This window comes from Rana temporaria, chromosome 8, assembly GCF_905171775.1.
Source record: "Rana temporaria chromosome 8, aRanTem1.1, whole genome shotgun sequence".
NCBI classification, from domain to species: domain Eukaryota; kingdom Metazoa; phylum Chordata; class Amphibia; order Anura; family Ranidae; genus Rana; species Rana temporaria.
The window spans coordinates 89,229,430-89,295,211 of record NC_053496.1 but is presented as its reverse complement, the minus strand read 5'-3'; the positions used below and the strand labels follow the sequence as shown (position 1 = coordinate 89,295,211).

The window sequence follows — 65,782 nt, the reverse complement described above, 5'->3', positions numbered from 1 at the left end:
ATAAATAGTCCTTCCTTTGGAGTTTACCTCACATCTACTCCGTGTACGATGATTGGGGTAAAAAGGGCTGGTATTGGCACTCGGTCTAATCTGAACAGTTTGGAGGGCATGAGGTACTCTTTGGCAATAGAAAGCACCTAATCGGGGTGCCAAACAATTCCCTCAGACTCTCTCCATGGATTCTTCCTCAACTGGCCTGACCTGTTAGAAGGGCCAGTGAATTTTTTAGAAATCTGTCATCGCATATGAAGGGCTTACTTCACATGATGTGAGGAAGGCAAATGACTTCCTGGAGGGTACTCCGTGGAATGTATCCTGTCTTTTCTCCAGTCTGGTCTGGATCAGAGCTTGTCCTTGAGTACTCTCGTGGGTCAAATCTCAGTCCTAGGTATTTTCTTTCAGAGACTCTTCACGCTTTGGCCAAAACTATTGTACAGTGGATAGCCCTATTTGTCCCCCAGTGTCTCCATTGGATTTTATTTTGGCTTTATTGGCTCTCCAGAGGCCTCTTTTGAGCCCAATGATGACATTCCCTACTTTTCAAGGTGTGGTGTGTGTTTTTGTTTTTATTGTATCTATTATTTATGCCTTGAAGAGCGTGGTTCTTCGTTTTCATGGTAACCTGACTAGGTCTTTCGGTGCCTCCATGTTTTTTTTGGCTTCAGACATCTGTTTATCAGCTTTGCAAGGCCGCTAGCTGGTCTTCTGTTAACACATTTGTTAGGTTTTACCAAGTGGACATTCAGGCTTTGGTGGACACCAGTTTGGGCACAAGGTGCTCTCCAAGTTGAGTGCAGATTCCTATGTTTATTACTTTGTGGGCCTAATGTATCTTATACTGTACTTCAAGAAAAGTATTTTACAGGCAAGTCAAAAATCCCTTTTTAATGTGTTTTTTTTTTTCTTTTTCTTTTTCTTGTCTAGTTTGCACGACAGTTCAGCAGGAATGAGCCTCTAACGTTCCAGTGGATCTGTAAGCATGTACATTGGCCGGTTTCCTCTCCCAAAAGCATTAAAGACTTAATGCATCTGGAAGCTGTTCATGATATCTTGGATCTCTATTTGTGGTTAAGGTGAGTCGAGTTACATTTACATAAATGGAGCAATAAATGGGTCGGTATCTTCTGCTGCAGGATGTTGGGTGTAACAGTATTTTTTTTGAATTGACATTAGTCCTTCAGGTGCCTTTTTGGCAAAAAAAACAGGCTCATTTTTTATTTTTAATACATTTACAAAGATTTCAAACAAATGTCATTATGGGGTATTTGTAAAATTGTGAGGGAACGCAAGGAATTTAATCCATTTTGGAATAAGGCTGTAACATAACAATGTGAAAAAAGTGAAGCGCTGTGAATGCTTTCTGGATGAGATATATATATATATATAGAGGTGTGTGTGTGTGTGTGTGTAACTCTTATCATTCCTGATTTACTGACGGCCTATCTAATTTCTTGAGGGCCAAATGCCAGAACAGTACAAATACCCACAAATGTTGCTTTTTTGAAAAGTAGTCAGTCCAATGTATTTAGTAACAGCCATGGCAAGTTTTTTGAAGTTGTAGTTTTTTGTCACAATTTAAAAAAAATATTAAATCTAAACACACAATTTGGAAACTTTTTTTTTTTTTTTTTTACATACTGTCACCAGTGCAGTACAGCGTTATCATATAACTGGTTCCGGGACACTGACTGTATGTAAAAAAAAATATATATATAATTTTATTTATCACATCTTTCTTTATTACATACAGTGACCATAGCAATACAGCAATGATCAGGATGGATTTAAGTTTGTTTTACACACAATGATTTGCTTATAACAGTGAATTTCACTTATAAGCAACCATATTACTATTGTGACTAGCTGTGATTGGCCACAGCCAATCACATGATACAGATGAGCTTTGATTGGCCCTGTCTGTACCATGTGATCACTGATCAATCACTGATATCAACACAATGAATGACATGAAACAAAGCCATTTGTTGTGTACAAATGTCATGTGATCTGCTGTTATCAGTCACAGCGATCACATGCTGACCGCAGCATGCCGGTGAGCACGGCTGATCCTGGGATGTGGTTATGACTTCCACCTAGGATAATAGGGCTCCCACCCAGCCGTCCTTTTACACTCAATAACATTTTGTGTAATATGGCAATTTGTTGGTTTGCCGAATACCCCCAGGAGTCTCATTTTCTGCTTCTCAGATTAGTGATTTTTCTAAGATATCTACTAAAGATGCAAGTAAAATTTTAAGCAACCCCTACAGTAGGAATTTAATTTGTCATCTAAGTGCCCGTTCACACCAAAAAAAGTCCTCTAGATCCGTTCTCGATGCTTTTTTTTTTTTTCTGCATTGTCGTTTCTTTCCTTTTTTATTTTTTTTTAATACTGGACTGGGGTCCGGTGCGTTTTTGACGCATTTTTATGATTTTTACTGTGTTTCAGTACAGTTCTGTGCAGGAAAAAAGCAGAATGTTGTACTTTTTTTTTTTTTTTTTATTTCCTGGAACTCTAAAGTACTGGAACTCACTGCACTGACTGGTGTGAACTACACCATTGGAACCCATATCCCCTACTTTCCAATTTATTTTTTGATGCAGAACTAAAAAGTATTATCTGCGTACCTTTAGGGCCCGTTCACACCACATGCAGTGCAGTGGACCTCATTGGAACACTGAAAGTGCATCAGGTGATTATAATGAAGGTTTACCTTCCCATTCAGGAATTAGTCTGGAAAGACTTGGTCAAGTAAACAGTATTTTCTTCAGAACAGGAAAAAGGTAGGAACTTGCAACAAAATTTGTTTAAGGGCCACATCACGGCAGGAATCGCACAGGAATGCGATGCACATTCCTATGCAAATCACATGCAGTGCCATTTAGAGCCTTTTCATTTTGAATGGGCTGAATCCCAATAGACAGCACCAAAGTACTGCATGCACTACTTTAAAAAAATCACTGCAACTGGATTGCATGGTACCATGCAGTTCTGCTCAGGCAAAGGCATTACACTCCGGTGTGAACATGCATAATTGTAAACCATGGCATTTTGGATGTTGAGCATTTTGTAGCATCAAGCGTGAATGGAGCCTTAGTTTTTGATGACATTTCATGATTTTTATTTGTATTCTTTTTTCTACCCAGTTACCGTTTTATGGATATGTTTCCACATGCTGGGATTGTAAGGTCCATACAAAAAGAGCTAGATGTAATTATTCAGAATGGTGTTTATAACATTACTAAACTCATCAGAGCATCAGAAGCTGCATCTAATCTTCATTTGATGGAGGGCAATGTTCTACCTCGTGGCGCGCCTACAGATGAGAACTCGAGTACTGTACCGAAGGGGAGCAGGGGAAGTAGGCGGACTCCAATAAATTCAGAAGCACAAAATGGGTCTCTCACTTCCAAGTTGGTGAAGGACGGACTCCTTACACCAAGCATGCTAAAGCAGCTTCAACAAGAATGGTTAAATCGCCAGAATGACCATGGAAGCCACGCTAGAGGGACATCCTATGATATGGACAGTTTTAAAAAGACAAGAAAGAAGAAATAGTGCCATTTAAACACATTTTTTATTTTTTTTTATTGTACAAAATAAAAAGATTGTATATCAAATTTGTTTAGGTTTTTATTATAATATAATTTTCGAGTGATCTCCTGTTTAAACGATAAGTTTTTATTATTGTTATAGGCAGCCTGGAAAGCATTGCACCAGTTATCAGTAGATTGTGGGTACAATGCAGGGCTCTTGCAGACTGTGTGTATAAACTGTCTGCCCATACATCGTATGCACAGGCAGTTGCACACTAACAGGAAGTCTCAATGAACTACCTGCTAAAAGGCACCATGGTAGTATATTGAGACTGATGGGTGTCCCACGAGCCGCACATAAAGTCAAAGCCTGCTGCGTGATGGTGAATAGCAGTCTCAGACTGGACCCCCCGCCAAGTCATGCATCCAACACGTTTAATTTTTCCCACCAGGACTTACTCATGGGGAGGGGGCGGTTAAATGCATCATCGGCCACCACTCGGTGAAAGAATGACTATCAGGTTTGTAAAGGGCTGGTCATAGAGGTTGTGTGTTTAAGGACGCACATACATAGAACAACCATAGAAGATCTGGTTGCAAGGAGGTTTTAAATGGCCAGCCTCTTGCAAAGTGTAAGCAAAGAAACAAGTGTGCAGACAGGGGTCCAGGCTAAGACTGCGATTCACTATTACACAGGAGGCTTTGACTTGATGTGCAGTTCCTGGGACACCTATCAATCTCTATCATTGCCTGGACCATAGACTTCATTCCCATACAGCCTGAGCGGCTCACACGTATATCTTGTTATATAAAGGTAGTTCATTAAGAACTACAAGCCGACAGCCGTAAAGGCCCCGTCGCACCTTTTTATAGCTTTCCATTCACCGAACTCTGTGAATGAATGATGCAGGCGGGCCTGGCTTGCGAGCGGGGGATGCAAAGCCCATCGATTTTGTAACGTGTTGCACCCTGAATATGGGTGTAACATGTTACAAAAGGTGAACTTCTCCTTTTAACTAGACTTTGTTCTAAATACCACATTGGTTTACAACATTTTGGGTTATCGACTAAATAAAGGGAATGATCCTTGTGCATAATTGTGTGAGGGGGATGCCTGAATATGCACCCCAGTGCCATCCCAATGCAGGGTCTATATCGGACTCCCTGAGGACATAGAACAGGCTGGGCCACTGGTTGTTGTCACCATCACTGACTCAGAGTCCCTATAATTTATCTCTGAAGAGACATTTCCTTTTGTGCCTGGTAGTTTCCTGCTGTCATCCACAAATTACAAGGGGTTGTTTTGAGTCTTATTGATGCAGTGCGTGCTACCCTACATTTGGAGGATCAGCCTGCTTTCTCTAGCACTTTTAGGCTGCATTCACACCTGAACGCGGCATTTTTTACCGCGATTTGCCGCGACAAAACGCTGCGTTTTTTAAGCCTAACATACGCCGGAGGGGTGATTAACATTGTCGGCTATGCCGAACGCCGCCTGAAAAAAAGGGTCCGGGACTTGTTTTGAGCTTCGGGCGTACGGCGTTCGGCGTGGAGTTGTGAACCATCTCCATAGCCGACAATGTTAAATCACCCCTCCAGCGTATTTCAGGCTGCAATGGCGTCGCGCTACAGGCGACAAAATGCCTAGGTGTGAATGGAGCCTTAGAGCTGCAAAGACAATCCACTACACTTGCTGTCTGAGGTATTTCTCCATGTAGAATGGAAGCAGCAGGTTCCCCCTTTCTGACACACGGGGCTTGACCTTGCCCAGTTTTAAATTTTGGGCCTAGGTTGTTTAAGCGGTCCCTCTGACTGCTGTTGGATGTCCTGACTATATGGGAATTGCTATGTTTCTGAATGGACAAAGAAAATAGGATTTCTGTTACTTAACGTGGATGTAAACCCACTCTCATCCTTTCTAAACTACTGCCATAGTGCTGATCTATAAGGATATAGATGCCTCCTGCATGTATCCTTGCCTGTCAAATATCTCCCCTCCTGTCTAAGAACTGAAAAACTGCAGATTCTGTGGGTGGATCTGTTGTCTGGAGCTCTGTGGGTGGAGTCGTGATGTCAGTAGACTCCCCGCCCTCCTCTACACTCCCCTTGTCAACATGCATTTTTTCCTAAGTATTCCTTACACTAAATTCTGCTATGATCAGTGACATCCAGTCAAAATCCAGAAAATTAACCACATGACTTCAGAAAAGGAGTGTGGGTGGGAATTAAAAAATAATACCGGTCTCCAGGCTAGTGCATGAGATACGTAAATAACCTGTCACTCAAAGCAAGGGGGCGGAACAGACTAAGGTTTTTCTCTGTAAGTCCGTTTTATTTCACTGAACAATAAAATAGGATTGCTTAGAGCTGGATTAACTCTGTGTGGCAAGACTGGGCACAGATGATGGAAAAACCTTATACTGTTCATTGTGACAGCAAAGAAAAAAAAAAATGTGGGTTTACATCCAAAACCTTTTTTAGCAGTTGATTCAGGAACGCCAATCCCACCCCTCTGTATTTCTGTTCATGCTTTTGGTGTTGTGGGCTATGAACTGGAGTATGCTGGTTAGAGGAAGGATTTACTGTATACTAGGGTTGGTTTACAGTTTTTCTGTTTGCTAGTGTCTAGTCTTTCTGTAGGGACATAAATTCAGATACATGTGCCTAAAGGATCAAAACTCTGCTCTTTTGATGTCATGAGACACGAACAACTAGCGCCCAGAAGCGATTCAGTTCGCATGCGCCGCGCTTTATAAGTTTTTCATTCATTCATTCATTCATTCATTCATAAAGTGGACGCCATAAAAACATTTTTTACGGCAAGGGTTTATTTTTTATTTCTATTTTTTTTTTTTTTTTTTCACAACCCAATGTCCACATATTTTTAAGCTAATATACATGGTTGAACTGTATGTAAAAAAAGTGCTTGTAGTTCACAGATTTAATACAAGGATATTTTATGGCTAAACAACTAGATTTTCTGTAGATTCTTATGGCATTGTGTCGGTTTACTCATTGCCTTGTACTTTGTCCTCTAAGCTAGACTTGATTAGGTCATTAGACCTTTGTGTTGATGTATACGGCTCAATAGATCACACATGAGCACAAAGGCTAGTCTGCCTTAGTCTTGTATACCAGGATAAGCGTGTTCTGAATTCCATAATAGCTGTTCCACACTTCATAGGAATGTCTTGCTTGCACAGTGAGGCTGATTGCCTAACATATTTAAAAATGTTCACACAAAATCTTGTGTTCAAAAAGCTTGCTTTTGTGATAACTCACTTCAGTTATCCAGTTGTGTGAAAATTAAATCCTTTGTTACTTATTTTCCTGGTTGTAAAGGCAGAAGGTTTTTTTTTTTTTTTTTTGTTTATATTGATACATTCTATGCATTAAAGTGGTTAAAGGGTTTGTAAAGGATTTTTTTTTATCTTAATAGCTTCCTTTACCTTAATGCAGTGCTGTTTTCATGTCCTCATTGTTCGTTTTTGATCTCAAGTTGCTGTAATTCTTCTCTGATCTCCACACTTCCTGGTTGTCCGTTTCCTGATAACCACAGTACTGGGAGCTGTCTCTGTGGTCACTAATCAAGGAGGTGTGATTACTGAGTGTCTAAAACCCCACAGCACCAATCAGTTTCATTTTCCAAACCATCACTGCCCTGTATTGGCTCTGTGGCTCTATACATCACAGAAGCAGGAAACATGCAAAAACGAAACTAGAAACTGCAGGTACATTATGATTGATAAAGAGCAAGGGCCACTTAAGCGACTCGGTAACCGGTCGCGGGCCACAATGAGCAGAGCGGGTGGATGGCGGACCACTCGGCTCTATAGAGCCTACTCTACTCTTAGCACACCAAACTCGCAGGTAATAACAGTCTATGGTTCAGTGCAGGTAACCCAGAGGTGCACTTCTCTGCACCTGCGGATCAGTTTGAAAGCAGCCCAGTAACCACTGTAGAGTACATATGCCCATATATACACTGTGATTTTTAGTAATAAACTTACCTTTAATAACAGTATTCTATTTTATTCCATCCCAGAGCAGGAGGTCACGGGCCACATCAGAGGGCTCCACGGGCCACTGGTTGGGCACCCCTGCTGTAAACAGTCCATTTCAGCAACAAAAAAAAAATGTTTTCCTTTTACAACTCCTTTAAGCCGCTTTCACATCTTCCTACCATACCCTCTGTGTTCTAATTTTGTGTGAGTGATATATCAAAGGCCTGCTATACCTCATTTCACAGCTCTACTTGGAGATCACATGATCGGCTGGCTTTTTTTCTCTCCCGCCTCATAGATGCAGTGGGCAGGGCTGAGATTCCCCCCCACTGACATCATTCGAGAGAGAGAGAGCCAGCCGTTCATGTGATCACTGAGAAGAGCTGTGAAATGAGGTACAGTGGAATCTCAGATTACGAGTAACACCATTTACAAGCTTTTTGCAATACGGGCAATCTTGTCTCGCAAGGCGAGCAGGATTCAAGCCGCTGGGGTGTGCAGTACCGCATTTGGCCAGAGGTGTGGGGGCGCCGGTGACGCTTTGTTCTCGAGTGTCTCCCGCGCCCCCACACCTCTGGCCACATACAGTACTTTGGATTACAAGCATTCTGGAACAAATTATGCTTGTAATCCAAGGTATTACTGTAAAGCAGACTTTTTTTTTTTTTTTTTTTATCACTCACACAGGGGCATACAGGATTAGAACGCAGGGGGGCTGGTATGAAGATGTGAACGTTATTCAAGCAGCAGGAGTTGAGGGGGCAAGCACTGTCACAAGCTGGCAGGCAGAGATGGGAGAAGAGCGAGCATAGAGGAGACTGCGGATGAAGGAGGCATGTAGGGATTACTACGGTGTCGGGGCTCGGCAGCTCTGATATATTGGAGGGAGGGTATAGCCAGGCAGGATCAGACCGGTATTATAGGTGTTTCAGGGGGCCAAATGACATGACACAGCACAAGCACTGTGTTGTATGAAATGCTTTAGAGGAACAGGATTTTTTTTTTGTCACTCTAGATCCGAAGGTATTACATTGAGAGAGTCTGCTGTCTGGGACTTCCTTCCTCATTGGCTGCATGGCGCAATTGACTCCCGCTGGTGTCAGTCAGTGAGCCAATGAGGAGAGGAGGGGCCGGGCTGCGGCTCTGTGTCTGAATGGACACACGGAGCTGTGGCTCGGCTCGGGTGCTTCAATAGCAAGCTGCTTGCTGTGGGGGCACTCAAAAGGAGGGAGGGACCCAAAAAGAGGAGGATCTGAGCTGCTCTGTGCAAAACTATTACACAGAGCAGGTAAGTATGACATGTTTGTTCTTAACCACTAGAGGACCAGCCATCGCAGTTATACTGTGGCAGGTTAGCTCCCTTTGGCAAATTGCCGTAGCTGCACGTCGGCCATTTAAGACCACTAGGGGGAGCGTGTTGCGACGACACAGCTGATGCGCACGGCCACGATGTCCGCTGGGCAACCCCGATCTCTCCTGAGAGAGACAGAACAGAGATCTGTCAATGTGAACGGACAGATCTCTAATGTCAGGAGAGAGGAGACAGATCTGTTTACGCTAAGTAGGAACAGTAGTGATCAGTCTCCTCCAGGCAGTCCTATTCCCCCCCCCCCCCCAGTTAGAATCACTCCCTAGATACAGTTAACCCCTTGAACGCCCCTTAATATTAACCCATTCCCTGCCAATGACATTTTATACAGTAATCAGTGGCTATTTTTAGCTCTGATCACTGTATAAATGTCAATGGTCCCAAAAAAATTGTCAAAAGTGTCCAATCTGTCCGCCGCAATGTGACAGTCCCGCTAAAAATCGCAGATCACTGCCATTAGTAATAAGAAAATAAATAATAAAAATGCCATAGATATATCCCCTATTTTTGTAGACGCTATATCTTTGGCACAAACAAATCAATATATGCTTAGTGTGTGTGTGTGTGTGTGTGTGTGTGTGTGTGTTTTGGTAAAAAAAAAAAAAAAAAGTATGTAGAAGGATACATAATGGCCTAAACGGAGAAAGAAATGTTGTTTTCATATTTTTGGGGGCGATATTTATTATAGCAAAATAATTTTTATATATATTGTATAAAAACTATTTTTTTATTTGTTTATAGCACAAGAAATAAACCGCAGAGGTGATCAAAGCCACCAAAAAAAACTCCCATTTGTGGGGGAAAAAATGGCATCAATTTTGTTTGGGTACAGTGTTGCACGACCACACAATTGTCTGTTAAAGTGACACAGTGCCGTATCGCAAAAAATGCCCTGGCCATTGAGGCAAATCCTTCCGGGGCTTAAGTGGTTAATGAGGAAAAAAAACGAGACTTTAGTCTCACTTTAAATTCTTAAAGTCTCAGTCTGTAGAGTAAGCAGGATAATATACTGTAATCGGAAATCAATGCAACTGTTAAAGTCTCAGGTACAATTATATTTCAACAGCTATCTGTATGAACAGTATCCTCATAAGTCCTTGAAAGGCTTCTGACTTTATCATATCAAGTTCGCTAATAACGAGCCTTTAGGAGCTGGTAATGATGTCATCTTGACTGACTTTTTCTAAAGGTACCTGAACTGAACAATGCTACAAAAAAATCCTAGGGCCATCAAGTTTGGTGCAGATCAGACACAGAGCCTGTTTTTAATAAAAGACTGTTGCCTTGATGTCCCCATGGATTTTAAAGGTTCAGCTGAGTATCGTGCTATCAAAGCATGTTCTTTTGCAATATTTCTTATATGAAATATGTCCCAATGGTTAATACTGTACTTGTAAAGATGTGTGTATCTATCTTTATATAGTCACTCACGGCATCGTATCAAAGATTGTTTATGAACATGGCAGCCACATCTAAGCGTAGATGTCTGTGACAGGTAAACCTTTCAGGTTTCAATAATAAACAAACCTTGGGGTTGTAACCCCTTCATCAAGGTCCAAGCAGTACCTAACCTTGAAGGGGGTATGCCCTGAAATCTTTTCTGAAAATTTGGATGTTCATGCAAATAAAAATAAATATCACTGACAGTACTCCATTATTGATGCATCTGCAATATTGAGCGCTGTCCGTGGTTTTTTATTATTTTTATTTGCCCTATCGTGGACAGTACTCAATATTGAAGATGCACCAAAAACAATGGAGTACTGTCCGTAATACTTTTTTTATTTACACTAACAAGATTTTAGGCTGGATTCACACCTATGCATTTTTTTAGTGCATTTTGCAGATTTGCACTACTGATTTGTGTTCCATAGGAAACCATGTAAAATGGACTGTAGTGCAAATCTGCAAAACGCACTAAAACTGCATAGGTGTGAATCCAGCCTTAGGGTGTGCCTTCTTCAAGGTTGGGTACTGCTTGGATCTTAACAAAGGGGGTACACCCTGAAAGCTTGTCCTGGAAAATATAGATGTTTATGCAAATAAAAAAAAAATATCCAACAGTACTCGATTGTTCTTGATGCTTCTGCGCGAATACAGGTACAGTCACCTCAACCATGTTGATGAATGAAACCAAACTGAAAAAAGAATAAGGGGGGATTGTACCCTGACTAACTGGTAAGGCCGTAAAAAAATTTTTAAGATCGGCATCTCCAGATCAATATCCTGCTCTGCTCGTTCAGTCAGTTCTTTCTGTGTATCCCCCAGGGCATGTGGCGTTTCTCATGCAAAAATACATATACATAAGACAAAAATGGTCAAATAGCCCTTACACAGCCTGGAGGTGTGTTTGGGGTCATTGTCCTGTTGAAAAATAAATGATGGTCCAACTAAACGCAAACCGGATGGAATAGCATGCCGCTGCAAGATGCTGTGGTAGCCATGCTGGTTCAGTATGCCTTCAATTTTGAATAAATCTCCAACAGTGTCACCAGCAAAGCACCCCCACACCATCACACCTCCTCCTCCATGCTTCACGGTGGGAACCAGGCATGTAGAGTCCATCCGTTCACCTTTTCTGCGTCGCACAAAGACACGGGGGTTGGAACCAAAGATCTCAAGTTTGGACTCATCAGACCAAAGCACAGATTTCCACTGGTCTAATGTCAATTCCTTGTGTTCTTTAGCCCAAACAAGTCTCTTCTGCTTGTTGCCTTTCTTTAGCAGTGGTTTCCTAGCAGATATTCTACCATGAAGGCCTGATTCACACAGTCTCCTCTTAACAGTTCTAGAGATGTGTCTGCTGCAAAAGGTGGCTACTTTGAAGAACCTAGAATATGAAATATATTTTCAGTTGTTTTACACTTTTTTGCTATGTATAATTCCACATGTGTTAATTCATAGTTTTGATGCCTTCAGTGTGAATCTACAATTTTCATAGTCATGAAAATAAAGAAAACTCTTTCGATGAGAAGGTGTGTCCAAACTGTTGGTCTGTAGTGTGTGTGTGTGTGTGTGTTTATATATATATTTTTTATCAAATGGATTCAAAAGAAACTTTTTACAAAAGTAAACTCAATATGCTAGCTAAGTGGTTAGCACTTCCATCTGGCGGTACTAGGGTGGACGGTTTGAATCCCAACCAAGGCACTACCTGCCTGAATCTTGCATGTTTTCCTCCCACGTTCCAAAGACAGAGTGGTAGGTTAACTGGCTCCTGTCTAAATTGGCCCTAGTATGTATATGAATACCCTCATCCAAATGTGTATATCTGGTCATTGCACCCACAGCTCAAAACCAGAGATGGACCTATTGAACCACATCTGACCAGTGTTGCAGGTCCCATTCGGCTGCAACAGAGGCAGTGCGGTTATTTGTAAATGATGTGATAGCGTAAAGCACGTGTTGCACTGCGGCAGCCCATACATTTGACTAAGCTGCCTAACATACCACAAAATGGTGCATGCGCAATGCTCTGTAGTGCGTTACAGTGCATTGGGGTGCATGCATCATACTAACGCATTTTCACTGCAGTCATAAATGCTCCTCCTGTAGTGCCTCATACTAATGTCTGATGCAGTAAAATTTTATCTCCTGCAAAGAAGTTCTAAATGTAGCATAGGCAAATGTTGTAACTCCTACAGCTTAATCAATATCTAGATCCCAAGCAATAAACCCTTCCCAGGAACAAAGTGTTAATGATTGAGCCACAGTGAATCATTGTAGCCTTTGCCTCCACTTTTTTTTTTCTTTGTCATTGTAGCAGTATTGGTAGCAGAGTTGGTTGTAGTCACTCCCAGCCTACAGACTGCAACAGACCCAACTAGTCCTTCTACTTACTGGAAAGATTATATTTTTCTAAAATGTTTGCAGTACATTTGATATCGTTTTGGTTCACAAAGCTTAAAGAGGATCAATTAAAAAAGGTAAGGATTTTAATCTAACACTTACCAGTTTATCTATTTATGGAATGTATATATAGTGTGTGTGTGATGAAAAATAAGAGTTGCGTGTTGTTTTGTTAATAATCTGAATGGAGCATGGTGTATTAATATAAATGTATCGTCACTGTCATTAGATCAATGTTTCTAAATTTAATGAAATTGCATTCGCTTAGAATAGGAGTCTCCAAACTTTCTAAACAAAGGGCCAGTTTACTGACCATTAAACTTTAGGGTTGGGTGGCAATCAGGAGTGGCATTGTTCCTGGCAAAAGTATGAGTAAACATCACATTTGGTATAAGGTGGAGGAATGGTGCCCCATTATTTGTATCAGTGGGAGGAACATTGCTCCATCAGTGGGATAAGGTGACCAGATTTTTAAAATGAAATCCGGGGACATATATTTTCTTTACTAGTAATGGCAACAATCAGCGACTCTCTGCCCGTCGCCGCCCACCTCACAGCATCTCAAGTCTTACTCTTCGGGCCCCGGCTACTACTGGATGGGGAGCAAAAAAAGATCACTCCTCCAGGGAAGGCAAGCAGATTGGCAGGTGGCTGGCCAGATTTTGAGCCAAGGCAGAAGAACATGCGAGCGAAGCTGAATGGGCATGCGCCCAAAACGAAGGAAATATTCCCTCCGCTCCGACCAGCACATGATCATCAGAAAGGGGCACAGATAATGGGAAAAATACAACCCTCCTATGCTAGTAGGAAAGGCGGAGAGGGGTGTGCAATTCAAATATTTTTTTTTTTTTAATTCTGCACCGATTGTCTTTGAAATTGCCCCTGCCCCCTATTAAATCCAATCTGGGGACAAAACCAGGGACAGACTTGGTCCAGGGACAGTGTCCTCAATCAGGGGACTGTCCCCTGAAACTGGGGATGTCTGGTCACCCTACAGTGGGAGAAACATTGCTCCATCATTGTGAGGAATAGTGCCCCATTGTTGGTATCATTGTGAGGAAAGTGCCCCATCATTGGTATTGGCGGGAGGAATAGTGCCCTATCATTGGGAGGAATAGTGCCCCATTGTTGGTGTCAGCAGAATAGTGTCTCGTATAAATGGGAGAATGGTGCTGGATAAAGGCAAGCAAAGGGCTGCATCTGGCCCTCATGCCACAGTTTGGAGACCTCTGACTTAGAAGAAAGTCAATGGCATTGAGCCACTAGTGGCACAGAGGTGAATCACTTAGCTTTGTGAAGAAAATACAAGAGTGCATTGAAGTTGTCACATCTTCATTCGTTCACTAAACTAAATGAATATGCTGTGAACATGCTCTTACCTTCTTGGGAATTCTCCCAAGTATGTACCAATTATTACATTGCTCAAAGGGTTTGTAAAGGATTTTTTTTTTTAATCTTCATAGCTTCCTTTACCTTAATGCAGTGCTGGTTTCATGTCCTCATTGTTCGTTTTTGCTCTCAAGTTGCTGTAATTCTTCTCTGATCTCCACACTTCCTGGTTGTCTGTTTCCCGATAACCACAGTACTGGGAGCTTTCTCTCTGTGGTCACTAATCAAGGAGGTGTGATTACTGTGTGTCTAAAACCCCACAGCACTAATCCGTTTCGTTTTCAAAACCATCACTGCCCTGTATTGGGTCTGTGACTCTGTACAGCAGAGAGGCAGGAAACATGCAAAAACGAAACTAGAAACTGTAGGTACATTATATGATTGATTTGTATCTATTTTTAATCGTTTTTAAAAGGAATCGGTTAACTATTATGTCTCTATACCCTGTAAACAGTCATTTCAGCAAAAAACATTTTTTATTTACAACTCCTTTAAAGTGATACTAAACAAACACTGTTTAATTTACATTGTTCCTTGTCTTTCTGTATGTGGATGATGACGCTAATTTTAATAATAAAAAAAAAATCTGGGGATTCCCACCTCATTTTCTGAGACAGTAGCGTGGCACAATTGGCACCCGCTGCTGTCAAATTGAGTGAGCCAATTAGGAGAGAGAGGGGGCAGGCCGGGCTGCGGCTTTGTGTCTGATGGACACGGGGAGCCTCAGCTCGGGAACCCTCATATCAAGCTGCTTGCTGTTGGGGCACTCAACAGGAGGAAGGGCACTTGTACAGACCTACTCCTTAGCTGGCTCTGTGAGTCTATAGATGGCATGCAGCTCAGCCCCACCCCCGACTTCCTCCTTACTGGCTGTGATTGACATCAGTGGGAGCCATTGGCCTGAGCCTGTGAAGGGGGACAGCTGCTGCACTTGTGCACAGCTCCTGGATCAAGATCGCGCTCGGGTAAGTACAAGTAAAAAGGGGGGGGGGGGAATCTGCACTCGCAAGGTTTTTTACCTTAATGCAGGGAAAGCATTAAGTTAACCACTTCCCGACCGCCGCACGTATATGTACGTCCACAGAATGGCACGTACAGGCAAATGGGCGTACATGTACGTCCTTGCCTTCTAGCGGGTGGAGGGTCCGATCGGGACCCCCCCCCTCCCCACTACATGCGGCGGTCGGATTCCCTCGGGGAGCGATCCTGGACGACGGCGCGGCTATTCGTTTATAGCCGCTCTGTCGCGATCGCTCCCCGGAGCTGAAGAACGGGGAGAGCCATATGTAAACACGGCTTCCCCGTGCTTCACTATGGCGCTGCATCGATCGAGTGATCCCTTATATAGGGAGACTCGATCGATGACGTCAGTCCTACAGCCACACCCCCCTACAGTTGTAAACACACACTAAGTGAACACTAACTCCTACAGCGCCCCCTGTGGTTAACTCCCAAACTGCAACTGTCATTTTCACAATAAACAATGCAATTTAAATGCATTTTTTGCTGTGAAAATGACAATGGTCCCAAAAATGTGTCAAAATTGTCCTAAGTGTCCGCCATAATGTCGCAGTCACGAAAAAAATCGCTGATCGCCGCCATTAGTAGTACAAAAAAAAAATAACAAAAATGCAATAAAACTATCCCCTATTTTGTAAACGCTATAAATTTTGCGCAAACCAATCGATAAACGCCTATTGCGATTTTTTTTTTTACCAAAAATAGGTAGAAGAATACGTATCGGCCTAAACTGAGGAGAAAAACATTTTTATATATGTTTTTGGGGGATATTTATTATAACAAAAAGTAAAAAATTTTGTTTTTTTTTTCAAAATTGTCGCTTTATTTTTGTTTATAGCGCAAAAAATAAAAACCGTAGAGGTGATCAAATACCGCCAAAAGAAAGCTTGATTTGTGGAAAAAAAACGCCAATTTTTTTTGGGAGCCACATCGCACAAGCGCGCAATTGTCTGTTAAAGCGACGCAGTGCCGAATCGCAAAGCCTGGGCATTTAGCTGCCTAAAGGATTTCTTACAGTATGTAAAATCGTTGTACATGTAGACTAACAGGCGTGCCCAAGAATTGAGTAAACACGTGTGCATACTTAAACTTTGTTTATATTGTATAAATTGAATGAGCACGATACTAAAATAGCACTACATATGTTATAGGTCTTACACTTCTTCAGGCAGAAGGGAACTGTTTATCCACAAGGCACTTTCCAATAGTGATATATCAGGCACTTGCATGTCATTAAATGGGAGAGCAGCACTTCCCTTAGAGGGGGCTATGTTATTGCTTAGGTCACATTGCAGACCGCAAATAGTACAGTGCCACCTTAAGGTTGGAGGATATACTGCAGCCCCACCTGCCCCCATATACTGATACTAGGAACACACTATGCTAGTTATGGGTATTAGGTTTGTCCTGTTTATTTTCTACCAAAATCATCTTTTGATATGTAAAACACACCTGCCCCAGATTACCTTTTTACTGTTATAATAATAAGCAATATGAGTAAATTAAAGTGAATCCTTTATTACATAAAGTGGTCACCTGATTTACATAAAGTAACTGATTATTTACTGTAAAGTCTTGATTAACTATTTCCTACAGGTTGACCGATTTCTGTACCATATGCGTCTGACAGATGAAACCTTACTGGATATCATGGCTCGTTTTCAAGTTGAGCTAGAGAAAGGTCTGAAGAAGGACACAAACTCAACAGCATCATTGAAAATGTTGCCCACTTATGTCAGGTCAACTCCTGATGGTTCAGGTAGGTGGTTTAATATAAAGACACTTACCAATTCTATTTTAACTCCTGGAAATGGATTTTATTTCTGCTGCTGGGATGGATTGCTGTCTCTGACCATGGCAAGGTTAGTTTCCTGTACACACGACTGGGAGAGCCATGGATCTGCCGTGGGCTGGATATTTTGGTTCCTACCCTCTGAATGTTTCTCCAAATATTTCTATAGAGCAGGGGTGGGGAACCTTTTTTCTGCCAAGGGCCATTTGGATTTTTGTAACATCATTCGGGGGCCGTACAAAATGATCAATTTAAAAATTAGCACCGCACATCTGGACCCCTTTTACATTACACAGCACCGCATCACTGGACCCCTTTTACATTACACTGCACCGCATCTCTGGACCCCTTTTACATTACACAGCACCGCATCTCTGGACCCCTTTTACATTACACAGCACCGCATCTCTGGACCCCTTTTACATTACACAGCACCGCATCTCTGGACCCCTTTTACATTACACAGCACCGCATCTCTGGACCCCTTTTACATTACACAGCAACACTCTGCACCACTAGACCCCTTTAGATTTACACAGACACCCCCCAGCTCTATCCTTTCCTGCATTAATCATGCAGATGGAGAGACAGTGGGCAGCGCTGAACAGAGGGCAATCACCTGCTGGTTTACTTATGTTAGCTTCAGCAGCTCTCTACTCAGCGCTGCTCAATGTCTCTCTCTCCCCTGCGGTACAGGGGAGTGTTTGCTTACCTTGCAGCTGGAGATGGAGAAAATTAAACTTGGCGCGCCGCCGCCACACTGTAAACACGTGCACACGTCAGCGCAGAGGCACAGCGCCTCCCACTTCACCGCCCGCCAATCGCTGCCGTTATCTGTTTTTTTTTTTAGCCCTTCTGCCTGGTTGGCTGGTGTTCCCCGCCACTCCCACATCGAGGAAGACAGACAGTTCCACCAGCCAACCAGGCGGAAGGGCTGAAAAAAATAAGTGTTTCCTGCTCGGCAGGACTCGGGGCTATTAGTGAAAGCCTTAATGGCCGAGACTCTGGGCTTTTTACCAAACCATTCGGGGCCCCAGCCTCCCCAGCCCACAGCTCCGCGGACACTCACTCAGCGGCACGGGGGGGCCGGATGGAATGATTTTGTGGGCCGCATGCGGCCCGCGGGCCGTAGGTTCCCCACCCCTGCTATAGAGGAACCAATGGAGGGCTAGTTAGACTATTATGACAATTTTATTGAAGATGGAAACCTTTACATTATGCAAAGTTGATGCACTGTAAACATATCTTGTGGGTCTTGTTTTGGCCATCTCTGTGTAAATTTATATTGTTTGTTACCTGTGTATTACAGAAAGGGGGGATTTTCTTGCTCTCGATCTGGGTGGCTCCATGTTCAGAGTTCTGAAAGTGAAAGTGTCTGAAGATGGAAAGCAGAAAGTACACATGGACAGTCAGTTTTATCCAACTCCCAGTGATATTGCCACTGGAAATAAAACAGAAGTAAGTTGACCTAGAAGTCGCACTTAAAGGCTAAAGTCATTTTTTTTCTTCTAAATTCTAGCTTCTTTATGTACCAATATAGCATTAATGTACTTCCTTTGCAGAAAAGAAAAAGCTTTCGATTTGTCCAACAGCACCAATTACCTCAGTGTCAATGCTTGTTGTGTAGAAAAACTTCTTTATTACTCCCTGGGCAGACCTTAGGACATGAAGACTATTAAAAGAGAAGTAAATCACAGGAGTGAAGTTCATTCTGCATCACGACCGTATAGTTCAGGGGTGTCCAAACTTTTTTTTAAAGAGGGCCAGATTTGATGAAGTGAACATGCGCGAGGGCCGACTATTTTGCCTGACATTCTTTGAACCATTAAAAGTCGGTCTACGTCTGTTTGTCTGAGCACTACTACACTGCTCAACAAGAATTCTCTTGCCTTTGTGGCTGTGTGCGGTGAAGAGATGAGATCGGGCGTGTTATTTGGATATATATATTTATCTTTTGTGGCCTCAACGTATACCTGAGTGCCGCTCAGGACTAAGGATGAGCTTGGGTGTGTTATTTGGATATACCCTATTTATGTGCACCTTCACTTTAGGAGGGAAGTTTCAGGGGATTTTTTTATTTTTTTTAATAAAGAACTGTGAAGCAAAATAAGGGTCAGTGCCTATCAATGCAGCCTAATAGATGCCCATCTGCAGCCTCACCATTGCCACGAATGCAGCCTCACCATTGCCCACGAATGCAGCCTCACCATTGCCCACGAATGCAGCCTCACCATTGCCCACGAATGCAGCCTCACCATTGCCCACGAATGCAGCCTCACCATTGCCCACGAATGCAGCCTCACCATTGCCCACGAATGCAGCCTCACCATTGCCCACGAATGCAGCCTCTCCATTGCCACGAATGCAGCCTCTCCATTGCCATCAGTGCAGCCTGATCGATGCCCATCTGCAGCCTTGGAGGGGACGGGCGGACAGGGGTGGCGGGATGAGTGAAAACAGATTACATACAATAGAATCTCCTGTTTACATAGCAGCCTCTTTAATACAATGTCCCTCCTCCTATGATAGACAGAGGAGTCGTCCAATGGCAGCCCAGGAGATGGGACTTCCTATTACAGATGTCGCAGAGTACACAGGAGATTCTCCTGTATGTAATTTGACGCCACTCATTCCCCCCTCCCTGTCCAATCTGAGGCAGCGCCGATAAATACAGTATATAACTTTTGTGGCCCTGGGGGCCACGAAAGATGTATCTCCAAATTACCAGGGGGGCCACATTTAACCAGGAACAGGGGCCGCAATTGGCTCACGGGCCAGACTTTGGTAATTGCCTGGTATAGTTGGTATCTGCCCAAGAGTCTGAACTGGCTCGGGCCAGCTGCTGAAAGCCTGAGCCAGCTGCTCCCTCCATAGCCTAACGCTCCAGTGAGCGCATGGTGGGGCAGCGCAGACAGCGGTGACTGATGGTCACCAGCTCTCTACTCACAGAGCAAGTATGATTAAGCCCTGGTTCACACTGGGTACGATTTGGAACGATTTGAGATGCGATTTGACATGTCAAATCGCATCTCAAATCGGCGGCAATTGTCGGCAATGGCACTGTCCTAATCAGTGCGACACCGCATCTGCGATTTCAAAAAGTAGTTCCTGTACTACTTTTTGCGATTTCGGGCCACGATTTACATTAAATTGCGGCCGAAATCGCGGCAAATCGCGGCAAAATCGCGGCCGCGAAATCGCGATTTTGAATTCGCAGCAGTGTGAACCTAGGCTTAAAAAAAAAAAACTCAGCTTCTCTTTTAAGACACAGAAATGCATTCACCTGCTGACCTCATTAACATACACCCGTTCCAGGAGATAGCGCCCACCCACCTCTGCAGGTGCATGGTTTTCCAGTGCAATCAGCGATCACCATTCCCTCTAATGTTAGGTTCACATCTATTCGTTTTTGCATGCCATGCCAAACAAAAAAAAGATACATGCACCTTTTCAAAAACACGGCCGCAAGGAAATCGTATGGCCTTGGGATTTCCCTGTGGTGCTCGCATACGCACTTTCCTGGTGCCTCCATGGCAGCATACCTGTGACAAGCTCCGCCTTGGCTCCTCCCTCAGGACTAGTGAATATTATAAAAGAGTTGGTTAGCAGCGCCCCCACATTCTCCTTTTTTTCCTCATACCTCATGGCAGTGAATACTGGTCGATCGTCCTACCTTCTGCATTCGGCAGCGTCCATCCGGGTTCAAGCCTCTCCCGGATGCGGTCCCTTCTCTTGGGCAGCTAAACGCGCTAATAAGGTTGGGAGTCCCTTCTGTAGGATCTTTTGGGACAGGCAGTTTGTCTCTTAACTAAGAGCTCTATCTGCAGTGTATCTCTCAGGCATCTGGCTTCCCATGGTAACGGAGGCAGCAGCTAATTCTTTTACTTTTCATTTATTTTTCATTTATTTTTTTATTTATTTCTTTCCCCCTTTCCTAAACTCCTTTCTGGCATCCTTCCTGTCCCTGCAATCCCATGGCTCACCTGCGGTCCCCCTCGTTTTCCCCCTCGTTTTCCCCCGGTGTTTCCCTCGCCTGCCCCGGTCATCCCTCACTTTCCATATTGTCTCCTGGCCCCTTAGGGGTCGCGTGCGTCACCCCCAGCCGTTTTGTATGGCTGGGGGCGTCCTCTGCTGCATTCGACGCTGGCGCCGACGGCCGGGACTTCCGGGTCCTAGAGCCGCCGGTTCGCGCATGCGCAGTACGCCCGGAGGCTCCGGCGGCCATCTTGGAATAGGGAAAAACATAGAATTTTTGCCCTTTCTCCAAAAGTTCAGGGCAGAGGCGTTCCTCTGTTCACCTGAACCCTTTATAACTCCCTGGCTGCCTCACTAAGATGCCTGAGGCTGTCCAGGGAGAACCAAAATACTGAGAGCTCCAGGACAAAAGACCTGTTTCTACAGGTAAAAAAAAAAAAAAAAAAGGGGGCCATTTATTAAAAAAAAAAAAAAAAAAAGAAGACATAAAATAATTTTTTTCTAAAAAAAAAACAAAAAAACAATAACACTTAGGAATGTGTCCGTTTAGCCGGGTTAGGTTATGGCATTTAACCTTTTCCTGTTCTTTCCTTAGCTGCTTCCTCCGCTAATCCACCTAACATGAGCCATTCGCCGTCCATACAAGATCCTACTCTACAATTAAGGTAAGGACCTACGTCCAGGTAAGTTTAAAAAAAAAAAAAAAAAAGAGTGCACTAAGGCGCATACTCTTATGTATTGCAGCCCTGTACGCCAGAAGACGTCTAAGAAGACATCAAGGCGTCATGAAGACTCTGACTCAAGCCACAGCAGGGGAAGGTCTTCCAGGCGAGGAGACCATGAGAGTGGCAAGAAGTCTTTGGCCAAAAAGCGCCATCACTCACGCTCCCCGAGACCCAGATCTCCAAAGTGTCAAGCCTGTGGAGCTACCCCTCTTCCACATAAACGGATCTGTCAAGATTGCATGAGGGACTATGCGGCGGACAGAGAGTCCGAGGGCATGCAAGTGGCGGACCTGCTTAAGAAAGCAATAAAGGATTCCTTTGCAGAATTAGTGGCCTCAATGCCATCGCAACCGGTGGTTCCTCTCCAGGAGCAGCCGGCGGGGGAGGCCATTCCCGGACCGTCCACTAGCGGAATTCCTCGACCGACACCTGCCTCATCCTCTAAACATCAGGAGAAGGATGACGCTTCAGAGGGTTCCTCGGATGACCTGGATGTCTCCGGCTTTGCCTTTTCCATGGTCCAGCCCTATGTGCAGGCAGTAAAACAGGCAATTGGTTGGGAGGAAACTGAGACAGAAGGCAAGAAGTCTAAGGCATACTTCCCCTTTCTCAAGCGCCAGATTTCCTTTTTCCCTCTCATGGACGAGATTAAGGGTGTGATCGAGGAAGAATGGGGAAAGACCGAAAAAAGATTCTCCCTTAACCGCCTAGGAAAACTATATCCTCTATCGGAAGAAGACTCTGTAATGCTCGAGGCCCCTCCAGTGGTCGATGCAGCTGTGGTAAGGTTAGCGAAAAACGTTACGCTGCCTATGGAAGATTCAACGTCATTCAAGGATCCACTGGATAGAAGAATGGATCTCGACCTCAAAAAAGCCTACCAGATGGCGGGCAATGCCTGCAAGCCCGCGGTTGCTTTAACATCGGTTTCCAACGCGCTACGCGTTTGGACAGAGAATATAGAGTCGGCAATCCAGCAGGATGTCCCAAAGGAAGACATTATTAAGGCCTTAGATGAGCTAAAACTCTCTGCAGACTTCATTGGGGAAGCTGCCATCGATTCAGTTCGATGCTCCGCAAGGGCAATGCTCCACACAGTAATGGCCAAACGGGCCTTGTGGCTAAAACCATGGTCAGCAGATATTGCATCGAAACAGAATTGGTGCAAAATACCATTTGATGGAAAAGCCCTATTTGGGGAGAAGTTGGATAAAGCCATATCTCGCGTTACTGGCGTAATCCCAGTACCTCCATCGGAAAGATTTACAGGTTTTTACTCCACCCTGTTTCTCGTCCCCAAAAAAAACGGAGGTTGGAGACCTGTCATAGACCTAAAGAGGCTAAATCGTTACATTTTCCTAGAACGATTCAAGATGGAGTCACTACAAACAATCGTCCGTGTAATCCAACCAGGGGACTGGATGTTATCCATAGACTTACGGGATGCGTACCTGCATATACCCATACTCCCCTCTTTCCAGAAGTATCTGAGGTTTGCAGTAGGCCAGGTACATCTTCAATTCCGCAGTCTCCCGTTTGGCCTCTGCACATCACCGAGAGTCTTCACAAAGACACTGATTGCCGTGATAGCCCCTCTAAGGGAACAGGGGCTTCGAGTATACCATTATTTGGACGACCTTCTTCTCCTAGCGAGCGATCCAGCCCAATTGATGGAACACAGGGAAGTTCTTCTAACGACGCTAGTAGACTTTGGATGGAAGATAAACCAGGAGAAGAGTCATCTGTCTCCAACCCAGGAAATGATTTATCTGGGTGCACTGTTCAACACAGAGAATGGTACAGTGTCCCTTCCACCTCAGAAAGTGGCGTCTATTATTCAGCAGATGAAGAGTGTGAGTGCGAGACTCCATCTGACCGCCTCGAAGTGTCTGAGCCTGATAGGCCGGATGTCGTCATGTATCCCCATGGTCCCTTGGGCCCATTGGCATTTGAGATATTTCCAACTGGAATTCTTGAGGCAGTGGAACAAACGATATCTATCTCAACCTATACATCTGACGACCCTGATGCTCAGAAGTCTTCATTGGTGGATGAAGAAACACACGCTGATGAAATCACGTCCGCTAGGGCATGTAAACTGGATCACAATTACCACCGATGCCAGTTCAGCAGGTTGGGGAGCACACTGCAACCAGATCTCAGTGCAGGGGAGATGGTCCTTCAGTGCGACGGGCTTGGTGTCGAATATCCTGGAGATCCGGGCAGCCTACCGTGCATTACTAGCCCTAGAATTCGAGATCACAGGGAGACCAGTCCTTCTACGGATGGACAACAAAGCCGCTGTATCTTATATACACCGTCAAGGAGGGACGCACAGCAGGTCCCTGCTGAGGGAGGTGGAGCCCATTATCCTCTGGGCGGAAAGAAACCTAAAGGACCTAAGGGCAATCTACCTACCAGGTCATCTCAACTCAAGAGCCGACCTCCTATCTCGCAGGTTCATAGATGCCAACGAGTGGTCTCTACACCCAAGAATCTTCAACTGGATAGTGAGCCAGTGGGGGCTCCCCGAACTGGACCTATTTGCAACTGCATGCAATTCCAAGCTTCCAAGATTCATCTCGAGGCTCCCACATCCCCAAGCGGAAGCAATAGATGCTCTCTCAGCCCCATGGGCATGCAAACTGGCCTATGCATTCCCTCCACGGCCCCTCATTCCAAAACTCCTGGCGAGGATCATGATAGAGTCCACAACAGTAATAACGGTTCTACCATACTGGCCGAGACGCCCTTGGTTTCCTACGGCAATGTACCTGAGTACTCAGCCGCCGGTCAAGGTTCCGCTGATACCCTTCCTCCTCGCTCAGGGATGTCACACCCATCCAGATCCAGGCAGGCTGAACCTTCACATCTGGCTGCTGAAAGGCAAAGGTTTGAATCACTAGGATGTTCCAACGAGGTTATCGCAACCCTTCTCAGGGCTAGAAAGCCTTCCACAAACAGTATATACGATAGGGTGTGGAACAAGTTCAAGGCCTTCATGATTAGCAGAAGCTGCGATCCAGATTCTCCATCATCCTCGCAAATGCTTGAATTTTTGCAGGCAGGCCTGGATGTGGGCCTTGCTATGAGTACATTAAAAGTACAGGTAGCAGCAATTTCAACAGCAACCAGCAGAAGGTGGGCAGAGGACCCATTAATAATCCAATTTTTTAAGGCAGTCAGAAAGATCCGTCCACCAACTAAACAGGCTTTTCCCACCTGGGACCTCGCTGTCATCCTAGAGGCCTTAGCCAGCCCACCTTTTGCTCCTTCGGACTCGGCATCACTTTGGAACTTAACCTTGAAGCTTACCTTCTTGATAGCCATAACCTCTGGCAGACGGGTTTCAGAGCTCCAAGCTCTGGGGGCGGATGATAACCATATCATATTCTACCATGACAGAGTGGAACTGAGAACAGTACGAGGGTTTATCCCCAAGGTCACGTCATCTTTGGCCATGTCGGAACCCTGGGCTCTCCCAACGTTTCTAGAACAGGAATCAGGTTCTCTTCATGAACTGGACATTGCCTCCACCCTAAAATGCTATCTCAGGGTCACGGCACCTTTCAGAGACTCTACCAAATTGCTCATAATTCCCTGGGGGAAGAACAAAGGCAAGGAGGCGTCAGCAAGAACAATTGCCTCATGGATTGTTAAGCTTATCCACAAGGCGTACAGGGCAAAGGGTCTGGACCCCCCTTTGATGGTCAGGGCACACTCCACTAGGGCGGTCTCTGCCTCTTGGGCGGCAAGAGCGAACGTGGCAATCGAAACTATTTGTAGGGCAGCGACCTGGTCGTCCCAACATACTTTTCTGAAGCATTACCGAGTAGACCCAGGAGCTCTCTCATCGGTAGAATTCGGCAGACAGGCGATCAAATCAGCCGTTGCTTCCTCTAATTATTGATAATAATAATAATAATTCCTTTGAAATAAACCTCCTAAGCATCATCCCACCCGTCTCAGCTAGTTATTTGTCACAGGTATGCTGCCATGGAGGCACCAGGAAAACGGAAAATTGTATCATACTTACCAGTAATTTTCCTTTCCTGGTGCCTATCCATGGCAGCATACGCTCCCACCCTCGGTATTCTATATTACGGAGAATGTGGGGGCGCTGCTAACCAACTCTTTTATAATATTCACTAGTCCTGAGGGAGGAGCCAAGGCGGAGCTTGTCACAGGTATGCTGCCATGGATAGGCACCAGGAAAGGAAAATTACTGGTAAGTATGATACAATTTTCCGTTTTTACATATAAGGGTACCGTTCAGAATGAATAGCAGCCCTGTGTGTTTTTTCAGAGTGGTGTGTTTCCACTGTGGGTGGTTGTGGGTGTGGGAATTGCTGCAAAACCCGAAAACACACGCAGAAGTGTGAATCTAGCCCTAATACACAGTTCTCAATTTTTTATTTTTTAAGAGTCAGCAGCTTCACTTTTTTAGCTGCTGACTTTTAATAAACACAAAAACGGATGGAACTCTGCTTTAGCGGCTCACCAAATGCATAAGATAACGCACATTTTGCCATGTGAAAAAACAAGCGACAAACAATGCAAAATGCATAGTAAAAAAAGTGCAAGCCACAACACCTCAATGTCCCATGAGCTGCTTTGCCACGTGTATTGAGCTAAATGGGTTGCCCTATGCGTTTTGTGGGGAAAAACAAGCAAAGAAATGTACAGTCCCACTATGCTAGGTGTGAATGTGGCCTGAAAGTGAAAGTAATTTCTTTACACAAGAGCAATGAGGCTCCATTCACATGTGTGTATGTTTCCGAACGCATGGGAAACTGCACAGAAAATGTATGCTTTGCTGTGCATTTCAGAACTGCGCTGCAACATACCAAAAAGCACAGTAAAAAAACGCACCATGCTCCACTCCTAAAAAAAAAAAGAAAAAAAATCTCAGCTAAAATGACTGGGCTGCCCTATGCGGGACAAGCAAAGATGCTCCAAAACGCCAAAAAAAACCTGACAGGCGGGCCCTATCAATCTGCCTGTGTGAAAGGGGCCTAAGATAGTTGACACACAGAAATCTTATGAAATTGTGAAAATTCACAGAACAATCTCCCTCTGGTGAAATGTTAAAATTTATATTCATGCCTAAGCTCAAAGCGAAATATTTGAAGACTGACACTTTGTATCCTTTTAACTTACTGGCCAGTGCAGAGTTCCTATCATTGTTATGTTGTACATTGCTAAAATACTGACTGCCTACTGGCAGGTGATAAATGTGTGTGTTCTTTAGGGAATTGACTTTAAAAGACAAGTATGGGTTTGTTTTTCCATAATCATACTTGCCTAGGTGGATGCAGCATCGATCCGATGCTGCATCTGTCCCCAAGCAAATTAATATTTGCTTTTCTAACACTGAACTCCTCTCCGCCAATCAGGAAGCGCGGGTCTAATACCCATTACCTGATTGGCTGAAGACACAGGTGATCCTATTGGACACCTAGCAGAATGGAAGAAGAGATGCACGGGAAACATGGAGAACACGGGAGCTGTCGCCTTGCCTGCTACCCATCCTACAGCTCGCTGCCATCACCCGCTGTCTGACCCGCCACCAAGATGGGGCAACTGCCAGTTTGATGGGGGGGGGGGGGGTATTGTCACAGTGAGGCTTCATTTGATGGGTCACAGCGAGGCTGCATTTGATAATTTGATGTTTGTTTGTTTTTTTTCAGAATTTTTCAGTTTGCCAACCCTGGCCTGTGTTCTGACCATGCTCCTGCTTCATGGTCTGCCATGCACTGGTTTCCACTACTTTTGAGTTTTTGTCCTTGTACAAGTGCTCATAAGTGGCAATAAACCTTGTAAAATACCACAAGTATGCATGCCACTCCATTACTTTTGTGCACCTATCTTATCACTAAAGGGTGCTTGGACTAGTGGTGTAAGAGGCTACCCAACAAGACAACATGGATAAAAGAAGTGGATATACAGTAAGGGTTATACTTCCTTTAGTGCGAGTTCCTCAAAGGAAGGTGCTTTGACACTAATATAGTACCCTTTCTGAATGTTTTGTTATTTTTGATTTACAGCTTTTTGAATATGTTGTTGACTGCCTTGGCGATTTCATAAAGAAGAGACAAATCACAGAGACGCTTCCACTTGGATTCACCTTCTCATTTCCATGCCAGCAGACCAAACTAGATGAGGTAGAGTATTTGCCAACATTAACCAGCTATATGTACAGAATTCTTAATGCAATAGTGGGCCTTTCCTGATTTTATATGTGAGCATTACATCGTTTTTCATGTCCTAGGTGATGGATTTGCTTTATAGAACTGCCATCCAATTAATTGTACATGCATTACCTCTCACAATGAACTGTGGATCACCCCCCATATTATGATAAACATCCAGGAATGTGCATGTGTCCAAGCTAGTGCACGAGATATGTAAAAACCCTGTCACTCGAAGCAAAGGGACAGAAGGGACTTTTTATTTAGACAGGTTTTTATCTGGAAGTCTGTTACTTTTCACTGAACAATAAAAGTGGATTGCTCAGAGCTGGATTAACTCTGTGTGGCAAGACTGGGCACAGATGATAGGAAATCTTATTCTCTACATTGTGACATCAAAATTTTTTTTTGGGGGGTTAACATCCACTTTAAAGGTGTTCTAAAACTTTCTACCTGCACCTTGTGTTTTACATCTGCATAAGATGTGCATTGATCATGTAGTTTAATGGTGTAATTTACTGGTCTGTACACTTGTCCAATAGTACAGTGAATCTGCACATCCCTGTGTCAGCATTTTCTGCTTGCGTGCTAACCTGAAGCATCCTGCATGGCACTGCACAGGTTTAATGCAAGAACTTACACTTCCTGTGAAGAAACTACATTTTCTACAATCCCAGTGTCTCCGAGTCTAGTGCTGTTCAGGTGGAAGCTACATAGTAATTTGATCTGACACAGACACAAGCAGGCAGCCAATAAAAAGAGAACTCGCGATGCAGTCTTTCATCACATTATCTCTCCCACATTTGTAATACAACACAGACGAAATGGTGAGATATGGGTTGTGACTCAGAACTGAAAGTTGGCAATACAATAGTGATTTAAAGTGCAAGTGCTTATATAATAACATCAAAAAATAGGTGCAAACCGGTCCAAAAAATGAAGCAATTGTCACTAAATGATAAGCAATTGGTAAGTCCATGCATCAAATGGTTAACTTGAGAGTAGACCCCATCTGTACGGGACAGATATCAAACTGGCGACACTTGGTGAGAGGTAGAGGTAAGTGCCTACTTACCAGACCACCATGACCCTTCATTTAAAAAAAAGGATCTGGTGGAGTTTTAGTACAGTTGGTTGCCTAAGGTCTGTACTGGTACCTGGATGGGACTGGCCAGGAATGGACTCCAACAGAAGAAATTACCATGGATAAAATTAAGAAAAACGGGCCATAGTGAAGGTCTGTGATTTATTGTAAAACAGATTAAAAACAAAAGGTTTTACATTATTTTACATTACCATAGCGCAGAGTTCTCTATTTACTCAGAACTGGAAGTTGCTTGTCCCTTTAATAATGTACAGATACAAGCTAGGTAAATGAATACATGGACATAGGAGAATCGATCAGCCATGACACTACTGCAGCCACAACATATGAGCCCAAGGTAAGGTGTACAATGTCTTTAACTTGCTTTGTTTTATTGATCTGTAATCTTTCTGTGGTTTATTTTAGGGGGTCTTGATTAACTGGACAAAGGAATTTAAAGTGAAAGGGATGCAGGGAATGGATGTGGTGAAGACACTACGCAAAACACTGAAGAGAAAGAAGGTACAGTGATCATCCAGCATGGTTCTTGTTATGATTGAACCCTACAGAATAATACTGGATGCGACTAAAGTTCATGTGCTTGTAAAGGCAGGCGTCACAATACTTTTCACAATATAGTGTGTGTGTATGTGTATATATATATATATATATATATATATATATATATATATATATATATATATATATATATATATATATATATATATGTGTATATGTGTGTGTGTGTGTATGTGTGTATATAGATATAGATATAGATATAGATATATAGATATAGATATATATATATATATATATATATATATATATATATATATAGATATATATATATAGATATATATATATAGATATATATATATATATAGATATATATATATAGATATATATATATAGATATATATATAGATATATATATATATATATATATATATATAGATAGATATAATGTGTGTGTGTGTGTGTATATATGTGTGTGTGTGTGTGTGTATATATATATATATATATATATATATATATATATATATATATACAGTATCTCACAAATATGAGTACACCCCTCACATTTTTGTAAATATTTGATTATATCTTCATGTGATAACACTACAGAAATTACACTTTTCTACAATGTAAAGTAGTGAGTGTACAGCTTGTATAACAGTGTAAATTTGCTGTTCCCTCAAAATAACTCAACACATTAATGTCTAAACCGCTGGCAACAAAAGTGAGTACACCCCTAAGTGAAAATGTCCAAATTGGACCCAGAAGAGTTGTGTGGCCACCATTATTTTCCAGCACTGCCTTTAACCCTCTTGGGCATGGAGTACACCATAGCTTCACAGGTTGCCACTGGAGTCCTCTTTCACTCCTCCATGATGACATCACAGAGCTGGTGAATGTTGAAGACCTTGTGCTCCTCCACCTTCTGTTTGAGGATGTCCCAGCATCTGCTCAATAGGGTTTAGGTCTGGAGACATGCTTGGTCAGTCCATCACCTTTACCCTCCGCTTCTTTAGCAAGGCAGTGGTCGTCTTGGAGGTGTGTTTGGGGTCGTTATGTTGGACTACTGCCCTGTGCCCAGTCTCCGAAAGGGAGGGGATCATGCTCTGTTTCAGTATGTCACAGTACATGTTGGCATTCATGGTTCCCTCCATGAACTGTAGTTTCCCAGTGTCGGCAGCATGCATGCAGCCCCAGATCATGACACTCCCACCACCATGCTTGACTGTAGGCAAGACACACTTGTCTATGTACTCCTTACCTGGTTGCCGCCACACACGCTTGACACCATCTAAACCAAATAAGTTTATCTTGGTCTCATCAGACCACAGGAGTCAGGACATGGTTCCAGTAATCCATGTCCTTAGTCTGCTTGTCTTCAGCAAAATGTTTGCAGGCTTTCTTGTACATCATCTTTAGAAGTGGCTTCCTTCTGGGACGACAGCCATGCAGACCAATTTGATGCAGTGGTCTGAGCACTGACAGGCTGACCCCCCACCCCTTCAACCTCTGCATCAATGCTGGCAGCACTACGTCTATTTCCCAAAGACAACCTCTGGATGTGACACTGAGCATGTGCACTCAACTTCTTTGGTCTGTTCTGGATCCTGTCCTGTTAAACCGCTGTATGTTCTTGGTAATCTTCTTATAGCCTGGGCCATCTTTATTTAGAGCAACAATTCTTTTTTTCAGATCTTCAGAGTTCTTTGCCATGAGGTACCATGTTGAACTTCCAGTGACCAGTATGAGAGAGTTAGAGCGATAACACCTAATTTACCACACCTGCTCCCCATTCACACCTGAGACCTTGTAACACTAATGAGTCACATGACACCGGGGTGGGAAAATTGCTGAATGGGCCCAATTTGGACATTTTCACTTAGGGGTGTACTCACTTATGTTGCCAGCGCTTTAGACATTATTGCTGTGTATTGAGTTACTTTGAGGGGACATAAAATTGACACTGTTATACAAGCTGTACACTCACTACTTCTCCCAGTATTTCACAGGCTTGTCTAAATGTTGTGCAGCAAACTTTAAACAAGCTGCAACATGCTTTTTCTTCAGCAATGGAGTCTTGCATGGTGAGTGTGCATACAGGCCATGGTGGTTGAGTGCGTTACTTATTGTATTCTTTGAAAAAATTGTACCTGCTAATTCCAGGTCTTTCTGTAGCTCCCCACAAGTGGTCATTGGCTCTTGGACTTTTCTGATTCTTTTCGCTCCTCTGTCAGAAATCTTGAAAGGAGCACCTAGTCTTGGCCGGTTTATGGTAAAGTTATGTTCTTTTCACTTCCGGTTATGGCTCTAACAGTGCTCACTCGAACATTCAAAAGTTTAGAAATCCTTCTGTAACAAGTATGTTTGTTTTACAACAATAAGGTTGTGAAGGTCTTAAGAGAGCTCTTTGCTTTTACCCATCATGCTTCTTGTATAACACCTTGGTAATGAGATGCCTTTTTATAGGTGGTCAGTTGAGACTGAACCAGCTGATATTAATTTGCACTGACAAGGGGCAGGATTGCTTTATATTTCTTGATAGACTGATAGTTGGGGTCTTGGCTCTCCATGCCTTTTTGCACCTCCCTTTCTTCATGTGTTCAATACTTTTACCCAGTGTAATTCCATTTTATTACACATAACTTAATCTCTGAATTTATTTGTTTTGGTTTCTTTGTAATGTATGGATTGCATGGGTTGTTACCGACATGTGAAATTTTCATGTTAATAGTACCTTTAGAAATATATTTACCTAGATCAACTTGGGTACATTCATCCTGCTCATACATGGTTTGAATGTTGGCTGGTCCCTGCTGAACCATGGCTAGCTTTACACAGCCTCCACAGTCCTGCTAGCCAGGAATCGGAAAGCAAAATCTTTTTGCAGATATTTAGAGCTTAATTACCCTGTGAGGAGAAAGACAGAAGGGAGAAATATTTTTTCTTCCTGGCCAAAGTCGAATAATTGGACATATCAGAATATTTGTTCAGGCTGAGTGCAAATCACCTCTAATATTTTAAAGCTCCAACCATTCTAAGATGAAAACAATTTCATATTCTAGAATAATGACCTATCCATAATTGTTGGTTTTTCCCAAAATGCACAGACAGCCATTCATTCTTCTGATTTCAACATGCATTCTACATTTTTTGTTCTAGATTCCAAATGTGGAAGTCATGGCCATAGTCAATGACACAGTGGGAACAATGATGACTTGTGGATTTGAAGACCAGCTGTGCGAAGTTGGAGTCATTGTAGGTAATTAACATTGGTGTTCAAATTGTAACAATAGTTAGATTTTTATTACCATCTGTGTCCTCTTTGGCATGATTTCCCCTCACTTCCTGTTGTGGAAATAGAGATATAGCAACAACATATTTAATAAATGGCAATGAGTTGGCACCACTGTCAGTTTAGTAGGGCTGTTGGTATCTCAGGGACAACCCATTTTTTGTCCTGACAGGGAGTAAGATGAAATTCTTCCGCTCTAAAAGACTCTGTCCAGCCGCACCTGGAGTGTGCTGTCCAGTTCTGGGCACCAGTCCTCAGGAAGAATGTACTGGAAATGGAGAGAGTGAAAAGAAGGGCAACAAAGCTAATAAAGGGTCTGGAGGATATTTGGTATGAGGAAAGGTTGCGAGCACAGAACATCTCTCTGGAGAAGAGACGCTTGAGAGGGGATATGATTTCAATTTACAAATACCATACTGGTGACCCCACAATAGGGATAAAACTTTTACGGAAGGGAGTTTAACAAGACACGTGGCCACTCATTAAAATTAGAAGAAAAGAAGTTTAACCTTAAACTAAGTAGAGGGTTCTTTACTGTAAGAGCAGCAAGGATGTGGAGTTCCCTTCCACAGGCGGTGGTCTCAGCGGGGGTCATCGATGGTTTCAAGAAACTATTAGATAAGCACCTGAACGACCACAACATATAGGGATATACAATGTAATACTGACATATAATCAGCACACAGAAGTTCGGATTTGTTGGACTTGTGTCTTTTTTTTCAACCTCATCTACTATGTAACTATGAAATCTATCCAACGGGGTCCTTAATGGCGGATGGGGGGACAAATAGGCTGGGGTTAAGCCATAGGAAACTCTGTGCTACATTGTTTTTACTTAGCATGCCTAATGGCATATCAATAATCAATCAATGCCTATCAATCTGGGGCTGAAACAACTAATCAATATAATTCTAATCAATAATAGAAATAAATGTAAACAATTTAAATTATCGGTTAGTCGGTCAGCCGATTTTATTAGGCATTCCTACAGAAGGTATTATTTGTTTACATGTCAGTATGAACAGTGTATTTAGCTGTATGTCTGTTGCACTGTGTGTATACATGTCCGTATACAAAGTCCAGAACACATACAGCTCAGTACACCGTCCATACATATCCGTACTGTAAGTGCCTGAGAACTGTGTAAGGTGCAATGCATCATGGGACAATGTAGTCCTGGGCAGGAGAAGGAATTGTTTTAAAGTGATTTGAAAGTCAGAAGGCTTTTAGGGTAAAATAATTTGATTCCGATCTCAAAGCACTGTGTCCACAAGTAGCAGAGCTGCTTTCTCTCTCACAGGACTCCGATGCTGTCAATTACATCCATTGAGGAGGGAGTAGGGGGCAGGGCCCAGCACACACAATGCAGATAAGGATTGCGCCCACACAGGTGACCCCATAGAACACGGCTTGCTATAGGGGCACTCTGAAGGCAGGAGGAGCCAGGAGAACTGGCATGGAACCCCAGAAGAGGAGGATCGGGGCTGCTCTGTGCAAAATCATTGCACAGAGCATGCAAGTATGATATGTTTGTTATTGAAAAATAAAATTCCAATATTTACAATCACTTCAAGGGCTCTGTGCAGAGAAAATCAGCATCTGAACCCAGAGAAACTGAAGGCTAATAGACAGGAGGTACAGCGCTGTAAGATTTAATTTATTAAGGGCCTGGCCCTATGTGAAAAAGTAATTGCCTCCACCCTTGCTAAATCTTGAATGAGTGAGCCTTAACCCTATTGCTTGGAAAGCAGAGTTAAATTTAACTTGCCACTCCCAGGCCTGATTACTACCAGACCTGTTGAATCAAAACATTTCTTGCATAGGACCTGACTGACAAAGTGAAAGCACGCTAAAAGATCTAAAAAAAAAAAAAAACACATCATGCTGTGATCTAAAAAAATTTAAGAATAGATGAGAAACAAAGTAATTGACATTTATTAGTCTGGAAACGGACATTTCTAAGGCTTTGGGACTCCAGTGAATCATTGTGAGAGCCATTATTCACAAATGGAGAAAACTTGGAACAGTGGTGAACCTTCCCAGGAGTGGCCGGCCTACCAAAATTACTCCGAGTGCGACAACAACTCAACCCAGAACAACATCTAAAGAACCGACGATAAAAATAGTTGTCAGCAATTTTCATCATCGATTTATTGGTCAGCCGATTTGTTGGCCTTCTTACCTAATCCCTTATTTGTTTGTCGGTATGAACCGTGCACTGAGCTGTGTATATTGACATGTATGGACGATGTGCTGAGCTGTATGTGTGCTGCACTGTGTATACTCATAGCTCCCAACTGTCCCTGATTTGTAAGGACTGTCCCTGATTAGGAACAAAGTCCCTCTGTCCTCCTCATGTGTCCCTCATATTGGTCTGTATCCGTATCTGTAAATTTCAAAAATCAGAATAAAGGAAAAGCAGCAGTAAAAAATAAATAAATTAAAAAAAGCCCTTTTATGTGTTTAACCAATAATTTTTTGTATAATTCTCCTTTAAGGGGGCATGCCCTATACCTACATACTTTTGCTAATGGGTGTCTCTCATTCCCATCTCAAAAAGTTTGGAGGTTTGTATACTTGCATGAACGTAACATACATACAGCTCAGTACACCATCCATGCATGTCAGTAAGTGCCTGAGAATGTGCATGTATGAGAAGCAATGTCTTGTGGGACATGTAGTCATGGGCAGGAGAAGAAAGTGATTTAAGGTAATTCTTTTTACCTTAATGCATTCCTTTATCAAGATCTTATAATGCGTAGATCTCAGCACTGAAAGCTGGTGATTCACAGTATGAAAATGTGTTTGCCTTTAGCACTTCTCAGATCTTATATAACGCATACATTTTTTTTGGGACTAGCGGTTGGTGTCTTTGTGAAATTTCTCCTTTATTGCTCTGCAGGGACTGGTACCAATGCTTGCTACATGGAGAACCTGAGTAGCATTGACCTTATTGAAGGTGATGAAGGGAGGATGTGCATTAACACGGAATGGGGAGCATTTGGAGACGATGGATCACTGGAAGACATTAGAACAGAGTTTGATAAAGAAATAGATTTAGGATCTGTTGACCCTGGAAAACAGCTGTAAGTATGTCATTTATTTCCATTGGACACAGTTACATCAGAATTGGTATACTGCACTAAACCAACCACCTTTTTGTGTTAATCCTGCATTCCCTTTACTGGTTTTGCAGTATTCAAGACATATGTGCTACATTTTTGTATTATTAAACTACACACATAATCACATATAGTAGGTTTTCAAAATTCATAGAAGCCATCGTTATGTGCATATATTTACATTGTATCACTATTGTGATTAGAGCTTAAAGTGAACCTGTCACAGATCTGGACAATTCAGACTGACCATATCATAGAAAGAATGCATTGATTGTTCTAGCATGCCATTTGCTTATACTGTGTGTTCATTTTATACGTAGCTTAACCCCCAAAGGAGTGGCTGGAAAAATTGGTAATTTTACCCTCCTTTCAGCGTTGACCTATCCTAAACTAAACCCAAAACTCACTAACACACCAGTAGCGTAAAGTGGACTTTATTGAAGCCAGAATAAAGCCTTGCAAAAAAAATAGGCTAAAGCAATTTTATTTCAATAATAGAATAGCTTTTTTTTTACAATCTAAAGTAAAAAGGCAATGCGATAACCAGATAACATAAAACTATGTGGCCTATGTGAGATCCCAAGGCCCTAACTATGCCGATGGCTACTGGAGTGTTCGAGCGCAGTCTGCTAATGATGGGGTCTGTGAAGGCTCTTTCTCAGTGGTGGCAAAGCATAGACAAGGGCAACAAAGTCTTTCAGCAACAGGCATCAAAACACTAGAAATTCTGGCGGCTAAGCGGACTCTTGCCACAAGTGCATGTACAAGTCTGTGCTCTGAGGGCCAGATTTAGGGGTCATGCCACATACATAGGGATCCCTTCACAAGCAAGTTTTTTCAGTACTCTCGACGGCATAGTAAATTTAAGCTTTGTCTATAGGCTTTGTCTCTCAGGGGCAAGGGATTGAAATGCAGATGAGTATTCTCTTCGCAGGGGTCAGCAGTGCATCTCTCAGCACAGGAGTACAGCAGCTCTCATTCTGCAGCTCTGTCCACCACACTGCAGCTCTGTGCACACAGCACTCTGCTCAGCTTGCCATAGTATAATCCTCTGTGCAGCACAGCTCACGATAACGTTTCTTCTCCCTGCACCCACCACCACAGCTTCGTGTCCTCCTCTCTCTCATCTCAGCACAGATTTTGTTAGCCCATGAGTGGGGTTAAAAAGACTAAAGTCTAGAGCCAGGCTTCCAAAAAAGATGGCTTTCCTATCTTCTGTACTGGGGATACTTCTCTCTATCCTCTAACACCCATGGGTGGGGCCAAAATCCAGTCAGCAAGATCCTGGCAATCCAATTCCCCTCCAACCCCTCTCCTGGTACCTGTCCTTCAAAACCAGGCAAGGCAGGAGATTCGTAGTAAATGGTATAGCGCTACTAGGAATCAATAAGAGTCAAACATGAACTTTCAGTGCACTAGGTAGATTGTGACTCTATTCCGTTTAAAAGGCCATATTGATAACAGGAATAAATCCTGAAAAATCCACTTGTAAGGACACTGCCACAATCACCCAAACACACTGCCTCCTACCCTCAGGTAGATTAAAACAAGCCTGGCTATCTCTCAATATCAGCTCCTCGGCATAGGGATAGAAACTGCAGCTCCCTCAGGTAGATAAAAACAAGTCTGGATGTCTTTCTATATCAGCTCCACAATGGCATGGGATATGTATTGCAACTCCTCCGCAACATTCAGTACCCAGTACAAAGAGACTCAGTGCAAAAAATCCAAGTCATCTTTCCTTTTCCTTTCTCTACTGGGTACTGAATGTTGCAATACTCCCCATGCCATTGTGGAGCTGATATAAAAGGACATCCAGGCTTGTTTTTATCTACCTGAGGGAGCTGCAATTTCTATCCCTATGCTGAGGAGTTGATATTAAGATATATCCAGACTTGTTTTAATCTACCTGAGGGGAAGAGGCATTCTGTTTGGGTAATGGTGGGGGGCAGTGTCCTTACAAGTGGATTTTTCAAGATTTATTTTTGTTGTCAATATGGACTTTTAAATGGAATTGATTCACAATCTATCTACCTAGTGGACTGAAAGTTCATGTTTGACTCTGTTATTGATTTGTGTAGCGCTATACCATTCACTACATATCTTATTGTGCTATCCTTGCATATTGTGTTGGCTGCTTTTTTCATATCTATGTAAAACTTAATTTATGATCCCAGCGCAACAAATGTGTGTTTTTATAAGGCAGGAGATTCACCATGCAACTTGTAATAATGCTAGAGCTGCGTGATTAATCGTTAAGAATCGTTATTGCGATTCCCCCCCCCCCCCCCTTGCAATTTTGACAAAGCCTTTTCGCGATTTTTCTATGTAGAGAAACAGCTGTCAAAAAAAAAACAGGCAGTCTACCAAGTATCACAACATTCCTCAGCCGCTAAACTAACTAAAAACATTGTGAAGTTTTGTCCTTTAGATCAAAGGAATGAACTTCGGTGTGTAAATGAGAGGAGTTTAACCACTTAAAGACTAAACCCTTTTCTATCATTTGTTGGTTTCAAGTTAAAATTAATATTTTTTTGCTAGAAAAACATTATATATATTTTTAAAGCCCAGAGAATAAAATGGTGGTTGTTGCAATATTTTATGTCACATTGTATTTGCAGAGCGGTCTTTTAAATGCAATTTTTCTGGGAGAAAATGCACTATAAATAAAAATAAACTGTAAAGTTAGCCCAATTTTTTTGTATAATGTGAAAGATGATGTTACGCCATGAGAATCGTGAGATTTGTGAGAATCTTTATTCCAAGCAAAAAAATAGTAATTCTCCTTTTTGGCCAGAATTGTGTAGCTCTAAATAATGCCCAGGGTGAATTAAAGGTACCACCAGTTTATGGGATACAGGCACCCATTCCAGATTTTTAAGTCCACATGCAAAAAAAACTCTAGCAACAGCATTAAAAATATACAGCTAAAAACATTGAGCTGTCTTACAGATATAATACAGTAGACACAGATCACCATATATACAACTTTGTACATGTATCTGAGAATAGATGTTTCAAACGACAGCTAGTATAGTTTTTTTTCCCTGGGATTTCTCATACTAAAACCACAATACAAAACAGAGGGCGCGCTGACCTAGTGCATTATCCTAAAACCATAACTTTAGTAATATAAAAGGGCATAAGTATTATGCCGCGTACACACGACTGTTTTTCGGGATGTAAAAAATTTAATTTTTAATGGTCTAGAAAAAATGACATTTTTTTCAACCCGAACGTTAAACCGGCCGTTGTTACACACGATCGTGAAAAGAAAATGCTCTAGCAAAGCGCCGTGACGTACAACACGTACGACGGCACTATAAAGGGGAAGTTCCATTCGGATGGCGCCACCCTTGGGGCTGCTTTTGCTGATTTTGTGTTGGTAAAATACGATTTGCGCTTTTCAGTCTGTTACAGCGTGATGAATGTGCTTACTCCATTACGAACGCTAGTTTTACCAAAACGAGCGCTCCCATCTCATAACTTGCTTCTGAGCATGTGCGTTTTTTCACGTCGTTAAAGCCCAAACACGACCATTTTTTACGATGTTAGAAACTACGTGAAAAATTAGAGCATGTTCTAAATTTTTAATGCCCATTTTTTACGTTGTAAAAAAAAAAGGATCTGGAGCCCACACACGAACGTTTTTAATGACATTATAAAAAAACGTCATTTTTTACAACCCGAAAAACAATCGTGTGTATGCGGCAATATACTCGCAAAATTACGGTTGTATTAAAGCTCATCACAAAGAACAGCACCATCCAATCCACACGTTATGATGTTCTGTGGACTGGATGGTGCTGTTCTTTGTGATGAGCTTTAATACAACTGTCCTTTTGTGAGTATAATACTTTACCACCTTTTATATATTTTTTTTATAATCCAATTTTTTTTTTTTATTATTAACTTCAACTTTCCATTCAGCATTGTACATTCTTATGTTCCATCGTTTACATAAAATACACTAATGAACATTGCAGGAAAGAACTCGATACAAAATTGTCTTATCAAAAGTTTATCAATTATACTACCCCCCCCCCCAAAAAAAAAAAGAAAGATGAAAAAAAAAAGGGAGCATAAAAAAAAGATTAATAGCTCACCTCCCCCCGCCCCCCTCCACACCATCTCTGGCTGCGGTGGAGTAAGTCTGCTCTGTCCCTACCCACTCTATTCCTTCTACTTGAATTGTGTGTCCTTCTATGCCACTTAGGCAAAGGGAAGGGGAAAAAACCCCTTCCTACTTCCAAAGAGGCCACTAATGGCCACGGTGTATATTCTTTTATATTTATATATATATATATATATATATATATATATATATATATTGTGCCTCGTGTTTGAATATTAATCGCCGTAATTGTGTGTGGAGGCCCTCATGGCCTAATTCCCCTACTTGAATAACAACAAACATCTCAATAAGAAGAAAAAAATAAAAAGGGAAGATGGGAGGGGAGAATCCCCTCTCCTACTTCCACGTGTTTATTCCCCCCCCCCCCCTCTACCAAAACCTAATGGCCATAGTGTTAAAAATAAATAATTATACCTTTTTATGATAAAAATATCCTCAGCCGTGTTTACATTCAAGCGGTCCTTCTAACCTACTTTTCCCCCAACTTTAAGTGACACACCCGTAATGTCCTCGTGGCCTCTATCCTAATTCTACTTTAAGTCCCTCCTCTCCTGTGTGTGCCCTACTCCTTATCCTCCACCCCCTTCCCATCCCTACCCTCCCTATTTCAATGTGACTGAACTCCCTCTCTCTCCCCTAATTAGGAGCAGACGTCTTACTCCACACTATCAAAGCCATAAGAAAAAACTCTAAGGGAGGTCAATGAGAGAGAGAGGGAGGGAAAGAGAAAAAAAAAAGGGGGGAATAGAAAAGAAACCTAAATAAGTCAATCCTGGTCAAGGTTCATGTTTTGGCTCTTTATTCTTCTATAGCTAAAACCATAATCAACTATACTGGGGTCCTTATGGGTCTGCTATGCCCCCTGCTTTCCCATTCCATTTTTTATATGAATAAAGTTATGTCTTTAGGATAATGCTCTAGGTCAGTGCGCCCTCTGTTTTGTTTTGTGGTTTCAGTGGTTCCAGACACCCTAGTCTTACGAGGGCAGCAAGGCGAGATTTATGCATGAAAGCCAAGATGAAATTCTAGTGTATTAATATCTCTGGGCCCACTCCGAAGCGCAGGCAATTTTGTGTTTGTAACAATTCTCATACTAATGCGTACTTGCAAATTTTTTCATAGTTCTATGAAAAATATATTGCACTTATGCATAAAAAAAGTCAAATTTTCAGTAAATTACTTTATGCTGATTTAAGGGTTTTCTACATCCCTGTGCCATACAGATCTAGCTCCCTGCCAGTTCACTGGCTATCTTTATTATATTTTGATGGATGTATTCTATTGTCTGTTGAATGGCAGATTTGAAAAGATGATCAGTGGTCTGTACATGGGAGAACTTGTCCGACTTATTCTGCTGGAGATGGCAAAGAAAGGTCTTCTATTTGGTGGAAAGATATCAACGGCTCTCCGTACCAAGGGCGCGATAGAAACTAGCCATGTGGCATCAATGGAGAAGTAAGCACGTTTATTAACAACTGCTCTTTGCAGGGGTAATGTTAAGCAGTGTCTAAGGAGATTACCAATAGTTTACATCAAAAAACGTTATTTAAATTGATTGAGCTCTATTCTATACAGTGCACATAGACATAAGACAGTCTGGTGAAGTGATTATGACACTTTTGCACTCACTATGTAATCTGTACTTACAGGTTTTTCAGGTACTTACATTTATCAGTGGTTGGATGTTCTGAAGACCAACCTACCCCTATGGACACCTAATGGGAAATGTATGCCTTTTAGTGTGTGTTTAGTAAGCACTGATACATTTATCTTAAAGCTGAGGTTCACCCTAAAAAACTACTTTCTACCATGCCATGCAGCATACTAGCGTCAGTATGTCTTAATTTTTTTTTTTTTGCGCTGTACTCACAGTGTAATCCAATAGTTTCCTTTTAGACACCCGCGGGGAATAGGCGTTCCTATCAAGAGGGGAACATGATTGACGGCCGGCTATAGCGCGTCACACTTCCCGAAAATAGCTGGAGTAGGTCTCGGCTCTTCACGGCGCCTGCGCACAGACTAGGAGCTGACTGCGCAGGCGCCATGAAGAGCCAAGTCCTATTTCAGCTATTTTCGGGAAGCGTGATGCGCCACAGCTGGCCGTCAATCATGTTCCCCTCTTGATAGGAACGCCTACTCCCCGAGGGAGTCTGAAACGGATTAAACTGTGAGTACAGCGGAAAAAAATAAAATAAATGCATACTGTAGCTGACGCTAGTATGCTGCATGGCATCGTAGACAACATTTTTTTTTTTTTTTTAGGGTGAACCCCCGCTTTAATTATATTATCAGGAATAAATAGGAAAGGCCCAAGTGATCTAAGATATCTAGAGAAGAAGAAAACACGCACTCCTCTTTGTGATAATTCATTGTTGTTCCCTCCAAATATGATGTATGAATAACATTTGCTTCACTATTACAGCAACCAGGGGCTGTATAACACCAAGCAAGTATTGCTTGACCTCGGACTGGAGCCATCAGACGATGATTGCATTGCTGTGCAGCATGTTGCCACCATTGTGTCATTCAGATCAGCCAATCTGTGCGCAGCTGCTCTGGCTGCAATACTCACCCGACTTCGGCAAAGCAAGAAGTTAGACCGGATGAGGACTACTGTTGGAATGGATGGTACAGTCTATAAAACTCACCCTCAGTGAGTAATACATTGTTTATATTCAATATTAAATGATACATATGTTTTTCCCTTCTTACTGAGGTTGTTCTAAAACCTTATAGGTAGATTCAGGTAGGGGCCCGCTAATTTGCGGCGGTGTAGCCTAGCGTGTTTACACTACGCCGCCTTAAGTAAGAGAGGCAAGTACATGATTCTCAAAGCACTTGCCTCCTTACTTAGGGCGGCGTAGTGTAAACGCGGCAGGCGTAAGGGCGCCTAATTCAAATGGGTTGGAGGGGGGCGTGTTTAATGGTAATGAGGCTTGACCTCACGTTTTTGACGTTTTTAGGCTACTGCGCATGCGCCGGGCGCCTACATTTCCCAGTGCGCATTGCGGCTAAGTACGCCGTATGGGCCTATTGATTTCGACGTGGACGTAAACGACGTAACTCCCGATTCGCGAACGACTTAGACAAACAACGTAAAAAATTCGAACCTCGCGGCGGGAACAGCCGCCATACTTTAACATTGTTATTCCACCTAATAGGTGGAATAACTTTAGGCCTCCTAAGGCCTTACGGAAACGGCGTAAATCGACTGCGGCGGCTGGACGTACGTTCGTGAATCGGCGTACAAACTCATTTACATAATCTACGCCTAGCGGCCTTCCGAAAAATTGCAATCTAAGATAGGACGGCGCAAGCCGTCCTATCTTAGATATGTTTAAGCGTATCTCTGTTTGAGCATACGCTTAAACATACATCGGCGTAGATTCTGAGTTAGGCTGGTTTATCTACTGATAAGTCGGCCTAACTCTTACTGAATCTACCTATTAATTTTGATGTGACTAAGGCTCCATTTATACAGGTGGCTAGGAAGGCAGAAAGGGAGTGGTAAAAACAGGTAAAAATCCATTTTTACTGCCCCCCTGACCTACCACCTATGTACAAGTGGACATTGTGCTGCTCAGGTACGTACACATTGGCAATTTTAACGCTTCATGAGTTTGACCGGCGGCACTGCCAGTGTATTTCTAACATGTAAGTGAACAGTGGCCATGCCGCAGCCACAAGCTTAATGCTTTGTTCGCAGTTGTGGTTCTTTCCCAAAATGTGAAATTGCTTTTCGGCAATAATAAAATAATAAAGGCATCATGAGCCGACAATATTGGGTGATACACTACTGGTAGTGTGAAAGGAGGATAAACGTGAATAAATGAGAGAATGTTCTAAACCTCCTCTTTGCCAGGTTGCACCTTTTTCAGCCAATCACCTCTTTCCACCAAGAGAGGCTAGCATTGGGGATGTCTACTATTCTCCTTAATTATTCCATGACTATTCTTCCCGTGCAAAAGCTTTAATGTTGTATATTGGCCAAGCAGCTGATTTGCTTATATAAGTGTGTAGCTTTAGGTTTACACTATGTGCAGTCATTTCAACAACAGCAAAATATTATAAGACATCAAGTTATCTCCTCTTATATTTCCAGAGGGCTAGGATCAGCTGCCACAGACAATGACAGGAATCATGTCTAGTGACAATCCTTATATATATATATATATATATATATATATATATATATATATATATATATATATATATATAGATTGTCACTAGGCATGATTCCTGTCATTGTCTGTGGCAGCTGATCCTATATATATATATATATATATATATATATATATATATATATATATATATATATATATAATATTTTTTTTTTTTTTTTTCTCAACGTAAAAAAAAAAACACATTACCACCTGGACTCTTTTAGATCATATTATCAAACATTTCACACCATTGCTCATCAACCCTACACACTTTGATAATCACTTGAACTTCACAAGACATACAGGAAAACCTTGGTTTGAGAGTAACTTGGTTTGAGAGCGTTTTGCAAGACAAGCTACATTTTTTTAATACATTTTGACTTGATATACAAGTAGTGTCATGTCACAACTGAGTATAAAAGAGAAGAGAGGTGCCTCTAAGTGTAGCAATATTGTTACATTTAATGAAGGTACAACATTTAGCAACTCACATGGTTGATGCTTAAAACAGGCACATCTAAGTATGCAGGCATCTGGGGTAAAGCTGTCCACATAGACCATCCTCCTCACTGTCATCTGTCGTTCCTTCCACGCTGCACTCTGAGTGGTTACATCTCTCTACTGCAGGGTAGTCTTCCCGGTCATGATTGCAGACTGACAGCAGTGAGAGCCAGCGATGCAGAGGACAGTCTATGTGGACAGCTTTACCCCGGATGCCTGCATACTTAAATGTGTCTCTTTTAATCAACTATGCGAGTTGCTAAATGTTGTATCTTCATTAAATGTAACCATATTGCTACACTTAGAGGCGCCGCTCTTCTCTTTTATACTCTGTAGCTCCTGATAGATTTTGCTTCTAATCAGGGCTTTTTTTCTGGGGGAACTTGGGGGAACTCAGTTCCACCACCTCTGGCTCAGACCCTTTGGTGCCTGCTCACCACAATCACTTGTAAACACAGAAGTCTGGTTTCTGTGTTTACAAGTGACAGCTCTGTACTCTGTGTGTAACCCCCTGAACTCTGCACTCTGTATGTAATGCAATTCTGGTATTTAATGCCCCTTTAAGACCCTTATACTGTTTGTGAAATCTGAACGGGTCGTGGTTGAGTTCCTGCACCTATTTTCTGAGAAAAAAAGCTCTGCTTCTAATCCTCTTGGGAGGCTTCCATTTGTGGATGGACATTTTCTGGTTACACAACTTATCCCATTGCTATAATCTTTTTATATGGACTATAAACTGAAGGAGCTATGAATAAATGGTTGTGGAACAAATCATTTAAGTTTTCATTATTTCTTTTGGGGAAATTTGCTTTGATATACAAGTGCTTTGGATTACAAGCATGGTTCTGGAACGAATTATGCTCGCAATCCAAGGTTTTACTGTATTTAAATGAGATGCATTTTTTACTACAGACTACATATTTACTACAAATGTTTAGTGACAAAACAAACAATGCAGGAGAAAAAAAAAGCTATAGAATGGGATATGAACCCTGCTTTCAAGAGAGTTGTGCTTGTCACATAGTGCACATCCCATTCTGCCTGCTTTAAATCTTAGGAGGCTTTCTTAATGGAATTTATTTTACTGAAATGTTGTGAAAAGTGCTTTGAACCGATGAATAGACTGTTGTGGTACATTTATATGAGCAATGACAACCGACTCCTTGTAGGTTGCTGGAGCTAAATTGGGGTTCCCCAATTAGAGGTTATTCTGTTGCTCACATTCCTTGTACAAGTTGTATTTAATAACTGCATTGATTATTGTGTTCCCGGTCCCTAGTTGTCAAGATCTAAGTAATGTACCAAGGTGCTTAAGGTGTATGTCCAGTCACATGCTACTAAATAACCCTAGGTGATCACTGTCAAAATACAGCATTTGGGTTATACAAAAAATGATGCTAGCCATGAAACCTACCCAGTGGTTTTGTTTTTCAGATATGCTAAACGGCTCCACAAGGTGGTCAGGAGACTGGTCCCCAATTGTGATGTACGCTTCCTGCTTTCAGAATGTGGCAGCGGGAGAGGGGCAGCTATGGTTACAGCAGTGGCTTGTAGACTTCTGACCCAACGCAAGGAGATTGATGAAGTACTAGACGTGTTCCGTGCCAGTGATGAGAAACTTGCAGATATTAAGCAGAGAATGTTGACTGAACTAAAATGTGGACTTCAGAAAGAAACTCATGACAAAGCCACAGTGAAAATGTTACCAACATATGTTTATGCAACACCTGATGGGACGGGTACGTATTCTACTACTATCCATGATGTATGAAATTCTACATGAGTTTATTTCTCTGGGTTTTTCTTTTTCCAATTTCCAGTCCCATATAATTCCCAAAAGATCAGCATTTCCCTCTGCTGATTTAAGGACAAAAAAAAAAATAAAAAAAAAAAAGCTAATCCCAGGCAAACGGCTAAATATGCAATTGAAAAAAAAAAAACTTCCATCCCTCTTAGACAGCAGGTATGGGTTGGTGACCTGGTTTTTCTTTATTGCAGTTATGCAATACAGATATGTCACCACCACACTCACCCTCCACAGCTTGTGATTGGGCAGAAAAGGAGCAAATGTCTCTCTTGCTCATTCTGTTGCTCACTCTGCTCTCTCTTTATGCTAACATGTTCCTTGTCAGCCGATGCACATAAGGTAACATACCTGATTGACTCCTAGTACCTATCATCTATTAGTTCTTTTGTGTAGGGCAGCCTTTCTCAACCTTTTTAACTTGGAAGAACCCTTAAAATATTTTTCAGGTCCCAGGGATTCCCTGCTAAAATAATTACATCCTGTAGTGTGCAGTACAGTAGCATAATCAATACATTTTAGATATTTTATATACAAGTATAAACATTATGGCATACTCCGTATATTTGACACCCTGAGAAAATCTGCAGAGGCGCTTTTCCGGCAGTATAGCCGCAGTGCCCATTAATTTCAATGGGCAGGAGCGGTATACACACTGCTCCTTCACCACTCCAAAGATGCTGCTAGCAGGACTTATTTTTACTGTCCTCCTAGTGCACCGCTCCAGTGTGAAAGCCCTCGGGGCTTTCACACTGGAGAGACAGCAGCGGTTGTTTCAGGTCGCTTTGCAGGCACTATTTTTAGCATTCTAGCGCCTGCAAAGCGACCCAGTGTGAAAGGGGTCTTAGAGTGAAGAAGTGCAGACAGTAAAAAAAATTTTTTGATGTTGAGAAAAATTCAGGAAATTGCTAGTTTAAAAATACATTCACATGTATACCTTTTTTTTACAGGGGTATTTTTATATCTGCATGTAGCCCAGCTTTAAAGGATAAGTTCACCTTTCTGAACATATTACACCCATATTTTGGGTGTAAAATGTTCAGCATCAGACCCCTATCCCCCACTCCTTGTGGCAGTGAGGTGGGGAGCTCCGCCCACACAGCCACATCATTGATTCACAGATCCCTGTGAAACGCTGAACTACAAGTATTACAGCCTTTGCGACTATTCTAGGTAGTTCATCTAGCTTATTGTCATGGAGTTTGATTAACTGCCTGCCCGGTTTAGAGGTATGGGCAGACAGCTACACAGATGGGATGCAGGACCATAGCATTAAACCCACAATCTCCTGGTCATGGGTGCAATGCTAAACAGGCCCTACCCTTTTTTGCAGGTAAAAATGTATGCATTTATTTGTTTCTTTATTTTATTTTGTAAAGGTGAACATATCCTTTAAGCCACCAAAGTTAGAGAGATCCTGAAAACATTTACTTTTGTGGGTATAATTAAATATTTGAGTTGATAAACCTTGCTGTAAGGTAATGTAATTAGCATGTATAAGTTTATTCATGATGTTCTGAGTATATTGTACTCTGACTGATCAATCCTTATTAAAAACTACTGTATAATTAAACATAACATATTTTAGGGTAGCATCCAAAATATTGGTGTTTCATTTTTTTCTAGGACCTAAAGATTTCATTTTGGGAGCCCAAAATGTAAGAAATACTCAAACCAGCCTGTAGACCATCAATATAATAAACAGATTTAATTGATTTAGCACTGCTGATTACATTAACATTATTGTACAAGGGCAGTAATAGGTACAAAATATATTGCAGAGAATGGAAATTTTCTGGCTTTGGATCTTGGAGGAACAAACTTCCGGGTATTGCTAGTGAAGATCCGCAGTGGAAGAAGGCGCTATGTGAAAATGTATAATAAGATCTTTGCCATTCCTCTAGAGATAATGCAAGGAACTGGAGAAGAGGTAATTGTACAAACTGCCTGCATGTTACAACCAGTCTTATTGTGAAGCTGAAAGATAAGTGGCACATCGAAGATGATTTTCTAAAGGCAAATGGGCTGTTCACTTTGCAATAGAATTTGCACTTTGCTTGGTATTTTTTCCCTTAGCATAGTTTGAGGTGAGGCTCTTCTGACTTCCATCATCCAGTGGTTGGGCATTTTTTCCAAATTACATTTTTACCACATTCACTGATGTAGCCGACAGTGGACTACTCTGGCACTGCAGACTTTCCCTCTCCTTTCTTGGACTGTCTGTGTTCCTGTAGAGCTGGGCTTGGATTACATGCATCATCTCCCTGAGCCAAGCAGAGAGCATTGCGGGAACTATAGTCTCCTGAACAGACATCCTTGATTAGCAGAACTATCCCTGGACTACATCTCCCAGCAGGCCATCTGCTCCAAGGAAAGATCTCTGGGGGAAGGCTATTAAAGGGTCTTGCTTCCTGGATCTCATCGTAGACACCCATCTGCTGCTGTGCGAGCGGACTATGGCCTACTGTGCTCAACCCGACGATCCCAGCTCCAACGCCGCTTGCTACGCAATGGGCACCACCGCAGCGTCACTGTAAATAGCAGGATCAGAAGACTCGCGGTCCAAGCCAGTCTGTTTTGCAGAAAGAAGAATCGACTTGAATCACTCTTCAGGAGACTCCTACACTGTTCTCTAGTTTGGTGAGAGGGCATCTGCCCACCAATTGAATCCCTGCCACCATCATATTTCACAGAACACTGTATACAGACACCTTACACCTGGAATTGCTTTAGTGATTACTGCTGGCCAGGCTCAGCTGCTTTGCCTTGACTACATATCACTGTTCCACACTCAGAATTCTTGTCCTTTTGAGCTCCAGCTTGCCGGTGAAGATCATTGCAAGGCCTTAACATCCTGGACACTGCTATTCTATTGCTATTTAAAGGGACACACTACTAATGCCTATACTGTATTACCACATCTCTCATTAGGATTAAAGGTATAATAGGATGGCCTGGGGTTCCCCTTTAGCAGTGGTATTATAGACAGCAACCAGTAGCCTTTCTTAGAGATTCATTCATTTATTGTCCTGTGTACATTGATATTCTACATCTGTAATTTCAAACTGTAATTGCCTTAGGGGACATTTTCAACTAAATCTTGGCTGTTTATTCATGACTTAGCTGATTAATACCCTGTTACAAGACTCTTCTCTTGAATAAGTAAAACCAGAGCGAGCTAATAAATCTGCATTGTGCCAGTGTTATTTAAAGGTATACACATGCCTGAACCTAGAGTGTCAGAAGGACTGGAAAGTTCACAGGGTCAAGGTAGCGCATGAACATTCAATTCTAAGCAACCCCCAAGGGGGCAGTGCTACACTAAGCTAGGGGGAAGATACCCTTGCAAAGTGGAGAGCCTGTTTGCCTTTAGCAAATCAACCCCATTGGTCTACCTTGATGAATGCATTTTAAGCTTGTAACAACTAGCAATGAGTAGCTGGATGCTTTGGTGGCAGGATGTTAATAACAGTGGCTTGTATATAATTGGTAATCCATTTTTATTATGTATTTTCTAGCTATTTGATCATATTGTGGAATGCATCGCAGAATTCTTAGATTATATGGGAATTAAAGGTGCTCCATTGCCATTGGGATTTACATTTTCCTTTCCATGTAAACAAGATCGGATTGACAAGGTGAGTCTCACTGTAAAAAACATATATTTTTAGATTTTTAGAGTGGGGAAGGTCTAGTGCACAAGATTTTTCTTCACCTTCTACTCCTGGAATTGAAAGCAAGGGTAAATGTTATCAACAGGAGAAAAGCTAAAGGCCCGTACACACGGTCGGACTTTTTGCCAACAAACTTCAAAATCTGCAAGTTTTCAAATTTGTCTGATCGTGTGTACGCTCGATCGGACCAACTTTTTCGGGTTTCATCGGACAAAAAGTTTGGTCTGCAAACGGACAAACTTTACGTCAACAAAAGTCCGATGGTGCCTAGTCCAACTGTGTGTACAGCAAGCCATCGGACTTTTGTACAAAGTGCAAATACACATGCTCAGACTTTGTTAAAATCAACCAACAATAGCAGAAGTTAACCAAAGGGTGGCGAAAAAGAGCAGAAAAACCACATGATGTTGGGAAAGTTTTAGAAAAGTTTGCTGAAAAGTCAGAGCGTGTGTATGCTATGGGTGTGACCGGACAACTCCCTTCGGACAAAAATCCAAGGGAAAGTTTGTTTGATGTCCGACCGTGTGTACGAGGCTTTGGAAATCAAAAACACTTTTTTTTTTAAGTAGAGGTGGGAGGATTTTATGGCTGTCTATGCTCCTGTGGAGAGGTTTCTCCCAACTTTCTATCCTAGCGACTGGTGCCACCTGGGACATGAACTGGGGGAAAATCTCGCTAATTAGCGCACTAGAATAAAAATCCAAACTTTCCTTACTGTAGCAATGGCATATCTAAGAAAGTATGACGACTGTTTTCTGCATATATAAAGAATAAACATGACATTAAAGAGTATGTAAACACTTCACAATTAACTTCCCTTTGATTCCTTTTAGTGTGTTAAATATATCATTAATGCATTTTTTTTATATATCTGTTTGAAAAGTGCAAAAAAAAAACCTGTTGATCTTGCCACATTTTAGACCTAATCTATCCCTGTAAAGCAAAAATCGCTATACTTGCCTATTCTGGCGTCGATCTGGTCCCAGCATCAGCTGTCATTTGCGGCTTCAGTGTGTAGGCGTGTGCAGGAGAGGCATCCAACAACGGAAGCCCCATAGTAAGTCTATGGGTGACGTCACATCCCAGCCATTTCACAGCCGCTGTCGGTCCTCTCCTGCGCACAGCTTCTGCCGATGGAAACCGTATTGGCTGTAGAATAGGCAGGTACAGCGATTTTTGCTTTACATGGTTAGATAGATTGGCTTTGGAATGTGGCGGAGAGCAGGTTTAAAGTTAGTCTGTTTTTGCCTGGACTTTAACACTAGACACTTTAACTTTCAGAAGCACGCCTCCCCATGTTATGGAAAAGAGCAAAGAGGTGGAGTTCTGTAGTCCTCTCCTGTTTCTGTTATGTACAGTGAGGGAGCATTGCCACCCTAGGTCAGGAAGTGTGTTACTCAGTGCCCCGATCCTGACCTCCCTGGGGCCCTAAGCAAAATTACATGTCACATTAAAGTTGAGCGGGGGGGGGGGGGGGGCTGCCGACAGTGACATGTCACATTCAAGATTAAAGTTGAGAAGCGGGGGGGGGGGTCGTGTTCCGCTCTTCTCCCATGCAGCCAGCGAGTTGAGAAGTGGGTTGTGGGGGCCAAAAATGACTTCTCACTCACCAGGCGGGGCCTCTAGTAATTTCGGGGGCCCTCCGCAGCTTTGCGGGGCCCTAAGCGGCTTGCATAGTGAGCCTATAGGGCTGATCAGCCCTGGTGTTAGCAGATTCGCCAGGTGTAAAAAAAGCATTCATAGTCACCATATGTAAGGCCTGCCTGGCCAGTCTCAATATATTTATTTTTTGTTCTTGGGTTTAAATATGCCCAAATATGTGCGACTGCATTTTTTTTGTATTCTGCCTCTCAGAATTTTATAAATCTCAGTGCTCTAACAATCGCTATTTGCTGTTACGAATGTGTTTTTGAGCCACGAGAGCTGAAAATAATTATGGAGCGCTACCCCCATAGGAACCGCTGAATAGGTTGGGTGCTGGAACTATACAGCCAGAGCACATATTTATGTTGGTGATGCTAGTTCTAGACCAACTGGGTATGCACTGTGCAAAAAAAAGATGAAAGGAAGATGGTAGCAGAGGGGACAGCAGAACAAATGGGACTTGCAGAATAATTATCAAGGGATGGGCAGTCTCTTGAGATGTTCTTCTGATGGCTACCGTTGGTGCACTTAACGACAGTCCCAGTTAACTTGCAAGCAGTATAGGTACAATATAGGTATGATAAAGTCTCGGCACATGTACATGGTAGATGTGATTCAGATGCAGTAAAGTTTTGGTTTAATGCGGTTTAGGGTTGGTATAGGTGCAGTAAGGGTTTGGTAAGGATTGCGTACACTTGGTGTCCTGCTCTCAGTGGCTCTGTCCCTGCTAGCAGAATCAAAAATGGGCGAATAGCCCTCTGACCAGTCCCTGGCATGCTACAGTGACCTCTTTCTATAGAAGGGGGGCCCCTCAGTCTCTCCCCTAAAGCCTCTGGCAATCAGCGGTGGAAAGCAGAGGGTGATGATATGTAGCCAAAGTAAAGATTCTGCAACAAAGAGTTCACTGAGCTGCCGGCTACTTGATTGTGAATATACCATATTGGGGGATGGAACTTCCCAGCCTGAGCACCAGCTTCCAGCCACTGAAGTCTGATTAAGCAGTTGAGCTAGTGTATGCTATTTTTCTCTGTTGAGTGGGCGCTCCAGTCTCCCTGCTGCAGTGGTACAGGTGCTGTGATGTAGGCGGTGCTGCGCTGTCCTCGGGTATCCTTACTCCCAGTCTCAGGCTCAGATCTCTGCTAATATGGTCTCCAGCTGGCAGAAGAATATCCAAACAGAGGTGTCGCTATACCATTGGAATTGCTGCGGTATTCGGCCGCTAGCGGTGTGGTTTTAACCCCCGCTAGGGGCCGAAAAAGGATTAATACCGCCGGCAATGCATTGCCAGCGGTATTACCGCGATTTCCCATTGCTTTCAATGGGAAGGAGCGGTAAACACACCGCTCCAAGTGAGCGGTCCTGCTAGCGCACCGCTCCACTGTGAAAGCCCTCGGGCTTTCACACTGAGACTGCAGTATAGGAGATTTTTAGGAGCTATTTTGGCGCGATTTTTATCGCTAAAATGCCTGAAAAACTCAGTGTGAAAGCAGTCTTATAGTGTAGCCATTATATAGCTGCCATCTCAAACTACAGCTCGCAGCATTTTCAGTGCTCCGCATTGAAGTCTATAGGCTTGCTTGGCTTTAGCTCTCCCCCTGCTGGGCAGAGGAGAATGATGCAGCATAACATCAATATCTTGAGGAGGAGAAGAATAAGGCAATGTCTCCTTCTCCATATTGCTGTAGCCCAGCACCTGGCTAACAATTTAATGGATACAAATTATCATTGTGGCAAATAACACGAGTTATTGCTTAACATATTTAGTATTTTTTCCTTGTTCAAGCTTTTTATTTTATTAGGAGTATTACAGAATCTGTATATGCATTCAACCAGCATGAACACAAAAACTGTAGATTAAAAATAATGTATTTGTGTTAATTATTCAATTATCGGAAACAAATATTATTACGAAGGAAAAAGATGGGGTGTAGATGGTTTATAAGCATGAGCGAAGGGAAGGGAGATGGGAAAGATGGAAAATAGAGGAGGCTTAGTCTTAAGAGGAGAGGAAGGGGAGTTGGTCAGAGAGAATTCACAGACCACAATCGTTATGAGGTATGAGGGTAGAAACCATCACAATTCCAGTAAACGGCAATCAAAATTTCATAGTAGGTAGTGGGAGATTCACAGTTTCCAGACTCGATTAATAGTTGGCATGTAGCCCTGAAATCTTGGTGTTAACATCTCGTTAAGCAGTATCCATTACATTTGAGATTTAACCTCTGACTCGGACAGGTGTTCGGACAGCCAAGCTGAATTTAGTCTTTTTTTTTTTTTGTTATTGAGTAGCCTAGAAAATGTGCACATGGTAGATTCTTTAGAGAACAGGTGCCTTATGAAAGGGAAGCCTTTATCATTTAGAGTGATCTTTTGAGAGTCTTTTTGAGAACAGGTGCCCTGTGAAAGGGAAACCTATATAATTTAGTTATATATTAGGTTATCTTGTGTAATCACAAACAATAAATGGTTTGGAGATATTATGTTACAATTAAGTTGGCATATATAGATGTAAAATATTGCAATTTGTCATTTGTTTTTATATACTTATCTATAGGTGAAGTACTGGCCGTAGACAGGTAAACATTTCATTAACGGTGAGGTAACCCCTACTCAACTTCAAAAGTGCTGAAACGCACCATTTTTTAGATGACCCCTGCCAGGTTGTAATAGCTATTCATACCAACAGTCATAAGCACTTAGTGCCACCCTCAAGGGTAGCGCTAAACTATCTGCTGCTCCGCTGAGGGTTGCAGTTTTTTCATTTGGCAATAAATTAACCAAGCTGGATAAAGAAGCACAACTCATAACTGACACAAGTTAATACAAAATACCTGCCTATTGTGACTGCCCAGCTCCTCCTTATTTAATAATCTACTAAATTGTTTTAAAAATATCATTCCATTCTGATCGTTCATTTATATCTGCTTTAGGGAACATTGGTGGGCTGGACAAAAGGTTTCAAGGCCACAGATTGTGAAGGGCAAGACGTAGTAGAGATGTTGCGAGAAGCCATCAAGAGGAGAAATGTAAGTGATCTCCGTTTTGTAAACCTATTTGATAACAAATAAAGATAAAAGCTCCTCACTGGACAGTAATTTTACAATGCACAAGGAGCATGCAGCATACTTTAATGTTCCTTTCTGTTTTTAAGGAGTTTGACTTAGACATTGTGGCCATTGTTAATGACACAGTTGGGACAATGATGACCTGTGGGTATGAAGACCCACATTGTGAGATTGGACTCATTGCAGGTAATTAAAATGATCATAAATAAGTTCCTACAGTTAAATATGTGCTATTATTACCTATCTGGAAATGGCTATTATTCATACAGGACATATAGCTAAAATGATTTACTTTAATTGACAATTAAAAATATACTTAAGACAGCTGGTGGTCTGTATCGGAAGTAAGGTTTATGGTTGTTTTTTTCTATTGGACATACCTCAGAAGTGTCTTTTTTTAGAATCCAATAGATAAAGGTCCAGTGACCATGCATACCACACAAACAGGGAATTTAGGAGCGGACTACTATGTGGAAGCTATATCAGTGATCTAAACCTAGGGACATGGTAAGGTTGTCTATGCACATGCAGCCTAGACTAAGACTTCTGCCTTCTTTCTGTGGTCCGATCTGCAAATGTGGTGTGTTGATTGTCAAATCTGGCATATATAGGAAGTCTGGTCAGGTGTTGACTGCACATATAGTCCTGGAAACATTGGTAGTAATAGTTTGAGAGCCTCACACACATGCTGATGTAGCCCACTACTTATTGCATCTTCCATCCAGGCAGTTAGATATTCAATTGGATATCTGTTGAGCTTAAATGTCAGTGATGGCCCAACATGTGGCCATCATATGGAATATGTTGTGTGTTGTACTGTTTAACCTAAAAGTAATGTGTCTTCCTCAGGTACTGGTAGCAATTTGTGTTACATGGAAGAGATGAAGAACATTGAGTTTTTGGAAGGAGATGAAGGGAGAATGTGTATAAACACCGAATGGGGAGGTTTTGGAGACAATGATTGCCTGGCTGACATCCAGACCCAGTATGACAGACATGTTGACGAGAAGTCACTGAATCCAGGAAAACAAAGGTAACGTCAATGTGTTCTTCTCATTGTAATACTGCATTGGTATACTGTTATCAACATTAGTGGTCATGAATAAGCAAGCCCACACTAATGTAGATGTTTGATCAAAGTGAGGAACCAGTTTAGAAAAGTAATTAAACTACTTGTGTTCAAGTGGATGTAATCTCCTTAGAGGTAAGCAAAAGGGTACATTCAATGTATTAATTCTTTGCATAAATACTCTGGCCTTTATGAGATTAAGAAACTGTGCTTTCTATGTCCCGTATGAGATTTAGCTGCTATTTTGATGGGATGCATAGGAAAAGCAATAAATGCGGAAATGTGGAAAATATTAGTGTTAATGAAGATAAGTATACAAGTTCCATGTACAGATACTCCTCATTTAAAGACTTGCCTGTTTAACGACCACTCAGGCTTACGACCAGCTTTCCCCACCTGAACGATGCGCTACACATCATTGTATTGTACAGAATTTTAATTTTGTATTCTGTACTCATGCAAATTAAACAGTTATTGAGCTGTAGTTTTGTGTTTAGATATTTTTTTTACAGTAGTTAAGAATGCTTAAAATATTGATTACTTGTGGTTCCTCGTTTAACAACCAATTTGTTTAATGACCTGGTCATTGGAACGGAACCTGGTCATTTAATTGAGGCGTACCTGTAGTCAGATTTATTATCTTATAAAACTGTTTTTTGCCATACAGACATTTAATATATATGTTTTCGCTCTATACAGATATGAAAAGATGACCAGTGGCATGTACCTCGGAGAAATTGTGAGACAAATTTTAATTGACCTAACTAAAAAAGGTCTCTTATTTCGTGGTCAGATATCTGAAAGGCTGAGGACAAAAGGCATATTTGAAACAAAATTTTTGTCTCAGATTGAAAGGTTATTATCAATATCGAGTATCTTTTTACTAATGTTTAAATGCTTAATTGATTAAATAAACATACAGTATTACATGTACATTCAGGAAAAACATATATTTTTCTTGTTTGAAATGGAGTGGGGAAGTATTAGAAGTCCTGTCAAGGTTTTGTTTGTGAGAGATGATGCCGCTCTAAAAACTGCTGATCCCTTGGCTTTGCTTCCATCCCACTAAACCAAAAAGGTGCATTGGATAGAAGAGGATCCTGGACTGCCGCACTCCTTAAAACAATGTCTTTATTGTACAAATAATATCTTGGATTTTATTTGTAAAATAAAGACGTTGTTTTAAGGAGTGCGGCAGTCCAGGATCTTCTTCTATCCATAATTATTTTGACTTTGTATCTTAGCAGTGCAGTTGTATTATTACAGCCCCTAACTAGCACGCTAAAGTAGTGCAATCCCTATCTTTTTCTGGCCTTGTGTTTTTTTTTTTAGTATCCACTCATGTCCCATAGACCCAGCAGGAAGTCTCCTTGTTATAAGATCATTAAAATGCAAAATTGGTTTTCATTTGCATAAATTGCACACATAATGCAAGTAAAAGCATATGAAAGTTTTTCAAGAGAATGAAGATATAACCATTTTACCAAGTTGAGACTTTTTTTTCTATCCATTTGTGACACTTTTGTCCTGCAATATGTGGTGTGTGGCTACACTGGCCTTCACCTCACTATCCTCCACTGAACCCCCAATCTCATTTCAATCTAAATCTTGCTGTTCAGTCTCTCCTGATAATCATGTCTTCTGTCTACTGCATTTTTCTCTCACTAGTCTGCACAACATTCTATTCTCTTGGTCAACCTTTTTTAAAAAACTTTCTATCAGGTTTTTACCAAAACAGTACAAAGCACATAATTCGGAAACCGTGGAAATATACATGCACAATAGGCACAGAGATTAATAGGATGCACCTAGACTAATGCAATGTTGAGGCAGGACAACCAAAGGCCAATCTCCGCCCACATTTAGGGATTGGGCAAAGCACAAGGTAGAAGAGTGATGGGGGGACAGCAGTTATTGGGAGAGGGGGAAAAAAAAAAGGGGGGATGGGGTTGTGATTCGAGAGGAAGGACAAAGGAATGGGAAGGAGGTAAGGAAAAGTAGAGGAGTGGGAAAGGGATCTCAGCATCACTTTTTGTGGGGGCTGGTCCAAGGTGATCACGTACCACCCACACAGTTCAGTGGTACCATGTGCGATGAAATTTCTCTTCTCTGGCAATGCAAGAATAGTGTGCAAAGTATAAAATATCTTCCCTTTTGAGCAGGTGAAAAAGAGGTATGCAATTCACTTTCCCATTTCAACAAAAATGGGGGGACAAAGTCATCCCCTGAAAGAGTCAAAACTGTATAAGCCGTGGAAATTGCATGGGTAGATAAAGAGAAGTCCACGCATGTGCCTTTAAATTAAGTTATGGGTCTTAGGATGCTTACCTCCATACTCAAGCGTAAGAAGGAAATGACGGAGCTGTTGGAGTCTTCAAGCCTTAGAAGGGTCAAACATCTGGCGAATAACGTGGATGAGGTTAAGACCGGTATCCGTTAAAAAATAAAATCCTGTGTGTGAAAAATTCTTTGGGTCAAGAGGTGTTTGAAACAGTGATCATAAATTCATGATGGGGAGTCCGGGTTCCTTTGTCCCCTTTTATCTATAATTCTATCTGGCCTCTTGTTTCATTCCATCTTCTTTCTGTGCCCCTTATACAAAACAATGGACAGTGTTTAAAAGTTGGACCAGTATTTTCATCCCTAGTGTCTGTTTTCCAGTCCTAAAGAAAATTGTTAGATGTCCATTAGGAGGTTTCCCTAAAACTGTATGTTAAATCTCCTTCAGTTTCTGTTCTTGTCAATGCAGGAAGATCCATCACAGCACAGGAAGATATGTAATGACTGTGTAGCAGGTGAACAAAGCAACATAAGGGTGGAGAACAACAGTTAAAAACTGAATATGCATTTATACTGTGGCTTTTAACATTATTTTTGTGTGCTCTGAGCTGCGGTACTCCATGTAAAATGTGATATGTATTGAACAGGTGGATGTGGAATCAAATATTTAAGTGCTTAGTTGATATAAATCAGTATAAATGTACATACTGTAGAAGATTAATTTATTTTTCAGTCACAGTATATTTACTTCCAGTATCACTTTTTAAGACGTGAGGATTGAGGTTTGTTATGGTTTACTGAAGATGTGTCGCCTGAGTGGGAAAAAAAAATGAAACAACTGATGTATGAAGACTTTGTGCTGGACACTGTTTTTGTACCCTGATCACTTCAGAACACATATCAAACATCAGGAAACAAAGACCTTTTTTGCTTCTCTTCATAAGCCTTTAAACATGCTGCTACAAAATGTGATGGTGGGCAAATATAGCTATTGGGCTTAAGTTATATGTTTGTGGTGGGATGTCTGTGCTTTGTTTAGTTGTGTTCTTTGACTATGCTGTTTACATCTCCTTGTATGTATAGTTCACCAAAACCCTATATGTATATATTTTTTACCCAGTGATCGTCTAGCCCTCCTTCAAGTCAGGAAGATCCTGCAGCAGCTGGGTTTGGACAGTACATGTGATGACAGTATCATTGTAAAGGAAGTTTGTGGAGTCGTATCAACAAGAGCAGCAAAGTTATGTGGAGCCGGGTTGGCGGCAGTTGTAGATAAAATAAGAGAAAACCGGGGCCTAGACCATCTCAAAATTACTGTTGGTGTTGATGGGACCTTATACAAATTACATCCACAGTAAGTTATTATTATTTTAATCGATTGCATATGGACAGAACAGCAAAGAAATATTCATTAAAAAAATGTATAAGTTAGGCGTTGCATGCATTATTGGTATGTATGAAATTTGTCATTTTTCTGTACTATATAACATATTACAGCCTATTTTATGCCACAGTTGGGTTTTATGGCACTACTGAGAATTTCCAGTATATTTACCTTTAATCAGAGAATACATTAAATGATTTATAAAGTGGCACCCATTACAATATGAAATATATGGGTATATCTTAAAAGACTAATTTCGAATTTTCATACGACTTCCTTGTGTAATATTTTAAAGGCTCTCTTCTACTTTCTACAGAAGATGCAGTATAGTTACCCAACAAAGGCTTCAAAATACCACCAAATCTTTAGTTAGAATGATAATCTGACTGTTTCATTGTTGTATTGGTCAGTGATGAGTTAAAATATATCATGATTTGACAGCAAGACATGTTTTACTGCCACCACTGCAAGCTGACTTTTCCAAAGTATTTTGTACATCAGTAATCTCACTACAGCCTAGCAGATAATTAAGAAGCCATCTAAATTATTTAAGAAACAGGTGTTAAATATATCTATATACTGTAAGTATTGACAAATGCTTGTTTCTCCTTAGTTTTTCCAGGATTTTGCAGGAAACCGTGAAGAAACTGTCACCGGAATGTGATGTGTCCATCTTGCTATCTGAAGATGGGAGTGGGAAGGGAGCAGCGCTGATTACTGCGGTGGCCAAACGTTTTCACAGTCAAGGAGCAGAGAATAAGAATTCTATTGGCCTAAACATTTAAAACCCAACCGAAAACCAAAAAATGCCTCTCCTATTTATTGTAAGCCAGAACATGTGACAGCACTCTGGGGAACTTGTTGGCTTTTAGGTCCATCCCGAAGAATTGCCTTCAAATTTCTGTGGCTTTCCAACTATTGGAGAAAGGTGTAAGTGTTGACCAACGACACAAAGAAGTTGCAAGTATGACAGATGAAGATACACATACTTTCTCAACACCCTCTCGCCCCCCCATTTTCCCCATTTTTTTTCCAGTCATTGGTTGCTGGAACTGCCTATCAAGTAGTAACACTTTTACCTATATAGCTTATTTAGACTTTTTTTCTTTTCAGCAGTATAGCAATAAGAACATGCCACTGTCTACTGTCTTAGAACCTATGCATCAAGCTAATGTGTTTTTTTATTTTTTTTGCACAACAGCATAGGACAGCCCATTCACTTTAATGGGCTGCCCTTTATGTGACAAATGCGCCAAAGTAGCTTCAGCACGATTTTTGCAAGCCTCGCTTGTTTTAATGCGTTTTGTTGCACACAAAAATGAGTGCTTGCTAGCCGTGTTTGGGGTGGCAGTAAGAATTGGGGTGGTAGTAAGTACAATTGGTAAGAATTGGGGTGCCTGTAAGAATTAATGGCACCCCAAACATGTTGCTCATTGCTGGAATTTGAAGCTGTGAATGGGGCCTTAGGGTTGCTTTTCCATCAAGTTTTGTACATGTAAGGTGGTAAAACTACCTTTTGCATACGGAATTGTTTGGGAAGATACCAATAGTATATTCTTGTTATAGCTATGTAACTGTATGTACATATAGTTTACTTCCAGTAAAGAAAATAATAAAACATGACATTAAACAGTACTTTTATCCATTTAATTTATTAACTGTAGTTTGAGGTCTTATCGTATATTTCATGTTATTTTAATGTATTTTATTCAGCGCCAAATCTAGGGTGGTGCTGAGGTAGGCTGCACTCCTATTATGGAGCACTGAAGCCCAGCCCAGTAGAAGCACATCAGCCATTGCCAGTGCATTGTTCAGCAGCCCCAAGGTAGGACATACTGTTTTTGCCCTGTCCACCAACAATGTGTGAATGTTTTGGAGACTCCACTCACTGTTAGTGGACAGTCTGTATTTCTGTATTGGCTGCTCTGCGCATTTCAGACTTACCATCCTGCTGGAGATGAGCGGCAGAGGCAATACTAGGTGGAGCCGTCTGAATATGATAGTCAGAAGTTTGGATGCACTGTTAAGCCCCGTACACACGATCGAAATTTCCGATGGAAAAAGTCAGGCGGTCTTTTTCCATCGGAAAACCGACCATGTGTATGCCCCATCTGAGTAATTCCATCAGAAATTCCGATGAATTCCATCGGAGTTTAGATAGAGACATGTTTTCTTTTACTCCGATGGAATACCGGAATTTTTCTGGAGCAGTGATTTTAATGATGCTTAAAGTGAAAAAAAAAATTGAAAAATTCTTTTAACCACTTGAGACCCGCACTATTGACAAAAGACGTCAACAGCGCGGCTCTCAGGTGCCAACTGGACGTCTTTGGACGTCATTTCAAGTGCATTACCCGCACGCGCCTCTGGGGGGCGCGCAGCGGGTAAACACTGTCCCGGCGCATCGCTGGGGAGCCGATGCGTGTACCTGGCGGCCGCGATGTCTGCCGGGTACACGCGATCGTCGGTTACACAGCAGGGACGTGGAGCTCTGTGTGTAAACGTGCTGTCAGAGGAGAGGAGACCGATCTGTGTCCCTTTACATAAGGACACAGCATCGGTCACCTCCCCCAGTCACCCCCCTCCCCCCACACAGTTAGAACACACCCAGGCTACACATTTAACCCCTTCCTCACCCCCTAGTGTTAACCCCTTCCCTGCCAGTCACATTTATACAGTAATTAGTGCATTTTTATAGCACTGATCGCTGTATAAATGTGAATGGTCCCAAATTTGTGTCGAAAGTGTCCGATACGTCCGCCGCAATATCGCAGTCCCAATAAAAATCGCAGATCGCCACCATTACTAGTAAAAAAAAGAAATAATAAAAAAAAAATCATAATTCTGTTCCCCATTTTGTAGGCGCTATAACTTTTGCGCAAACCAGTCGCTTATTGCGATTTTTTCGCAAAATACGAAAAATACGTATCGGCCTTAACTGAGAAAAAAAATAGTTTTTTTAAAAAAAAAATGGGGATATTTATTATAGCAACAAGTAAAAAATATATATATATTTTTTAAATTGTCGCTCTTTTTTTGTTTATAGCGCAAAAAATAAAAACCGCAGAGGTGATCAAATGCCACCAAAAGAAAGCTCTATTTGTGGGAAAAAAAGGACGTCAATTTTGTTTGGGAGCCACTTTGCACGACCGCGCAAATGTCAGTTAAAGCGACGCAGTGCCGGAAGCTGAAATTTCGCCTGGGAACGAAAAGGGTTTATGTGCCCAGTAAGCAAGTGGTTAAATATCGTACCTGCTGGGTGTTACTATAAGAAAGAAGTCATTTAAAACTGCTTGCGGCTTTAATGTAATGTCTGGTCCCTGCAATATGGATGAAAATCATTGAGAAAAATAGCATGCGTTTCCCCACCCCCCTCTCCCCAGGTCATTACCAGCCCCTTTGGCCCTGTATACTTTGAACAGCAGTATACAGGTGGTGCAAACAAGACAGGGACTGTAGGTTTGTTGTTAAGTATAATCTGTTTGTAATTTTGAACTGGTACTTTTTTAATGTGTAGCTCCAGCCAAAAAATCTATTTTTTAAGCTTTTTGGAAAACATAGAGCAGTGAGTGCGCCGTGAGGTAGGGTAGTACTGTAGTGACGTTGTACAAAACGGCCATGCTATTATCCGCTATCCCTGCTGTGATTTTTGATGCCCCTCGGCCTCCTGACTGTTTTAAAGGTTCAACTTAACATCTATGCGATGCAACAGAGTATGGGCCTTGCTGCAGAACAGCCTATTCATTTAAAAATGAACTGCCTGCCACCCCTCAATAGCACCAAAGTGCATAGGCCTTTTTTTAATTTTATTTTTTAATGCCGCTGCACCAAAATGCATGGTGCTTTTCTTAGCATGCATTTTTATTTTTGTGATTTTTTTTTTTACACACAATCACCTGCCTGCCTGTCAGTATATTGGGAAGAGCGGATCTATCTAAACTCAATACAGTGTATAAATATATATACAACACCTGGGATGCATATATATCCTCTACACACTGTAACTCTAACTGACTAGCCTGCCTGCCTGCTCTATCTTACTCCAAAAAATGACACACTCTCTCGTTTTTGCGCGCTGTGATTAGCCAAGCATGCGGGTCATAGTGCATGCTTGGCCAATCAGCCAGCAATGCACTGCGATGCCGCAGTGAATTATGGGCCGAGACACGCCACTCGAATTTGGCGCGAATGGCCCAAAACGTTCGTAATTCGACGAACGATCGATCATACGATGTTCGAGTCAAACGTGAGTTTGACTCGAATACGAAGCTCATCCCTACTTAACAGTGAATCACCATATGGGACACTGATATCCGTACTGGTCACTGCTGTGGGCATGAAGATCTATACTGATCACTGTTGGGTCTCTGTTGAAGCATCTTAATTAGATAATTTTATGTGGAATTACCAAGACACCCTGAGACATTGAGAGTTGTAGCATAGAGAGGGAGAATCTATACTATACTAGGAAGTGATGTTGGTGTGCTGAGGGCAGAATATAGGTGAAAGATGAATGTCTGTCCTAGCACACACAAACACAATCCTGGAGTACACACTGAGAAGTAATAAACATGTAGTTTGCAGAGGGGGCAGAGACTGCTGCTGAAGTAAGCTTCATTCTGAGTGCTGAACATCCACACTGTATCTACGTTGTCTGCAATGTCTTTTGGGAGGACATGCACAGTGTTTATTATGCAATTTGTGCGGGGGGGAGCGTGTGAAAGCAGACTGAAGAGTCAGGAGGAGAAAATGAAGGGGGTGTGCTGGAGGAGAGATACAGGAAAAAGAGCAATGTGTGTGTGTGTGTGTGTGTGTGCTGGAGGAAGGATACAGGAAAAAGACCAATGCATACCCCCCAACTTTCTGAGATAGGAATGAGGGACACCTATTGGCAAAAGTATGTAGCTATAGAACAACACCCTCTACCATGCCCCCATTAAAGGTGAATTGTAAAGAAAGAGTTAAACCCATAAGTGCTTTGTTTACCGCTACGATTCCTTTATATTGGCTTGTGAAATTTAGAAATTGGATTAAAGGTTTAGCACTGTAAAACCCTTTTTGATAGGTAGTGTATTTTATATACAACTATATAGATCAGACCAAATTGAGGGACAAATGAGGAGGAAAGCGGGACAGAGGGACATTGTTCCAAATCAGGGACAGTCCCTCGAAATCAGGGACAGTTGGGAGCTATGCCTGTGTGTTTTGTAAGAAGGATACTTTGGGATGACCAGTATGTGTGTATTGAAGGAGGTATACAGGTGAAAGACCAATGTGTGTGACCTGGTGGAGGAATACAGGGAAAGACCTGTATGTGCGTGTGTGTGTGCGAGCGCCGGAGGAGGGAAACAAGGGCAAGACCTGTGTGTGTGTGTGTGTGTGTGCGCACGCTAGAGGAGGAAAACACCAGTGTGTATGTGTGTGCGCTGGAGGTGGGATACGTGGGAAAGACCAATGTGTGTGCGTGCTGGAGAAGGAATACAGGGGAAAGACCTGTGTGTGTGTGTGTGTAAGGATGCAGGGGAAAGTACATAGTGTGTCTGTGCGCGCACTGGAGGAGGGATACAGGGAAAAGACCAATGTGTGTGCGTGCGCAAGGGTGCAGGGGAAAGTACATAGTGTGTCTGCGCGCGCACTGGAGGAGGGATACAGGGGAAAGACCAATGTGTGTGCGCTTGCGGAGGGAGACTGGAAAAAGACAAATGAATGCTGGCGTAGGGATATAGAGGAAAGATAAAGTGTTTGCTGGAGTAAGAATACAGGAAAAATATTATGTGCAGTGCTTTGAAAACTGTTGTGATTTAAATTCTGTATAATAACTGAGGCTCTTGTAAAGGTTTATCTCCAGCAGGCGAAAAGTACTGTATTTATTGGCGTAAACACTCACCTTTTTTACCCTGAAAATAGAGGGTAAACTGTGCCTGCGTGTTATACGCAGGGGGCTGTGGAAAGCTTTTTTCCTGAAACTTGCCTCTAAGCCCCCATTCACACCTAGGCGTTTTGTCGCCTGTAGTGTGACGCCGCTGCCGCCCCAAGACGCCAGAGGGATGATTTAACATTGCCCTCTATGGAGATGGTTCACATCTCCACGCCGAACGCCTGCCGCCTGAAAAAAAGTCCCGGACCTTTTTTTCAGGCGGCTTTCGGCATAGGAGATGGGATCCATCTCCATAGGGGGACAATCTAGGGGCACATCTA

General features: G+C 42.1%; 2 protein-coding genes across 3 annotated transcripts in view; both read left to right on the top strand.

Annotated features, from left to right (window-relative positions):
• The window catches only part of SUPV3L1 (Suv3 like RNA helicase), a 28,908-nt gene extending 25,287 nt beyond the window's left edge, over nucleotides 1-3,621 (top strand). For both annotated transcript variants that reach the window (XM_040362187.1, XM_040362188.1), the window contains 2 exons: nucleotides 925-1,073; nucleotides 3,148-3,621. In XM_040362187.1, coding sequence (XP_040218121.1) covers nucleotides 925-1,073; nucleotides 3,148-3,559 — 561 coding nt within the window. In that variant the 3' untranslated portion in view covers nucleotides 3,560-3,621. The remainder of the gene's footprint in view (nucleotides 1-924; nucleotides 1,074-3,147) is intronic.
• A 9,034-nt stretch (nucleotides 3,622-12,655) lies between these two features.
• Nucleotides 12,656-61,219, top strand: LOC120947147 (hexokinase HKDC1-like). The gene is made up of 18 exons (XM_040362185.1): nucleotides 12,656-12,836; nucleotides 16,765-16,927; nucleotides 18,270-18,418; nucleotides 27,708-27,824; nucleotides 29,362-29,457; nucleotides 32,611-32,710; nucleotides 35,646-35,829; nucleotides 41,300-41,455; nucleotides 42,423-42,653; nucleotides 46,099-46,403; nucleotides 48,250-48,398; nucleotides 49,987-50,106; nucleotides 54,717-54,812; nucleotides 54,938-55,037; nucleotides 55,701-55,884; nucleotides 56,620-56,775; nucleotides 59,321-59,554; nucleotides 60,198-61,219. The coding sequence occupies exons 1-18, from the start codon at nucleotides 12,774-12,776 to the stop codon at nucleotides 60,367-60,369; spliced, it is 2,775 nt and encodes a 924-aa protein (XP_040218119.1). The 5' UTR covers nucleotides 12,656-12,773; the 3' UTR covers nucleotides 60,370-61,219.
• The last annotated feature ends 4,563 nt before the right edge of the window (nucleotides 61,220-65,782 follow it).

Coding starts and splice junctions, on each gene's coding strand:
- LOC120947147 (XM_040362185.1), top strand. CDS start 12,774: ATGTTTGCAGTACATTTGATATCGTTTTGGTTCACAAAGCTTAAAGAG. Junction 16,928..18,269: donor GTCAACTCCTGATGGTTCAG/GTAGGTGGTTTA, acceptor TGTGTATTACAG/AAAGGGGGGATTTTCTTGCT. Junction 54,813..54,937: donor AAGCCATCAAGAGGAGAAAT/GTAAGTGATCTC, acceptor TCTGTTTTTAAG/GAGTTTGACTTAGACATTGT.